This window comes from Bombina bombina, chromosome 1 (assembly GCF_027579735.1).
Source record: "Bombina bombina isolate aBomBom1 chromosome 1, aBomBom1.pri, whole genome shotgun sequence".
Lineage (NCBI taxonomy): Eukaryota > Metazoa > Chordata > Amphibia > Anura > Bombinatoridae > Bombina > Bombina bombina.
Window position 1 is genome coordinate 1,048,497,163 of NC_069499.1, and position 72,089 is coordinate 1,048,569,251.

At 40.1% G+C, this 72,089-nt stretch overlaps 1 protein-coding gene across 1 annotated transcript; it reads right to left on the reverse strand.

Moving 5' to 3' along the window:
- Positions 1-8,442: 8,442 nt before the first annotated feature.
- PCIF1 (phosphorylated CTD interacting factor 1) lies at positions 8,443-40,652 on the reverse strand. The gene is made up of 16 exons (XM_053688789.1): positions 40,539-40,652; positions 39,447-39,557; positions 39,247-39,371; positions 37,896-38,030; positions 37,699-37,805; positions 35,047-35,222; positions 32,672-32,819; positions 32,224-32,307; positions 31,981-32,080; positions 31,149-31,311; positions 28,334-28,509; positions 15,186-15,272; positions 10,440-10,624; positions 10,121-10,214; positions 9,873-10,048; positions 8,443-9,614 (listed from the first exon to the last, which is right to left on the reverse strand). The coding sequence occupies exons 1-16, from the start codon at positions 40,561-40,563 to the stop codon at positions 9,404-9,406; spliced, it is 2,103 nt and encodes a 700-aa protein (XP_053544764.1). The 5' UTR covers positions 40,564-40,652; the 3' UTR covers positions 8,443-9,403.
- Between the last annotated feature and the right edge of the window lie 31,437 nt (positions 40,653-72,089).

A 72,089-nucleotide genomic window follows, 5' to 3' on the forward strand; every position in this document is an offset into this window, starting at 1 on the left:
CATCTGAGAATCAGGTTGGAGAACACTTCCGGAAGGAGTTCCCACTCTCCTGGATGAAAAGTCTGCCTGCTCAGAAATTCCGCCTCCCAGTTGTCCACCCCTGGGATGTGGATCGCTGACAGATGGCAAGAATGGGCCTCCGCCAACCGGATTATCTTGGCTACCTCGGTCATCGCTAAGGAACTCCTCTTTCCTCCCTGATGATTGATGTAAGCCACTGAAGTTATGTTGTCCAACTGGAATCTGATAAACTGGGCCGAAGCCAACTGAGGCCAGGCCAGAAGAGCATTGAAGATCGCTCTTAGTTCCAGGATGTTTATAGGAAGAACAGACTCTGCCTGAGTCCATACTCCCTGAGCCTTTAGGGAACCCCAGACAGCTCCCCACCCTAGAAGGCTGGCGTCTGTTGTCACAATCACCCAGGACGGTCTGCGAAAGCAGGTTCCCTGGGATAGATGATCCTGAGATAACCACCAAAGAAGAGAGTCCCTCGTCTCCTGTTCCAGGGTTATTAGAGGAGACAAGTCTGCATAATCTCCATTCCACTGCCTGAGCATGTTTAACTGCAGAGGCCTGAGGTGGAACCGAGCAAATGGGATGATGTCCATTGCCGCCACCATCAGTCCGATTACTTCCATGCACTAAGCCACTGACGGCCGAGGAATGGACTGAAAGGCTAGACAGGTATCTAGAATCTTTGATTTCCTGACCTCTGTAAGAAAAATTCTCAGAGATATAGAATCGATTAGAGTTCCCAAGAAAGTCAGCCTTGTCTGCGGGATTAAGGAACTCTTTTCCAGATTTACCTTCCATCCGTGAGTTCTCAGGAAGGATAGCACAACGTCGGTATGAGATCTTGCTTGTTGACAAGATGGCGCCTGGATTAGAATATCGACCAGATAAGGTGCCACCGCAATGCCCCACGGTCTTCGAACCGCCAGCAGAGACCCCAGAACCTTTGTGAAAATTCTGGGTGCCGTGGCCAGGCCAAAAGGAAAAGCCACGAACTGAAAGTGTTTGCCCAGAAAGGCAAACCTCAGGAACCTGTGATGATCTCTGTGGATGGGAACATGTAGATATGCATCCTTTAAATCCACTGTCGTCATAAATTGACCCTCCTGGATCAATGGAAGAACGGTACGAATAGTTTCCATCTTGAATGATGGAACTCTGAGAAACTTGTTTAGACTCTTGAGGTCTAAGATAGGTCTGAAGGTTCCCTCTTTTTTGGAACTACAAACAGATTTGAATAAAACCCCTGCCCCTGAATGGGAATAATCACTCCCAGAGAGGAGAGATCTCTTACACAATGTAAGAAGCCTCTTTCTTTATCTGGTTTGCAGATAATCGTGAAAGAAGAAATCTTCCTCAGGGAGGAAAATTGTTGAACTCCAGTTTGTATCCTGGATGAGGATAGTCTGCCCCCTACTAGATCTGGTCCCGGATTCAACAGCAGGCTTCTTGGATTGTTTACCCTTATTCCAAGACTGGTTGGGTCTCCAAGCAGGCTTAGATTGTTCTGGTTTAGAGGAGGAAGAGAAAGAATTTCCCTTAAAATTTCAAAAGGAGTGAAAATTACTCTGTCGTCCTTTCTGCTTGTTTCTCTTATCCTGAGGAAGGAGACGACCCTTACCTCCCGTGATATCAGAGAACATTTCTGTCAGGCCAGGTCCAAACAAGGTCTTCCCCTTGTAAGGAATCGCTAGAAGCTTAGACTTAGATGACACGTCCGCAGACCAAGGTTTTAACCATAAGGCTCTGCGGGATAGGATAGAGAACCCCAAACTCTTAGCTGCTAATTTAGTAATTTGTAGAGAAGCGTCCGTAATAAAGGCATTAGCTAATATCAGAGCTTCAATCCTATCTTGGATCTCCTCTAAGGAAGTCTCAGTCTTGAGAGACTCGGACAGAGCATCAAACCAATAAGCTGCTGCACTAGTGATAGTAGCAATGCACGCAGCACCTTCCACCTTAGGAACTGTTTGCCAAGCTTCCCTGACAGCGTCAGCTATAGGAAACATCTTCTTGAAAATAGGAATCACAGTCGTCTAAGGTAACCAAAACCTCCCTGAGTAACAGGCGGAGGTGTTCTAGTTTAAATCTGAAAGAGACAACCTCTGAATCAGTCAAAGGCAATGAACTCTCTGAATCTGAAATTGTGCCTTCTGATAGAACCTCTATACCCTCCATCTCAGTTCCCTGGGAGGGTACATCCGAGATTGCCACCATCAGAAACCTCACTGATAACATGGTTGTCTTTCCTCTTACCACTACTGTGGAATCACAGTCGTCTAAGGTAACCAAAACCTCCCTGAGTGACAGGCGGAGGTGTTCTAGTTTAAATCTGAAAGAGACAACCATGGTTGTCTTTCCTCTTACGTTTGCCTTGTAGCATAGGAAAAGCAGACAACGCATCAGAAATTGTGGAAGACATGAGCGCAGCTATCTCTTTTAAAGTAACTCCAGCAGGTGCTAGAGCAGAAGTACAGGGCACTGCTTGTGCGGGCGTTAAAGTTTGGGACGCTTGGGGAGAAAGCTACGGCATACTCTGAATCTCGTCATTAGACTCCTGAGAATTATCCGCTTTTGAAAAAATCTTTTCTCTATAACTTAAAGCCCTCTCAATACATGAGGGACAAAAAGGAATTGGTGGTTCCACATTGGCATCCAAACACATGGAGCAAGTAACATTTTGCACAGCTCCTATGTCCATGTTGAAGCACAGTAGAATAACAATGTAATAAAACTTTACCTTTATACAAAAATCTTATTACAAAAAAAAAAAACTTACTGGCCCTTTAAAATTTAGAAATAAACATTTTTACTGCAGGTAGAAAAAAAAAATGTGTCCCAAAATAAACAACAGAATTTAAACAGATCAATTTAGCTCAAATAATTTTGAACGTCTGAAAAAGATACTGTGACTTTAACCCCTTAATGACCACAGCACTTTTCCATTTTCTGTCCGTTTGGGACCAAGGCTATTTTTACATTTTTGCGGTGTTTGTGTTTAGCTGTAATTTTCCTCTTACTCATTTACTGTATCCACACATATCATATACCGTTTTTCTCGCCATTAAATGGACTTTCAAAGTCTACCATTATTTTCATCATATCTTAGAATTTGCTATAAAAAAATACAAAATATGATGAAAAACTTGAAAAAAACACACTTTTTCTAACTTTGACCCCCAAAATCTGTTACACATCTACAACCACGAAAAAAAAACCATGCTAAATAGTTTCTAAATTTTGTCCTGAGTTTAGAAATACCCAATGTTTACATGTTCTTTGCTTTTTTTGCAAGTTATAGGGCAATAAATACAAGTAGCACTTTGCTATTTCCAAACCACTTTTTTTCAAAATTAGCGCTAGTTACATTGGGACACTAATATCTTTCAGGAATCTCTGAATATCCATTGACATGTATATATTTTTTTTAGAAGACATCCCAAAGTATTGATCTAGGCCCATTTTGGTATATTTCATGCCACCATTTCACCGCCAAATTCGATCAAATAAGAAAAAATGTTCACTTTTTCACAATTTTTTTCACAAACTTTAGGTTTCTCACTGAAATTATTTACAAACAACTCATGAAATTATGGTATAAATGGTTGTAAATGCTTCTCTGGGATCCCCTTTGTTCATAAATAGCAGACATATATGGCTTTGGCTTTGCTTTTTAGTAATTAGAAGGCTGCTAAATGCCACTGCGCACCACACGGGTATTATGCCCAGCAGTGAATGGGTTAATTTGGGAGCATGTAGGGAGCTTCTAGGGTTAATTTTAGCTCTAGTGTAGTGTAGTAGACAACCCCAAGTATTGATCTAGGCCCATTTTGGTATATTTCATGCCACCATTTCACCGCCAAAAGCGATCAAATAAAAAAAAAATTGTTCACTTTTTCAAACTTTAGGTTTCTCACTAAAATTATTTACAAACAGCTTGTGCAATTATGGCACAAATGGTTGTAAATGCTTCTCTGGGATCCCCTTTGATCAGAAATAGCAGACATATATGGCTTTGGCGTTGCTTTTTGGTAATTAGAAGGCCGCTAAATGCTGCTGCGCATCACACGTGTATTATGGCCAGCAGTGAAGGGGTTAATTAGGTAGTTTGTAGGGAGCTTGCAGGGTTAATTTTAGCTTTAGTGTAGAGATCAGCCTCCCACCTGACACATCCCACCCCCTGATCCCTCCCAAACAGCTCTCTTCCCTCCCCCACCCCACAATTGTCCCCGCCATCTTAAGTACTGGCAGAAAGTCTGGCAGTACTAAAATAAAAAGGTATTTTCTAATATTTTTTAATGTTTTTATAGCATATTTACATATGCTGCTATGTAGGATCCCCCTTAGCCCCCAACCTCCCTGATCCCCCCAAAATAGCTCCCTAACCCTCCCCCTCTGCCTTATTGGGGGCCATCTTGGGTACTGGCAGCTGTCTGCCAGTACCCAGTTTGCAAATAAAAATGTTTTTTATTACTTTGTTTTTATTTTTTTCTGTAGTGTAGCTCCCCCCCCACAGAGCAATATCCCACCAGCCAAACCGATCATCAAATTAAATAAAATTCCCCCCTTTATCCCCACTTCTAACTAAAAATTTTCTGTAGCGTAGTGGTTCCCACCCGCTCCCTCCCCGTGCACACTCCCGCCCGGCCTCCCCGTGCACGCGTCCGTGCGCGCCCCCCGGTCTTCCCCGCCCATGATCCCGCCCCCCTCCGCATCACAAAGGCCATCGATGGCCGCCACCCGCCTCCCAAACCGGCTCCAACCCACCAACGAACTTAGCCGTTAATGTCCGGTGCAGAGAGGGCCACAGAGTGGCTCTCTCTGCATCGGATGGCTAAAAATGGTTATTGCAGGATTCCTCGATATCGAGGCATCACTGCAATAACCGGAAAGCAGCTGGAAGCGAGCAGGATCACTTCCAGCTGCTTTCCACACCGAGGACGTGCAGGGTACGTCCTCAGGCGTTAACTGCCTTTTTTTTGACCCTGCACGTCCTCAGTCGTTAAGGGGTTAAAATTTAAATGGAAACTATTTACCTTGCAGAGAGAAAAACGTATCCTCCGTTAAATAAAATAATATTCAGACACCACTACGCCTCAGCAGCTCTGCTGAGGCGCCTACCTGCCTCCAGGATCCACTGCTCTATCTCCAGCAATCTCCAAGCAGTCTGCCGATGACAAGGGCTCAAAAGCGCTATGCAACCGCTTGCTCTGAGTGAAAATACCCTGCGGTTCTAGTGCAATGCTCCACAGTATACCCGGAACAGCTCCATGCATCAGACAAGGACTGAAAACTGCACAGTGTATTAGAAACCATAGCCCCGCCCATCATGGGCGTTAGTAAATGCACACAACCCGAATGGCTTCACTTAGTGAAATAAAAAACGAAGTGAAAAATTTAGCTTAACTCCCAGCCCCAGTGCCTGTACTTAAGCTGTCAACACAACCCTCCATACATAGAGAGCATAATGTCCCAAAACAAAGAGCCCAATATTTCTGAGCCTTAGGTGTTAATCTGATTAAAGTGTCCACTCTCCTCTGAGTCTTTGATATTCCCAGAATATAAAGTCAGCACTTACCTTAATGCTGTCCGACAGCAGGACAGTCCAGCAGGTTTAAGAGGTCCTCTCCCTCCTATAGCCCTGTGGAAAATGATAGAGCCTGAGTTAAGTTTGCTTAGGCCACCAGAATAAGGGCAGCAGAAATGTATGGGAGGCGCAGTGAGAATTATGTCCCACCAGTTCCCATTGCTCTAAAGCCACCAAAAGCTCTACTGAAGAGACCGATATGGACTACGGCTACACCCTAGAACAAAGCAGCACAATCTTGCACTACTTTAAAAATAATAAACTCTTGATTGAACAATCTATACTAACACCTCACTTTACCTCTGCCTATCACTAACCTAGGCAAAGAGAATGACTGGAGTGGGAGGGAAGGGAGGAGCTATTTAACAGCTCTGCCGTGGTGCTCTTTGCCTCCTCCTGCTGACCAGGAGGTGAATATCCCATAAGTAATGAAGATGATCCGTGGACTCATCGTGTCTTTACAATAAATAAAAACCATCAACTAACGGCACTGCTACACATCAGCCTAGCTGAGGACTTACCAAAGAGTCTGTGGATTGATCTTCAGCTCTGCTCACAATCCGCTACTGCTCAACACCAGGATCGTTACCTAGTCTCCTCCGGATCAAAGCTAGCTCTGTAGCACGCTCTCCAAGTCGGCTGTGAAGGAAGCCGTAGTTACAGCAATAGAAACATTCAACTGCGCCACAGAGAAAAAGAGCGTGAGTTACGCTGTGCTGAAGGAATTAAATAAAGCATATAAATCTGTAGGGTGTTCTAGCCCCAAAAACCTAACCACACAAAAATATCTTATTAGGGCAATAATTAATCAGCCCATAAGTGATGTCCCACTCTCACTCTGCCAGCCTCAGATAAAAAGGAGTCCATTAACTCCTTCACCCCCTAGCAGATACAGTGCCCTGACAGTGCTGTCCTTAAATATATTCCCACATAAAGAGATAAAAAGATCCCGTGATAAGTCCACTGAGGGATTAACCTTAAAAGTGCTGAATCCTTCCAACCTGGTGGATCCAGCTGTAGGGCAGGAAACAGCTTCTCATGTATGACAGACTCAGCCAACCTCTGACAGGGACCTTTTGAAAAAGAAAAGCAGAGTAACCAACCCTGGTTTTTTTATAGAGGAGTAGCATAAATGTTGGAAGGGAAGCAAGGACTACCCTGCCGTCTTCCAACTGCTAAAAGCCACCATTACTCTTACTAAAGAGGATTACATAGACACAGCATATCCCCAATCCTTGCTTGCAGGGAAAAGTACCGATTAAAGGATTCATATCTTCAGACACCATTTTCACACATCCTCCTGATGTACAAGGCAAAGAATGACTGGGGGTTTATGGGAAGTAGTAATGATACTTAACAGCTTTGCTGGGGTGTTCTTTGCCTCCTCCTGGTGGCCAGGAGTTGAATTCCCACTAGTAATTAGAATAGATTCATGAACTCTCCATGCCATTGGAAAGAAAGTTTATTTTATTTTTTAAACGAGTAATGCCATTAGGAAGTTCCATGCCATCCTAACAGTGCTGGGCTTAAATGCCGTTAGGACGGCATGGAAAGTCCTACTTTTTTGGCATCCTGCAGCCTCCTCCTTTTGTTTAATGGGAAATCGGACCGGGGAGTATGCCTAGACCTTGAAATCAAATGATCACATGAACCAATGCATGATTTAATTTTTCAAGCAAGTGTTTACATTGGAACTTTGTTCCGATGTTAAATACTTCCCCTGGGCAAAGACTGAGGTTTTTTTTCTGCATCCACATGGATTAAATACAGACACTTGCTGAACCAGTATCCAATCACAATCTTATTAGACTGAATGCCTACAAATACTTTTATATATGTTACCTCATATCATTGAGGTTTACAAATGTGAGTGCATTGCTTGCCATTGTTGCGTTTTATTATCAAAATAAACAGTGTTATACTATTTTGGCTTTTTTTTGTTTGTATCTCTGGTCTGTTTATCATACTTGGAGGACCAAACTCCAGAGGAAGAAAAATCAGTACGAACAGAAGTTTTTTACCTAAATGCACCACTTAAAAGGGGCAGTCTACTCCAGAATTTGTAGATCGATAATTCCTTTATTACCCATTCCCCAGTTTTAGCCAAGCAGTGCTGACTCAACTCCACGGGAGAGAGCACAATGTTATCTATATGACACACACGAACTAGCAGTGTCTAAATGTGAAAAACTGTCAAAATGCACTGAAATAAGAGACAGAGTTCTACCGCCTTAGAAATTAGCATATAATCCTTACCTAGGTTTAACTTTCCATAAATAATAGAGAGAGAGCAAAGCAAATTTGATGATAAAAGTAAATTGGAAAGTTGTTTAAAATTGCATGCCCTATCTAAATCATGAAAGTTTAATTTTGACTAGACTGTCCCTTTAAATCATATTGATTGGGGTAATATATTGTAAGTAGAAACCCCAGAGGGGACAAGCTAATACTACTATTATCACTACTATTGTAATAACAATTACCAAAATCATCTTTTACTGCAGGAGTGATTGAACCTGCAAACAATTGCAGAAGTAATTGGTCCATTGCACTTAGACCTATATTTTTTGACTGGTATATACTCGGGTATCCTCTACAATCCAATATACTTTTTCTGGAAATATATTGTTGAGTTGTTTCTAAGAGTTTTGGTAAATCTATAATATAAATGTAATATGTAGTAACAGCACACACTTACATTAAGATCTAGATTGATTTTTAACTTCATTCTTATGCCAACTAACATTAGGTTTATTATAGTTATTTCTGTGTGGCTCATTTTGAGCTGTTAATTTCAAAGCTTGTTGACTATGAGCTATACTTTAAGGACCAAGAGACTTAAATCAAAAATAGACTTTTACTGTTTGATAAAAGTAATAAAATGGTTAGACATTAAATTAATTACATGAAATAATTAGCACATAACAAAGTGCACCAATCACAATGCGAGAAACACACAAAAAAGGGTAAGGGAGATAACATGCAAAAGTTTACATCTCTCCCAAGAGGCAAAGTACAATAAAAGTACAACATAAAACTATATACAGAATAGAGCTACAAAACTCCTCCACCCCTTCATGCAAAGGAGCATTGCTCTAGGTCACCTTCATACAGAAAAGCAGTGAAGTTCAACACATTCACACAAGAAAGCAGTACTACCTCAAACAGCTTAAACACAATTCACCTCATTACAATTTGTATAAAGTGGAACAACATTTTCTGTTCTTACACTTTCATACATAAGAATGTTGTTACCACTATCGTCCATACACATTCATACGGAATTCAGTTACTCCTTTCAGTTTAAACCATAGTATATTCACATATCCTATAAAGAAATGTAATGCCCATACTCTCCTATACAGAGTTAAATCACTGCTCCTTGCACCGTTTAACAAAGGGTAGAAGTTCTGTTCCTGCTTACTAGAGGCCACACAGCACAAATATGCGTTCGCAAATGTCCCTTTTCCAAATAACTGGAACAGGGTTGATCTGTATAAGGACCTAAATTGTTGCATTAAATAGTAAGTAAAAATATATGTTGTGCCCTATGGGACTGAGAGGAGCACTCCTTCTTTAAGACTTGGAAAAGTCTATTCTGCAACCTATAAGACGCCAGAGATTTGCCTCATCTGCATAGGGGCAGCCTGTAAACTGCTCACTGGATTGGATAGGCCCAAGCTCTGCCCTTTAAAGTGAGTGTTTATGTATCCTTCTACCCTTATCAAATTATGACATGCTGCCTGGTAGGTTGGCACCCACTGTGTCAATTACAAAAGGGGAACATTCCCAGTCTATATATCTTTAGGTTGTTGTGCTGTCCTTGCTAGTGCCCTCCTCTTGTGTAGATTCCTTGTCGCCTCCTCCTAAAGAACTGGATACTCGCCCAGAGAGTTTGTATGCTGCACTAAGCTCCTGCACACGTTCTGGGGTAGGCCCCCACTTTATGAAGCCTGGCTCATTCTGCAAAAACAGTACAGCTGTATTGTGCACTGCCTTGTAGTATAACTCGTCCCTGAGAAAGACAAAAAAAAATAATACAATAAGTATTGGTATAATATGAATAGGAACTTGGTTAAAAAAAATAATATATACTGATGACATAAGGATAACAAAGGATATAAACTACACAGAAAGTAAGCATTTGCATTGAATAGTTTTTAGATCTTGCAATGGATGGATAAGGGAACTTTCTCCCTTCTCCCTTTTTGCTTCTATATATTACAACCCTTGCTTTTTTAATTTTTATTAGCACAATCAGGGGGTTACATGCCTCTTGCACAGGTGCTGGGCTCCACTGCGGTATTCATGCTGAAAGGCATTAAGAAGCAGCTGGTGTCGTTTGAAGCGGCTGTTCTCCATGCGAATGAGGGCAGGTGTGGGAGGATCTCTCCACTCAGGTATAAAGATGATGAATGATAGAGGCTGCTCTGAATTCTCCAAAAGGTTCTGCAGGGGAGCAAATACATTAGCATCTAGATACAGATTTAAGATTCCTCAAACAAATGTAAGACATCATACCTCAAAATGTGTCACCATGGCATCCATTAGTTCTTCGCTAAATGGAGGATTTGCCTCAAAGGAACCGCTGACTGGGAAGAAACTCAGACAAGGCCTGTGTGGATGAGAGTAGGTGGGTAATTCATACTTATATTAAAGACCAAGCAAGATTAGTCTTGATTAAAGAAACATTCGTACAAGATAGATTTTACATAATTCTTGAGTACAACCTACTGCTAGAGGCGTGTATGTATGTGTGTAAAGATGAAGTAATGACTAAAGGTGTGCCAAGTCTCAAAAAACTTTGGACATATCAATTTTTTTGGAAAAGCATACTTACCCCCTGGACCCAAAGTATCCATCTGTGTCTGGAAAGGCTGAGCAGTACTGCTTGAAATAACAGTTTAAAGGGGAAGCAAAGCATTCAGCAGTAACTCCAAAAATTCGGTGAAGAGCCTGGAACACATTGACTGGTAGTGCCCCCTGAAGACCAGATCCCTCAAACTGTGCAGTGCCAAACATCACCTATGTGACATATAACAAATATTGTGAATAACAGTTACAACATGTTGCAATATATTAGAATCCTGTATAATGTTCTCAATAAATCCTTGCACATAACATACAATTTCAAATCCTCTTTAACAAAGAATACATTAAGAACAATGCAAATTTTATAAAACAAGTAAATTGGAAACTTTTTTTTTTTTTAAACTGCATGATCTATCTGAATCATGAAAGAAACATTTTGGGTTTCATGCCCCTTTAAACATCAATTTCCAGTGGGTTTTTTTTAATACACACTATACACTTGCAAAATACCGTACTTATAATTGTCTTTTCTGTACATGATTAAAAATAAACTGTTAATTAGATTAGATTTTGCCATCAAATAAGCAGACGTTTTGCATTCCAAAAAAACCTTAACACCTAGATTTAGAGTTTTGCGGCCAAAGGGGTGCGTTAGAGTTTAGAGTTCTCTGAAGGGCTGCGTTAGGCTCCAAAAAGGGAGCGTACAGGCATATTTACCGCCACTTCAACTCTCAATACCAGCGTTGCTTACGGTAGCGGCTATCTGGAAAAAAACGTGCTCGTGCACGATTCCCCCATAGGAAACCATGGGGCAGTTTGGGCTGAAAAAAAACCTAACACCTGCAAAAAAGCAGCGTTCAGCTCCTAACGCAGCCCCATTGTTTCCTATGGGGAAACAGTTTCTAAGTCTGCACCTAACACCCTAACATGAACCCCGAGTCTAATCACCCCTAACCTTACACTTATTAACCCCTAATCTGCTGCCCCCGCTATTGCTGACACCTGCATTATATTATTAACCCCTAATCTGCCGCAACCTACATTATACCTATGTACCCCTAATCTGCTGCCCCTAACATCGCCGACCCCTATATTATATTTATTAACCCCTAATCTGCCCCCCCAACGTCGCTGCTACCTTACCTACACTTATTAACCCCTAATCTGCCGACCGGACCTCGCCGCTACTCTAATAAATGTATTAACCCCTAAAGCTAAGTCTGAACCTAACCCTAACACCCCCCTAAATTAAATATAATTTTAATCTAACAAAATAAATTAAATATTATTAACTAAAAGTCTTCCTATTTAAAGCTAAATACTTACCCGTAAAATAAACCCTAATATAGCTACAATATAACGAATAATTATATTGTAGCTATTTTAGGATTTATATTTATTTTACAGGCAACTTTGTATTTATTTAAACTAGGTACAATAGCTATTAAATAGTTATTTACTATTTAATAGCTACCTAGTTAAAATAATTACAAAATTACCTGTAAAATAAATCCTAACCTAAGTTACAATTAAACCTAACACTACACTATCAATAAATAAATTAAATCAATTAACTACAATTAAATAAATTAAACTAAATTGCAAAAAAAAACCCACTAAATTACAAAAGATAAAAAAAATTACAAGAATTTTAAGCTAATTACACCTACTCTAAGCCCCCTAATAAAATAAAGCCCCCCAAAATAAAAAAAATTCCTTTCCATAATCTAAATTAAAAAAGTTAACAGCTCTATTACCTTACCAGCCCTTAAAAGGGCTTTTTGCGGGGCATGTCCCAAAGAAATCAGCACTTTTGCCTGTAAAAAAAAACACAATACCCCCCCAACATTACAACCCACCACCCACATACCCCCTTAAATAAACCTAACACTACCCCCTGAAGATCTCCCTACCTTGAGCCGTGTTCACCCAGCCAGGCACCGATGGACCAAAAGAGGGCATCCAGAGCAGCAGAAGTCTTCATCCTATCCGGGCAGAAGAGGACATCCGGACCGGTAGACATCTTCATCCAAGCGGCATCTTCTATCTTCATCCATCCGGAGCGGAGCCATCTTCTTCCAGCCGATGCAGATCCATCCTTCTTCCACAACGCCTACTCGCCGAACGAAGGTTCCTTTAAATGACGTCATCCAAGATGGCGTCCCTCAAATTCCGATTGGCTGATAGGATTCTATCAGCCAATCGGAATTAAGGTAGGAAAAATCTGATTGGCTGATTAAATCAACCAATCAGATTCAAGTTCAATCAGATTGGCTGATCCAATCAGCCAATCAGATTGAGCTCGCATTCTATTGGCTGATCGGAACAGCCAATAGAATGCAAGCTCAATCTGATTGGCTGATTGGATCAGCCAATCCGATTGAATCAGCCAATCAGATTCAAGTTCAATCAGCCAATCAGATTTTTCCTACCTTAATTCCGATTGGCTGATAGGATTCTATCAGCCAATCGGAATTCGAGGGACGCCATCTTGGATGACTTCATTTAAAGGAACCTTCATTCGGCGAGTAGGCGTCGTGGAAGGATGGATCCGCGTCGGCTGGAAGAAGATGGCTCCGCTCCGCTCGAAGATAGAAGATGCCGCTTGAATGAAGATGCCTACCGGTCCGGATGTCCTCTTCTGCCCGGATAGGATGAAGACTTCTGCCGCTCCGGATGCCCTCTTTTGGTCCATCGGTGCCCGGCTGGGTGAACACGGCTCAAGGTAGGGAGATCTTCAGGGGGTAGTGTTAGGTTTATTTAAGGGGGGTTTGGGTTAGAGTAGGGGTATGTGGGTGGTGGGTTGTAATGTTGGGGGGTGGTATTGTGGGGTTTTTTTACAGGCAAAAGAGATGATTTCTTTGGGGCATGCCCCGCAAAAAGCCCTTTTAAGGGCTGGTAAGGTAATAGCTATTGACTTTATTAATTTAGATTAGGGTAGGGAAATTTTTCTATTTTGGGGGGGCTTTGTTATTTTATTAGGGGGCTTAGAGTAGGTGCAATTAGCTTAAAATTCTTGTAATCTTTTTTTATTTTTTGTAATTTAGTGTTTGTTTTTTGTAATTTAGATTAGTTAATTGTAGGTAATTGTAGTTAATTGATTTAATTTATTTATTGATAGTGTAGTGTTAGGTTTAATTGTAACTTAGGTTAGGATTTATTTTACAGGTAATTTTGTAATTATTTTAACTAGGTAGCTATTAAATAGTAAATAACTATTTAATAGCTATTGTACCTAGTTTAAATAAATACACAGTTGCCTGTAAAATAAATATAAATCCTAAAATAGCTACAATATTATTATTGGTTATATTGTAGCTATATTAGGGTTTATTTTACAGGTAAGTATTTAGCTTTAAATAGGAAGACTTTAGTTAATAATATTTAATTTATTTCGTTAGATTAAAATTATATTTAACTTAGGGGGGTGTTAGGGTTAGACTTAGCTTTAGGGGTTAATACATTTATTAGAGTAGCGGCGAGGTCCGGTCGGCAGATTAGGGGTTAATAAGTGTAGGTAAGGTAGCGGCGACGCTGGGGGGGGGGGGGGGGGGCAGATTAGGGGTTAATAAATATTATGTAGGTGTCGGCGATGTTAGGGGCAGCAGATTAGGGGTTCATAGGGATAATGTAGGTGGCGGCGGTGTGCGGTCGGCAGATTAGGGGTTAAAAATATTTATTATAGTGGCAGCGATGTGGGGGGACATCGTTTAGGGGTACATAGGTAGTTTATGGGTGTTAGTGTACTTTAGAGCACAGTAGTTAAGAGCTTTATAAACCGGCGTTAGCCCATAAAGCTCTTAACTACTGACTTTTTTCTGCGGCTGGAGTCTTGTTGGTAGAGGGTCTACTGCTCACTTCAGCCAAGACTCTAAATACCGGCGTTAGGAAGATCCCATTGAAAAGATAGGATACGCAATTGGCGTAAGGGGATCTGCGGTATGGAAAAGTCGCGGCTGGAAAGTGAGCGTTAGACCCTTTCCTGGCTGACTCTAAATACCAGCGGGTGGCCAAAAGCAGCGTTAGGACCCCTTAACGCTGCTTTTGACGGCTACCGCAGAACTCTAAATCTAGGCGTAAGATTGTTAATTAGTAATTGAAAACAAGAATATAGCTTTTCACTTGTCTGGTCATTTTGCATTATCTTGCAAAAGGAACAGAGACATTATTTATAAACAGGAGAGGATTTGAAGGAAGACTCCCGGCCATCATATGTACCACTTAAAGAGTTAACGGGTATTTTAAATATTTCCGTGTTTTCAATAAAACAATTTTTTTATACTTTTGTAGCAAGTCTATCAGCTGTGGGAGTTATCAGTCTCAGTCAGTAGGTAATCACTTGTACACAAACATACATTTTTAGAAACATACATTTTCTACGTATAATATAATTCTAAGCAACTTTTGTGTTGCCTTTATTTAGACAAAAAGTAAAATTACACATGCTAATTTGTTAAGCGCATGTCATTTGTAAGACTAGCAACCCGGCACTATCATGTGTTAACCCCTACAAAAGGGTTAAACACACAATAGAGATACCACCAAGGACCTGCAGAGCACTGCTGGTCCAGAGAGGAAACCGCCCCTGATCCAATCAGCAGCACTAATTACACAGCTGAGCTATTATGGCCCTTTAAAATTAGATAGGCCAAGAGGGTAGTTTAGCTAGGTGATGTAGTTCCATTAAGCCATAAGACTGTTTTCAAACAACTGCACGTCCCTGCATTACCACACAAGCATAGGCCAACTCACACTGACCTCTCCTTTACGTTACCTGATATCTGCGCAAAAGACACCACACCCGAGCCAGGAACTTGTCTGTTCCAGGATCATCTATACTGCTGAGGCGATAGAGCTGAAACTGCAAAGAGAGCATGGAGGTCATATTGAGCAACCAACAACAGAATTAACCAACCATTAAATTCAAAATTTAACAATGCATAAAAAACACAATTTATGCTTACCTGATAAATTTATTTCTCTTGTGGTGTATCCAGTCCACGGATCATCCATTACTTGTGGGATATTCTCATTCCCAACAGGAAGTTGCAAGAGGACACCCACAGCAGAGCTGTAATATAGCTCCTCCCCTAACTGTCATAGCCAGTCATTCGACCGAAAACAAGCCGAGAAAGGAGGAACCATAGGGTGCAGTGGTTACTGTAGTTTAAATTTAAAAATTACCTGCCTTAAAATGACAGGGCGGGCCGTGGACTGGATACACCACAAGATAAATAAATTTATCAGGTAAGCATAAATTGTGTTTTCTCTTGTAAGGTGTATCCAGTCCACGGATCATCCATTACTTGTGGGATACCAATACCAAAGCTAAAGTACACGGATGAAGGGAGGGACAAGGCAGGAACTTAAATGGAAGGAACCACTGCCCGTAAAACCTCTCTCCCAAATACAGCCTCTGAAGAAGCAAAAGTATCAAATTTGTAAAATTTTGAAAAAATATGAAGCGAAGACCAAGTCTTCGCCTTGCAAATCTGATCAAAAGAAGCCTCATTTTTAAAGGCCCAAGTGGAAGCCACAGCTCTAGTGGAATGAGCTGTAATCCTTTCAGGAGGCTGCTGTCCAGCAGTCTCATAGGCTAAGCGGATTAAGCTTCTTAGTCAAAAAGAAAAAGAGGTTGCCGAAGCCTTTTGACCTCTCCTCTGTCCAGAGTAGACAACAAACAAAGCAGATGTTTGACGAAAATCTTTAGTAGCTTGTAAGTAAAACTTTAAAGCACTGACCACGTCCAGATTGTGTAACACAAGGATGGAACAACAATCTCTTGATTGATATTCTTGTTAGATACCATCTTATGTAAGAACCCAGGTTTGGTACGCAGGACTACCTTATCCGTATGAAAAATCAGATAAGGAGAATCACATTGTAAGGCAGATAGCTCAGACTCTACGAGCCGAGGAAATAGCTACCAAAAAAAGAACTTTCCAAGATAAAAGCTTGATCTATGGAATGAAGAGGTTCAAACGGAACTCCTTGAAGAACCTTAAGAACCAAGTTTAAGCTCCATGGTGGAGCAACAGGTTTAAACACAGGCTTGATTCTAACTAAAGCCTGACAAAATGCCTGAACGTCTGGAACATCTGCCAGACGCTTAATTAGCTGACAATCCTTTTTCCAAACCTTCTTGGAGAAAAGATAATATCCTAGAAATCCTGACCTTACTCCATGAGTAACCCTTGGATTCACACCAATAAAGATATCTACACCATACCTTATGGTAAATTTTCCTGGTGACAGGCTTTCGTGCCTGTCTTAAGGTATCAATAACTGACTCAGAGAAGCCACGCTTTGATAAAATCAAGCGTTCAATCTCCAGGCAGTCAGCCTCAGAGAAATTAGATTTGGATGGTTGAAAGGACCCTGAAGTAGAAGGTCCTGTTTCAGAGGCAGAGACCATGGTGGAAAGGATGACATGTCCACTAGATCTGCATACCAGGTCCTGCGTGGCCACGCAGGTGCTATCAGAATCACTGATGCTCTCTCCTGCTTGATCTTGGCAATCAGTCGAGGGAGCAGAGGAAACGGTGGAAACACATAAGCCAGGTTGAAAGACCAGGGCGCTGCTAGAGCATCTATCAGTGTCGCCTTGGGATCCCTGGACCTGGATCCGTAACACGGAAGCTTGGCGTTCTGGCGAGACGCCATGAGATCCAGTTCTGGTTTGCCCCAACGATAAATCAGTTGTGCAAATACCTCCGGATGGAGTTCCCACTCTCCCGGATGAAAAGTCTGACGACTTAGAAAATCCGCCTTCCAGTGCTCTACACCTGGGATATGGATAGCTGATAGGTGGCAAGAGTGAATCTCTGCCCAGCGAATTATTTTTGAAACTTCTAACATCTCTAGGGAACTTCTCGTTCCCCCTTGATGGTTGATGTAAGCTACAGTCGTGATGTTGTCCGACTGAAATCTGATGTACCTCAGAGTTGCTAACTGAGGCCAAGCCTGAAGAGCCTTGAATATCGCTCTTAGTTCCAGAATATTTAATGGAAGGAGAGACTCCTCCTGAGTCCACGATCCCTGAGCCTTCAGGGAATTCCAGACTGCACACCAACCTAGAAGGCTGGCATCTGTCATAACAATTGTCCAATCTGGCCTGCGAAAGGTCATACCTTTGGACAGATGGACCCGAGATAGCCACCAGAGAAGAGAATCCCTGGTCTCTTGGTCCAGATTCAGTTGAGGGGACAAATCTGTGTAATCCCCGTTCCACTGACTGAGCATGCATAGTTGCAGCGGTCTGAGATGTAAGCGTGCAAACGGCACTATGTTCATTGCCGCTACCATTAAGCCGATTACTTCCATACACTGAACCACCGAAGGGCGCGGAATGGAATGAAGAACCCGGCAGGAATTTAGAAGCTTTGATAACCTGGACTCCGTCAGGTGAATTTTCATTTCTACAGAATCTATCAGAGTCCCTAGAAAGGAAACTCTTGTGAGTGGGGATAGAGAACTCTTTTCCTCGTTCACTTTCCACCCATGCGACCACAGAAATGCCAGTACTACGTCCGTATGAGACTTGGCAATTTGGAAGTTTGACGCCTGTATCAGGATGTCGTCTAAATAAGGGGCTACTGCTATGCCCCGCGGCCTTAGGACCGCCATAAGCGACCCTAGAACCTTTGTAAAGATTCTTGGGGCTGTAGCTAATCCCAAGGGAAGAGCTACAACTGGTAATGCCTGTCTTGAAAGGCAAACCTGAGAAACCGATGATGATCTTTGTGTATCGGAATGTGAAGATAAGCATCCTTTAGATCCACTGTAGTCATATATTGACCCTCCTGGATCAGTGGTAGGATGGTACGAATAGTTTCCATCTTCAACGACGGAACTTTGAGGAATTTGTTTAAGATCTTTAGATCCAAAATTGGTCTGAAGGTTCCCTCTTTTTTGGGAACCACAAACAGATTTGAGTAAAAACCCTGTCCCTGTTCCTCCTTTGGAACTGGATGGATCACTCCCATAACTAGGAGGTCTCGTACACAGTGTAAGAATGCCTCTCTCTTTATCTGGTGTGCAGATAATTGTGAAAGGTGAAATCTCCCTTTTGGGGGGGGAAGCTTTGAAGTCCAGAAGATATCCCTGGGATATAATTTCCAACGTCCAGGGATCCTGAACATCTCTTGCCCACGCCTGGGCAAAAAGTGAAAGTCTGCCCCCTACTAGATCCGTTCCCGGATAGGGGGCCGTTCCTTCATGCTGTCTTAGAGGCAGCAGCAGGCTTTTTTTACCTGCTTACCTTTTTTCCAGGTCAGGTTTGGTCTCCAGACCGTCTTGGATTGAGCAAAAGTTCCCTCTTGTTTAGCATTAGAGGAAGTTGATGCCGCACCTGCCTTGAAGTTTTGAAAGGCACGAAAATTAGACTGTTTGGCCCTAGATTTGGACCTGTCCTGAGGAAGGGCATGACCTTTTCCTCCAGTGATATCAGCAATAATCTCCTTCAACCAGGCCCGAATAGGGTCTGCCCCTTGAAGGGAATGTTAAGTAGCTTAGATTTTGAAGTCACGTCAGCTGACCATGATCTAAGCCATAGCGCTCTGCGCGCATGTATAGCAAAACCAGAATTCTTAGCCGTTAGTTTAGTCAAATGAACAATGGCATCAGAATAAAAGAATTGGCTAGCTTAAGTGCTCTAAGTTTGCCAAGTATGTCATCAAATGGAGTCGCTACCTGTAAAGCCTCTTCCAGAGACTCAAACCAGTACGCCGCAGCAGCAGTGACAGGGGCAATGCATGCAAGGGGCTGTAGGATAAAACCTTGTTGAATAAATATTTTCTTAAGGTAACCTCTAATTTTTTATCCATTGGATCTAAAAAAAAAAAAAAAAAAAAGCACAACTGTCCTCGACAGGGATAGTAGTACGCTTTACTAGAGTAGAAACTGCTCCCTCCACCTTAGGGACTGACTGCCATAAGTCCTGTATGGAGGCGTCTATTGGAGACATTTTTCTAAAGATAGGAGGGGAAGAGAACGGCACACCTGGTCTATCCCATTCCTTATTAATAATTTCTGTAAACCTTTTAGGTATTTGGAAAAACATCAGTACACACCAGCACTGCAAAGTATTTATCCAGTCTACACAATTTCTCTGGCACTGCAATGGTATCACAGTCATTCAGAGCAGCTAAAACCTCCCTATGCAACACGCGGAGTTGTTCAAGCTTAAATTTAAATGTAGAAATATTAGAATCAGGTATCTTTCCTGAGTCATTAACATCACCCACTGACTGAAGCTCTCTTTCCTCAGCTTCTGCATATTGTGAGGCAGTATCAGACATGGTTATTAAAGCGTCAGTATGCTCTGCATTTTGTCTCACCCCAGAGCTATCTCGCTTACCTTTAAGTTCAGGTAGTCTGGCTAATACCGCTGACAGTGTATTATCCATGACTGCCGCCATGTCTTGTAAAGTAAACGCTATGGGCGCCCTAGATGTACTTGGCGCCATTTGAGCGTGAGTCCCTTAAGCGGGAGTCAAAGGGTCTGACACGTGGGGAAAGTTAGTCGGCATAACTTCCCCCTCGTCATATTCCTCTGGTGATAAATTTTTTAAAGACAGAAAATGATCTTTATTGCATAAAATGAAATCAGTACATTTGGTACACATTCTAAGAGGGGGTTCCACCATGGCTTTTAAACATAATAAACAAGGAGTTTCTTCTATGTCAGACATGTTATACAGAATAGCAATGAGACTAGCAAGCTTGGAAAACACTTTAAATCAAGTTAACAAGCAAATATAAAAAATGGTACTGTGCCTTTAAGAGAAACACATTTTGTCAGAATTTGAAAAACAGTAAAAAAATGCAGTAAATCAAACGAAATTTTTACAGTGTGTATAATAGGCTAACAGAGCATTGCACCAACTTGCAAATGGATGATTAACCCCTTAGTTCAAAAAACGGATCAAAAAAACGAAATATACATTTTTTAACAGTCACAACCAACTGCCACAGCAAGCTGTGGCCCTACCTTCCCCAATAAACGACTTTGGAAAGCCTTTGGGCCCTTTAGAGATGTCCTATAGCATTCAGAGGGCCTTTGAGGGAAGCTGGATGTCACAGTTTGTAATTTTAACTGCACCAACTGTAACTTTTATACTACAACAGTGGAAATTGTTTCTAGTCAAAATTTAAGCCAGCCATGTGGAAAAAACTAGGCCCCAATAAAGTTTTATCACCAAAGCATATATAAAAACGATTAAACATGCCAGCAAACGTTTTATATTGCAATATCATAAGGGTATTACCCCTGGGAGTAAGCATGATACCAGTCGTTATTAAATCACTGTATTCAGGCTTAACTTACATTAATCCGGTATCAGCAGCATTTTCTAGTGTTTTCCATCTCTAGAAAAAATTATAACTGCACATACCTGATAGCAGAATAAACTGCACGCCATTCTCTCGCTGAAGTTACCTCATCTGTGTAATCCCCTCAGACATATGTGAGAATAGCAATGGATCTTAGTTACAACCTGCTAAGATCATAGAAACCTCAGGCAGATTCTTCTTCTATTTACTGCCTGAGATAAAATAGCACAACACCGGTACTATTTAAAAATAACAAACTTTTGATTGAAGAAAGTAAACTAACTATATTTAACCACTCTCTCCTACAACGACCTAGCTTGTTGAGACTTGCAAGAGAATGACTGGCTATGACAGTTAGGGGAGGAACTATATTACAGCTCTGCTGTGGGTGTCCTCTTGCAACTTCCTGTTGGGAATGAGAATATCCCACAAGTAATGGATGATCCGTGGACTGGATACACCTTACAAGAGAAAACATTGTTAAAAGTATAACATAATTGCAATATACATTCCTTATTTATTTTGCTGCCTTTTGCTGTAAAATACATGTCAAATTGGGCTTTTTATCAATTTATCCAAGGTAGTCTTGGGTTAATACTGTTTTTTTTCTGTGAGCTAGTGTTTTCCTCTCATCTTATCTCCCTAGTCATTTGATCTCTAAAAACATAATTTATGCTTACCTGATAAATTCCTTTCTCCTGTAGTGTGATCAGTCCACGGGTCATCATTACTTCTGGGATATTAACTCCTCCCCAACAGGAAGTGCAAGAGGATCACCCAGCAGAGTTGCTATATAGCTCCTCCCCTCTACGTCACACCCAGTCATTCGACCAAGAACCAACGAGAAAGGAGAAGCTAAAGGGTGCAGTGGTGACTGGAGTATAATTAAAAAATTTTGACCTGCCATAAAAAACAGGGCGGGCCGTGGACTGATCACACTACAGGAGAAAGGAATTTATCAGGTAAGCATAAATTATGTTTTCTCCTGTTAAGTGTGATCAGTCCACGGGTCATCATTACTTCTGGGATACCAATACCAAAGCAAAAGTACACGGATAACGGGAGGGACAGGCAGGCTCTTTATACAGAAGGAACCACTGCCTGAAGAACCTTTCTCCCAAAAATAGCCTCCGAAGAAGCAAAAGTGTCAAATTTGTAAAATTTGGAAAAAGTATGAAGCGAAGACCAAGTTGCAGCCTTGCAAATCTGTTCAACAGAGGCCTCATTCTTAAAGGCCCAAGTGGAAGCCACAGCTCTAGTGGAATGAGCTGTAATTCTTTCAGGAGGCTGCTGTCCAGCAGTCTCATAAGCTAAACGTATTATGCTACGAAGCCAAAAAGAGAGAGAGGTAGCAGAAGCTTTTTGACCTCTCGTCTGACCAGAGTAAACGACAAACAGGGAAGACGTTTGTCGAAAATCTTTAGTTGCCTGTAAATAAAATTTTAGGGCACGAACTACATCCAGATTGTGCAGAAGTCGTTCCTTCTTTGAAGAAGGATTTGGACACAAGGATGGAACAACAATCTCTTGATTGATATTCCTGTTAGTGACTACCTTAGGTAAGAACCCAGGTTTAGTACGCAGAACTACCTTATCCGAGTGAAAAATCAAATAAGGAGAATCACAATGTAAGGCTGATAACTCAGAGACTCTTCGAGCCGAGGAAATAGCCATTAAAAATAGAACTTTCCAAGATAACAACTTTATATCAATGGAATGAAGGGGTTCAAACGGAACGCCCTGTAAAACGTTAAGAACAAGGTTTAAACTCCATGGCGGAGCAACAGTTTTAAACACAGGCTTAATCCTGGCCAAAGCCTGACAAAAAGCCTGAACGTCTGGAACTTCTGACAGACGTTTGTGCAACAGAATGGACAGAGCTGAGATCTGTCCCTTTAAGGAACTAGCGGATAAACCCTTTTCTAAACCTTCTTGTAGAAAAGACAATATCCTAGGAATCCTAACCTTACTCCAAGAGTAACCTTTGGATTCGCACCAATATAGGTATTTACGCCATATTTTATGGTAAATCTTTCTGGTAACAGGCTTCCTAGCCTGTATTAAGGTATCAATTACTGACTCAGAAAAACCACGTTTTGATAAAATCAAGCGTTCAATTTCCAGGCAGTCAGCTTCAGAGAAATTAGATTTTGATGTTTGAAGGGACCTTGAATCAGAAGGTCCTGTCTCAGAGGCAGAGACCAAGGTGGACAGGATGACATGTCCACTGGATCTGCATACCAGGTCCTGCGTGGCCACGCAGGTGCTATTAGAATCACCGATGCTCTCTCCTGTTTGATCCTGGCAATCAATCGAGGAAGCATCGGGAAGGGTGGAAACACATAAGCTCTCCCGAAGGTCCAAGGTGCTGTCAAAGCATCTACCAGGGCCGCTCCCGGATCCCTGGATCTGGACCCGTAACGAGGAAGCTTGGCGTTCTGTCGAGACGCCATGAGATCTATTTCTGGTTTGCCCCAACGACGAAGTATTTGGGCAAAGACCTCCGGATGAAGATCCCACTCCCCCGGATGAAAAGTCTGACGACTTAAGAAATCCGCCTCCCAGTTCTCCACTCCCGGAATGTGGATTGCTGATAGGTGGCAAGAGTGAGACTCTGCCCAGCGAATTATCTTTGATACTTCCATCATTGCTAGGGAGCTTCTTGTCCCTCCTTGATGGTTGATGTAAGCTACAGTCGTGATATTGTCTGACTGAAATCTGATGAACCCCCGAGTTGTTAACTGGGGCCAAGCCAGAAGGGCATTGAGAACTGCTCTCAATTCCAGAATGTTTATTGGCAGGAGACTCTCCTCCTGAGTCCTTGATCCCTGAGCCTTCAGGGAATTCCAGACAGCGCCCCAACCTAGCAGGCTGGCGTCTGTTGTTACAATCGTCCATTCTGGTCTGCTGAATGGCATCCCCCTGGACAGATGTGGCCGAGAAAGCCACCACAGAAGAGAATTTCTGGTCTCTTGATCCAGATTCAGAGTAGGGGACAAATCTGAGTAATCCCCATTCCACTGACTTAGCATGCACAATTGCAGCGGTCTGAGGTGTAAGCGTGCAAAGGGTACTATGTCCATTGCCGCTACCATTAAGCCGATCACCTCCATGCATTGAGCCACTGACGGGTGTTGAATGGAATGAAGGACACGGCAAGCGTTTTGAAGTTTTGTTAACCTGTCTTCTGTCAGGTAGATTTTCATTTCTACAGAATCTATAAGAGTCCCCAAGAAGGGAACCCTTGTGAGCGGAAAGAGAGAACTCTTCTTTTCGTTTACCTTCCACCCATGCGATCTTAGAAATGCCAGTACTAACTCTGTATGAGACTTGGCAGTTTGAAAGCTTGAAGCTTGTATCAGAATGTCGTCTAGGTATGGAGCTACCGAAATTCCTCGCGGTCTTAGCACCGCCAGAAGAGCCCCCAGAACCTTTGTGAAGATTCTTGGAGCCGTAGCCAACCCGAATGGAAGAGCTACAAACTGGTAATGCCTGTCTAGGAAGGCAAACCTTAGATACTGGTAATGATCTCTGTGAATCGGAATGTGAAGGTAAGCATCCTTTAAATCCACTGTGGTCATGTACTGACCCTTTTGGATCATGGGTAGAATTGTCCGAATAGTTTCCATTTTGAACGATGGAACTCTTAGGAATTTGTTTAGGATCTTTAAATCCAAGATTGGTCTGAAGGTTCCTTCTTTCTTGGGAACCACAAACAGATTTGAGTAAAATCCCTGTCCGTGTTCCGACCGCGGAACCGGATGGATCACTCCCATTAGTAACAGATCTTGTACACAGCGTAGAAACGCCTCCTTCTTTATTTGGTTTGTTGACAACCTTGACAGATGGAATCTCCCTTTTGGGGGAGAGGTTTTGAAATCCAGAAGATATCCCTGAGATATGATCTCTAGTGCCCAGGGATCCTGGACATCTCTTGCCCAAGCCTGGGCGAAGAGAGAAAGTCTGCCCCCCACTAGATCCGTTCCCGGATCGGGGGCCCTCAATTCATGCCGTCTTAGGGGCAGCAGCAGGTTTTCTGGCCTGCTTGCCCTTGTTCCAGGACTGGTTAGGTCTCCAGCCTTGTCTGTAACGAGCAACAGCTCCTTCCTGTTTTGGAGCAGAGGAAGTTGATGCTGCTCCTGCTTTGAAATTACGAAAGGAACGAAAATTAGACTGTCTAGCCCTAGGCTTGGCTCTGTCTTGAGGCAGGGCATGGCCTTTACCTCCTGTAATGTCAGCGATAATTTCTTTCAAACCGGGCCCGAATAAGGTCTGCCCTTTGAAAGGTATGTTAAGTAACTTAGATTTGGAAGTAACGTCAGCTGACCACGATTTTAGCCACAGAGCTCTGCGTGCCTGAATGGCGAAACCGGAATTCTTAGCCGTAAGTTTAGTTAAATGTACTACGGCATCTGAAACAAATGAATTAGCTAGCTTAATGGCTTTAAGCCTGTTTGAAATTTCTTCGATAGTAATTGAGTCAAGAGTCTCTTCCAGGGACTCGGACCAAAAAGCGGCCGCGGCCGTGACAGACGCAATACATGCCAGGGGTTGTAGTATAAAACCTTGTTGAACAAACATTTTCTTAAGGTAACCCTCTAATTTTTTATCCATTGGATCTGAAAAGGCACAGCTATCCTTCACCGGGATAGTGGTACGCTTAGCCAGAGTAGAAACCGCTCCCTCCACCTTAGGGATCGTCTGCCATAAGTCCCGCGTGGTGGCGTCTATTGGGAACATTTTTCTAAATACAGGAGGGGGGGAAAAGGGTACACCGGGCCTATCCCACTCCTTAGTAATTATCTCTGTAAGCCTCTTAGGTATAGGAAATACGTCAGTACTCGCCGGTACCGCATAGTATCTATCCAGCCTACATAACTTCTCTGGAATTGCAACGGTGTTACAATCATTCAGAGCCGCTAATACCTCCCCTAGTAGAACGCGGAGGTTCTCAAGCTTAAACTTAAAATTAGAAATGTCTGAATCCACTCTATTGGGATCAGAACCGTCACCTGCAGATTGAAGCTCTCCGTCCTCATGTTCCGCATACTGTGACCCAGTATCTGACATGGCCCTATTATTATCAGCGCACTCTGTTCTCACCCCAGAGTGGTCACGCTTCTGCTAAATGTTCTGGTAATTTAGACAAAACTTCAGTCATAACATTAGCCATGTCCTGCAATGTGATTTGTAATGGCCGCCCTGAAGTACTCGGCGTTACCAAATCACGCACCTCCCGAGCGGGAGATTCAGGTACTGACACGTGAGGCAAGTTAGTCGGCATAACTTTCCCCTCGTTGTTTGGTGAATGATGTTCAATTTGTACAGATTGACTTTTATTTAAAGTAGCATCAATGCAATTAGTACATAAATTTCTATTGGGCTCCACTTTGGCTTTAGCACATATAGCACAGAGATATTCCTCTGAATCAGACATGTTAAACACACTAGCAATTAAACCAGCAGCTTGGAAATACTTTTCAATTTAAATTTCAATAGTATGAAAAAAAAAAACGTACTGTGTCTTTAAGAAGCACAGAAGTTATGACAGTTGAGAAACAATAAAATCAAATTTTAACCGGAAAAAATATATATTTAGCAAAGGATTGTCCCCATTAGCAATGGATAACTAACCCTTAAATGACAGAAAAAAAGTACAGAATATAACGTTTTTTATCACAGTCAAGCACTATCTCACAGGTCTGCTGTGAGTGATTACCTCCCTCAAAATAACTTTTGACGACCCTTAAGCTCTGTAGAGACGAACCGGATCATGCAGGGAAGAAAAACAGACTTGTGACTGAATTCCTAATGCGTAGCAAAAGCGCCAAATTAAGCCCCTCCCCCTCACACACAACAGTGAGGGAGATCAGTAAACTGTCAAAAATTGAATAAAATGCCCGCCAAGTGGATAATTAGTGCCCAACACAATTTTTCACCCAGTACCTCAGAAAATTAAACGATTTAACATGCCAGCAAAACGTTTAACCTGATAATAAATTGTCACAGAAACCTACTGCTAGCCGTTCTCACTGCAATATAGGCTAAGGTTTATTCATACAGTATCATTCCAGTGAAGTGCCATTCCCCAGAATACTGAAGTGAAAATATACATACATGACAGCCTGATACCAGTTGCTACTACTGCATTTAAGGCTGAACTTACTTTATATAGGTATTTGCAGTATTTTCTAATCAATTCCATTCTCAGAAAATAATAAGCTGCTACATACCTCTTTGCAGGTGACCCTGCCCGCTGTCCCCTGATCTGAAGTATACCTCACCCCTCAGATGGCCGAGAACAGCAACATGATCTTAACTACTCCGGCTAAAATCATATAGAAACTCAGGTAGATTCTTCTTCAAATTCTCCCTGAGAAGGAACAACACACTCCGGTGCTGTTTTAAAATAACAAACTTTTGATTGAAGTTATAAAAACTAAGTATAATCACCACAGTCCTCTCACACATCCTATCTATTAGTTGGGTGCAAGAGAATGACTAGGTGTGACGTAGAGGGGAGGAGCTATATAGCAACTCTGCTGGGTGATCCTCTTGCACTTCCTGTTGGGGAGGAGTTAATATCCCAGAAGTAATGATGACCCGTGGACTGATCACACTTAACAGGAGAAAGGACCACTAAACACAGAAGAACATCACAAACAATAAATGCATAAATAAAAGGCAATGAAAAAGCACTTAGGTTAAATTTCAAATGAATAGTAGATTTTTTCTGACCAATTTTAGTTAGCTGCATTTTTCTTCCTAATGCATTATGTGACAGCCATCAGCCAATCACAAAATGCATATACGTATATTCTATTAATTCTTGCTCATGACCAGTAGGAGCTAGTGCCTCAGAAAGTGTGTATATAAAAAGTTTGTGCACATTTGGATAATGGAAGCAAATTGGAAAATTTTGGAAAATTGTGTACGCTATCTAAACAATGAAAGCATAAATTGACTTGAATGCCCCTTTAAGTTGGATTATTCTTTTAGCATTCTTTGCAATAGCACTGGACATAGTAAATAGTATAGGTGTGAATATTATTGTGTACATATAAATATACATTTATGTTTCTCTATTTGATAGATATTGGAAATAAATATATGTCTGTTTAAATAATGTTTAATAAACTATTATAAATTAACAAAGCTAAATCAGTGCTAAATCATCTTAAGGGAAGAGATGTGAGCAGCCTACCCCAAGCTCTTTCTTCAGCTGCACGTGTGCAAACAACAATTCATGCTCAAATCCTATATAAGTGTATTAGTTTGTGATTGGTTAGTAAGGGTCCTTTTGTTCTGGGAGAATAATAAAAACCATAAAACAATGTATTCAATTGAAAAAACAAAGCTGTATTATTCATTGCATATTTGTTCTCAGATATAAAAGGTACATTATCATGGAGCTTACAATTTGTGTTAAATGTCCCTAAAAGTGTACGGGGAACTGGACAGTTTTTATTTAGGGGCACTAGTTTGTATATTTTGAATCCAGAAATAGGTTACAAGGGAAGGAGGTGTTTTTCCCAGATAAAGTAGGGTATATGTTACATGGTGAAAATAATATTCAGGAGGTTTCCTTACCAGTTTGCTGAAATAGCTCTGATTAACCCTCACTGATTCCCCTTTATATCGCACACACACCAAGCTTCCCTCCAGCTGCACATCCACCCCTCCTTGAGAGGGCAGTGTTGGTACAGACAGTCGTACAGGATGACACATCACCCGTTTGTCTGGTGACGAACTTACTGGGCCAGGCTCTGGAACACAAGAACATTACACAATGTCAAAACATCAAAACCCAAACTGCATTCATTAGTGAGAGCTGTTATTAAAAGTTCCCTTTCTTAGAGGCCTCAAAATAAGACAGAATTTGCAGTTCACTGTCCCACACAAAAGTCAAAATTAAAGTTTCATGACTCGGCTAAAGCATTTAAAAAGACTTTCCAATATACTTCCACTATCAAAACAAACATTTTTATATGCAAACTTTCTAAAGCTCCAGCTCCTACTAAGCATGTGCAAATGTGCACAGTATATATGCATTTTGTGATTGGCTGATGGCTGTCACATGATACATGAAATTTGCCACAAAATATGTTACTGCTCATTTCAAATTCAAAGTAACGTTGCGTTGTATTTAGTGGTCCATAAAAGGGACATTCCAGCCAAAATTGGAATAAACACAGATGCATTTTAATTTTCAATAGAAGCACTTTTGCAATATACATGTATTAGCATAAATGTTTCTAGTAAAAGCTATAGTTGTTTCAAAAGTGTACTTAAAGGGACAGTGTACACCAATTGTCATACAACTGCATGTAATAGGCACTATTATAAATAAGAATATGCACATATACTGTTCTAAAAGTCCAGTATAAAATATTTAAACAAATTACTAAGAAGCTCAGTGCTGTTGAGGAGGTTAGGCTGTGACACCCAGTTAAAGGGGCTGGGGAAGCAGAAAGTGCAGACACCCCCATCCCTTGCATATGAAAAGACAGATTACCCAAACAAAAGTAGCAATAATCTATAGACCTGGGTCTACATTTGATACTTTGGGGCTTGGTTAGGAGTCTACAAATCAGCACACTGTTATTAAAAAAAAAAATAGCAAAACTATATGTTGTTACAAAAACACTCCCAGGTGGGCTATATAAATGGATAATCTAAAAAATATTTATGCAAAGAGTATCTAGTATACAATGTCCCTTTAAGTATGCTCCGTGCATCAGCATTTTAAATGCAGCAGTTGCTCAGAAAGCCCAAGGAGCTAATATGATACAAGCCCCATTGACTCTCTGAGCAGCTGCAGTATTTAAAATGCTGGTGCACTGAGAATATCTAGCTGTGCTTTAAATGCTTGTTCAGCATAAAATGTTAAAGGGACAGTCAAGTCCCAAAAAAACTTTCATGATTCAAATAGGGCATGCAATTTTAAACAACTTTCCAATTTACTTGTATCACCAATTTTGATTTGCTCTCTTGGTATTCTAAATTGAAAGCTAAACCTAGGAGGTTTATATGCTAATTTCTTAGACACTGAAGACCGCCTCTGCATTTGACAGTTTTTCACCACTAGAGGGTGTTAGTTCATGTGTTTCATATAGATAAGATTGAGCTCATGCACGTGAATTTACAGAGGAGTGAGCACTGATTGGCTAAAATGTCTGTCAAAAGAACTGAAATAAGGGGGCAGTCTGCAGAGGCTTAGATACAAGGTAATCACAGAGGTAAAAAGTGTATTATTATAACTGTGTTGGTTATGCAAAACTAAGGAATGGGTAATAAAGGGATTATCTATCTTTTAAAACAACAAAAATGTTGGTGTTGACTGTCCCTTTAACACTAAAACTGATAACGTTTACAAGAAGGATTTTTGCCAATATATGTATGTATTGGAAATGTGTGTCTATTCCAAAATGTAAATCTATGTGCATTTCAATTTTGACCAGAGTGTTCCTTTAATCTAAGCCACAACCGTTCCCACATATTTTACTGGATTACCCTCCAAACATCTTAAATGACTATTTAATACAGTAGAATTGCATAATCAACAGGATAATAAAAAGGCAATGCAATAGCACTTACTCTGAATTTAAAATGAACAGTAGATGTTTTTCTGACATCATGTGACAGCCATTATCCAATCAGACCCATTATATGTAGACACTGAACTTCTGCCCATGCTTACTAGTAGGCGGTGCCTCAAAAATTTGCATATAAAAAGAATGCACAACTTGATGATGAAAGAAAACGGAAAAATCTCTTTAAACGACATGCTCTATCTGAATCATGAGTTTCATTTTGACTTTAGTGTCTCTTTAAAATCAATAAGTTTAAAATGTAACTTTTACGAAATGTCACTTGCAACATATCAACACCAAACATATACCTAATTATTGTTTTTTTTTTTTTTTTTTTTTTAAAAAAGGTAAAAATAATTAAAAGTCCTTTACTTTAGAGCTGTAACTGCCAATAGTCTGATATACTGCCTAAAAATGCAGATTAATGTCCAACTTCCATGACAGATATGTCTGTGCTACAGATGGCAAGTATTGGTTGTCTTTATTGGAAGCATCAGCCAATAAAAAAGGACCACTTAATTTGCAATCACATAATATTCATCCAGAACTTTTCAAATGCTCTAGCTTCCCCTACGAATAATGACTAGTCTACCAAAGTTGCAAAGTGATATTTCATGCATAAGGACTACATAGACAAACTAGTATTCAAAAAAATGAACTAGCAATATTTAGTAGTAACTTAATATAATCAGTAAATCAAAAGCAAAATGCTACAAATACTAAATGATCCACAATATCTTTCATGACTAAAATGCTTTCCACACAAGTTAAACTTCGGGAGTGTTTACATGAAGGTGCTACCGAAAGTATACCTGGTATGTTGGCTTCACGAAGTAGTGCCAAGTGCTTCTCACGAATCCTCTTCACATACTCTCGAGATATGTGAAATATTTTACTACATATACCCTCCACTGAATCTTTGGCCACAGCCGTCATGTGGGGGCCACACTGTCTACGAAGATGTTCCAGTCGGTCCTGGGATAAAGAAAAAAAAGAAAAAAATATTATAGAACTGAGAACACAAAAGCCTACCTAAACATGGAGAGGGGAATTAAAGATATATCAAATGGCTGACTTTATTTGATGCAAGTTATTTACCTGTAGCTCTTTGTCAAAATATATTTAAAAGAGTGGAAATTTACTAAATAACATTAAAACGCAATATAAATATTTAATAACGCATGAGTAAATAAATGTTAGAATATGTAAAAGGGTAATTTTTCATGCAAGTAAAAAAGGAGGTTTGTAAAAAAATAAAAATAGCATTGGTTATTTTTTCATCCTCTTTATGATTTCTAAAAATAAAAGTGACTGGCTCCTCATTGTGACTGACTGATAATGTTCATGCAAATGTGTTAATCTCTCTATTATGAATACTTCTAATAAGATTTAAAAAAAATGCTTTTCAATAGATCTCCTTAAACATCTAAAATGTTTGGCAGGGATAATTTAACATATTGTGTTTTTATATTAATGTAGATACAAGGTCATTTTCAGCCAAATCAAAAAAATAATGTACTTTTCTAGAAAGGTTATATGCAAGAGACTTTCATAAGAAAATGTCTACATTATCTTTTTTAAAAGATTCACGTCTTTCCTACACATTTATGTCACTCTTATCATTTCAGGAGACCCTTGTCTTACCATATAGTCCTCCTTGGTTGCTAAGTGGTCTCTCCTTAGCCAGCTAAACGTGTCTTCCACATTCCACTTCACCAGCTTCCTGCTGTCTGAAGAGGCGCTCCTAGAGAGCCACATAGCAAGTGAGAACTAGTCACATGGGAACAAGCAATATAATGGATTGTGAGGGAAGGAAGTAGAAATCAAGAAGATAAGTCGAATTGGAAAAAGTACATGTTAAACAACGCAAAAGGAACATTAAATCACCTTGATTCAATAAGCCGTTTGGCAGCCTCAGCATATTTAAACAGAAGGCGCTTTGCTTCTTCACGATGCTTAATTCTTGATAACCTATAAAGGAAACCAATGAGAAAATAAGCCACCAATCAATATATGCAGAGGGGACATACCAGAAGCAGCAAAGACAACTTTCTGTAAGAAACAGTGTACCATATTCCATGCAGCTATGGCTTTTAGCACCAACCCTCAGAGACCAAGCACATTATTAATCACCTGCACTCTGGTAGTGAATAATTCTGGTCTAAGCCTACCTTTGGAAAAATAATAAATCCCTCCTATATATTGTATTCTATCTGGACAATCTCCATAATGAGCAACAATATAGGTGTGGGCAGAAACAACTTTGCCCTAGTAACTGTTCCCTCATACTAGAGAGGATTAATACCAAGACAAGGTCCATTTCCCTCTTTATCACCTCATGGGAATGTCATTCATGATTTCTCGGAACATGGATGGAGATACTGCAGGGTCGCAGTCACTAGGCAGAAGGGGGTCTGGGCCATGATCAAGAACTTTTCTCTCCAGAAGCCAGCGGTTGAAAGATTCCCTAGGAGGGTCAATGCCTGTAAAGCATATCAAAGAAACAGCAAAAACAGACATTAAAGTGATAGTTTACCCAAAATAACAATACATTTTAAACAAAATAGCTGCCAAAGATAAATATATTACTGCCGAGTAAGCAATAAAGATCATTTTCTTTGTAAGTCATTTTTTGAAATCTCAATTTGTGTTTTGTGTTATCTATACCCATTGGAATTGTTTCTATATGTGTAGCCCAGTGCGCATGCTCCAGCCCCCTCAATGACATCACAGCAAGTGTGAACACAGACATGCGCTTAGTATGCGTGTGCACGTGTTCAGCTGTGAGTATATTTTTCTCTTGAGTGCTGGTGCGTGAGTTCTACTGTAATGAAGGTTGTGAGGATGCAGCATCCAACACATGAAAACTTTATAGAAGATGCACCCTGCATGAAGCATTCACATGAAACAGCAAAGTGTCATTCACACACAAAAACACACACTGCCCTGTAAAGAATTCTATGAGGGACCAGAAACGGTTTCATATCATGAATATAAAATACAATTTTAGTAAAGTGGTTGTACAACCATCTCATTACCGCAATAGACATAGAATAAGGAAGAATTAGACACCAGCCATTGCAGTATCTGTTACACACAGCTAAATTACACAGGCAGATATATGTACTGCCCATCAGTACATCAGAAACTAGCAATTTATACATATAGCCTGTACGACATGTTCATCAATAACGTCACATACACACTGCCGATTAGATATGCTACATTCCTATATATCTCACCACATGGAAGAGGTTAGACAATCTATTGATGTCTATTCCTAGATTTGCAGTGTCACCCACAATAAGAATAATAAATTATGATACATTAGAATATAAATATATTAACACATAAAATATTGTGAAATATATTACAAATATAGAGGATCCTGCGTCTAATGTCTTGTTGCAGACAGAAGCCTACTGAGCAGTGTGATTGTATAAATTACATTTTGTCTTGTAAAGCGCTATGCATACACCAGTGTTTTTCACTTGTTTTCCGTCTTACCACAGGGCTTTATGACCACAAAAATATTACGGCTTAAGTAAATTATTTATACATGACCTTATTATTAGAGTGGTCGTTGAGAGAATGACATATGCATCTGATCGTTGATCGTCTTTGACAGATAGAGAGGAAGCTTGGCGAGTTCAGATGAGCCAGGCTGTGCATGCTGTGAGGGGAGTCTCTTCCTAACCCAGCAGAGCTCCAGTACTCAGGTACCTAACGGGACAGATTTTCTTACCGGACCACAGGGGGTTCAGTCTAACCCCAGCAGGTAGGGATCTGTCTAGGCTAAGAGCTAATAGACACTTTATCACAGGTATCATTGTGTTTCCACTTCAGAGGTCCCTCTCCTGCAGGGCATGAACGGTACAGGTATGAGGGGCAGGCACAACAAGGGCTATATGTCTAGCGTCTGATTGTAGGGGTCATAAAGGAACCCCAGTCTCTCCTCTCAATTCTTTTAGCAGGTGCTCACCTGTGCATAGTGTGCATGAGATAGAGGCACAGAGGTACAGCGCCAGCCGACTACAGGCAGGGTATGAGCCCAAGAGGACCTGGGCATGTGCTGGAGCTACCGAAAATCTGACCACTATTTTCACCCTGTGATAATATCATGGTGAGTGTGTGTCATTCCTTTACTCATGTATCCACCTCTACAGGATGTGGGGAGCTAACATTTACCCCATCACTATCAAACCTAGCACCCATTAGATGCAAATTGAGCATTTGCATTGGTAATTTAGCATATAACTGAATACCACCCATTGATTGGCCATGGGGCATGGTAGCACAGCCTTTTTATCAGAGCATTCTAGGTTCGACTAACTGAACGTAAAATAGATTAAGAAAAAATATTCTCATATTTCAATGATTATCTTTTCTCAGCTACTTTACTTGTGAAATGTGAATGCAACATTATTGATGCTAATAAACTCCATTCCCTGAGTGAACTGGTCCTTTAGGCTGAAAAAAGTCAGCAAGTGTAAATAGGTATAGGAATTTGTTTAAAAGGCATAAATATCACAGAAATTTAAGTAGATTACGAGAAATGCTGCAATAATGGAATGCAAAAATATATATTGTGTATATTCCTATGAGCATACACTTCTTACATTTTATAAAAATATATACTTTGTGCCTAAGCAGATTGTAGGGTTGGTGCTTACAGGTGAAATATAGAAAATACATGCATAACATGCATACCCTCTCTCTGCTGGCACAGCTCTCGGTAATGTTGCCGCAACTTCAGTACAAGCTGTGAGCGTAGAAGCTCTACTTCAGGGTGTGGTGGTAGTGCTTGCGAGGGTGGGGGTAGAGCATGTGAAGATGGTGGTGGTTTTACCATAATGTTGCTCTGAATGTCCAAATCCCAGTAAATACTGTAGAAAGATGGAAGTTTAGAACCCCAAACAAGAAAGCACTTAAACAGTTTATTTGTATTCAGTCCTTCAAAAGTTTATAATTGCTTCACTATGTTTATTCTATTCTAAGTCCTTATAATTGTAAAATTGGTTTCCAGTGACTTGTTATACCAGCTACAGAGTATAAAATGTATAGACAATAGGAAAGTTTATTTTTGCATATAAAATTACTGTTTTTGCTCATTGAAACCAGAACCTATTCAAATAGATAGAAACTGCAGGGAGAGAAGACATCTTTATCTTATCTTTTTCTCTGTGTATAAAGGCCTCCTGACGTTATCACTGTCTGTATACATAAAGGCCAATACATACAGAGAGCAATTGAAAATTAACATTTTGTTGCGTTTCTCTCTCCCATCCCCTATACTGGGAGTGTGATTTATTCTGCTACGTCTGGATGTCATAGCTTTTCTAGAGCCATTCCTGCAGTACTCACATTTTCAGTATATGTGGGAGTTTCAAGTGATAAAATAAAGGTAAAGAAGCTATTTTCAACAATTTAATAAATACACTACAACAGGCAGAATGGATCACTGGGAAGACATTAAAGGAAAGACAAATTTACAGTACACTTTAAGGCTAAAAACAAACAAAAAAAAGGATTTAGAACAGAGGTTGGCAACATTTGGCATTTGTACAAAGAGGAATGATTTCTAATAGTATGCATACTACTGTGCTAATGGAGGCTGCAAAAGATGGCACCGCTTTTTGGGCCGCCCCCCCCCCCCTCTTTGTGGGGTGTATTACCATGATGTTTTTCACATTTCTATTTAGCTGTCAAAAGTAGCGTTACAACCAAGCTCAGTGATGTTCTCCACTTCATTTTCCTTGCACAGGCCACACAGTGAACAGGAGAAACAGCACAGGAATAGTAAGCTAAACAGCTTAAAGGAGTCTAATGCGAGTATGTAGCTGGCAGTGCTAGGAGTCTAAGATATTATTTGAGTATAGAGCTGACAAACAGACTATGCACCATGGTCTGATCTGAGGTACGATGACAGTATGGGGTCTTTGGGGTGGGGGACTTGTTCTGATGTGGGTTTCTGGCTCACAGAGGGCTGCTGGGCCAAGTGTATGATCTGACATAAGTATCTGAATAAAGGGATAGTAAAGTCCAAATTAAACTTTCATGATTCAGATAGGGCATGTCATTTTAAACAACTTTCTAATTTAGTTTTATCATCTCATGTTATTCTTAGTTGAAAGCTAAACCTAGGTAGGCTCATATGCTAATTTCTAAGCCCTTGAAGGCTGCCTCTGATCTAAATGCATTTGACAGTTTTTGACAGCTAGAGAGCGTTAGTTCATGTGTTTTATACAGATAACGCTGTGCTCATGCATGTGAAGTTATTTAAGAGTCAGCACTAATTGCCTGAAATGCAAGTCTGTCAAAAGAACTGAGATAAGGGGGCAGTCTGCAAAGGCTTAGATACAAGGTAATTACAGAGGTAAAAAGTATATTTCTTTAACCTTATGCAAAACTGGGGAATGGGTAATAAAGGGATTATCTATCTTTTTAAACAATAACATTTTTGGTGTTTACTATCCCTTTAAGGGTGGTTGCTGAGCAAAGTGTCCATTCTGACTTTGTTATGTGATTAAGGGTGGTTGCAGGGCCAGTATTCTGATCTTTTAAGAATAGAGAAAATAAAAGCCAGAGTTCTAATCTGGTGTTTGTTATTTATCAACTAAAGTTATTTATATATAACAAACACTAGGATTTACCATCACTAAAAATAAACATTAGTTTCTCTCATCATTTTGCAAGAAACGATGCTAAATGCACCCTATCCGTAAAGAAAGCATATCGCTAACACAGCGTCTCTGGCCGCCCACGGCACAGCTCTCTTCTGCAATGAAGTGACGTTTCCACCCCTTGCAGTATATGGATATCAGTTGACACGCACAGCTATTGGTCTAGAGGTAAAAACATCACCTCACTGAAGAAATCAATTTGCCGTGGACGACTGGAGATGCTGGGTTAGCGATATGCTTTCCTTACAGATAGGGTGAGTTTAGCATATTTTTACAAAATGATGAGAGAAACAAATGTTTATTCTTAGTGATGGTAAATCCTAGTGTTTGTTATATGCTTAGGTTTACCATCACCTTAAATATTTCTTTATTAATTATCAAACCTAATGCACAAATTTGGCTGGTCCACCCAATCACTTCATATTCATAATATTACTTTGATACAGCACTTATAAAGTTTGCCAACCCCTGGGAACTCTCAAGATATACTGAATTTAGCAAATATCATGAACATTCATTTTCACCCCTTCTATATTACAGATAGCTACCTAGCCTTAGCAATAACACTAAGTTGGTATTTCCAGCTGACATTTTTCATGAACAAATATCTCTTGATCTGCCTGTCATTTATTTGCATTCAAATTAACCATCCACCAAGCAAAATAAGCACCACACTCACTCAGTAACTTTCAGTAGGGCGGTAAGCTGCTTTTCATCCAAAGACACCCCAGGAATTATCGGCGAGCTGGGTACTGCTGCTGTTGGAGTAACAGGTGTAGGATCCATCTATTAAGACAGCAGATAAGTGTGATATTATTACTGAACCAAACAATGCCACAAAAAGAGTCTAAGACGCAACACTAGATACCCACTCACCTTTGGCTTCTTAATGATTTCACCACTTGACATCTCTTCAGACAGTCTCCTCTTTTGGGACTTGTTCTCTTTGGGTGTCTCTGGAGTTGCTCCTTCTGCTGGAACTGGAGCCGCATTGAGACCCAGAGGGTCCGACTGTCAAAATAACATTTTGAATAAGACAAGCAGAACATTACCCCTTTGTCCTAAGAATGTTCAGAATCACAGCACTCTAAATAGGGCTTTTTACACAGTGTCACCTACTCCATTACCCCTAGAAGAAATGCATCACTTGTTAAATAGTCACTTCAACAATGTTGTGCATAAAAGTATTGATGCAATAATATGTTTATAGGAACAGCACATCGCACAATAAATCTGGGCTTGACAAACCGTGTCAAACGGATCATGTTAGCTGTAACTAAGAGAACAGAGTGAGCTTCAAATGTTGCCATCTCTTGTTTGGACCCAAGGCATTTAATTTACCAAAGGTAATTTTTATTGAAATAGCAGGAAATCCTTCTTATTGATAACAGTATTGACGCCCCTTAGCAAATCCCACTATTACAGACCTACATGTCACCTTAATATTACCACTGAAGAGCAGTTTCACAATATGCCATACATGCTAGAAGAGCCACGTATCACAGTAGTGGTTTCAGGCATATTACAGTAGAAATATTTCTACTAACAGCATGCAAGTTTTACCCTTGCCTAAAAAACGTCAGCATCAAATAATTAAATATTATGTGTATGACTAGGCCATTTTCTGTGCATAGGAATCATACTTACAGTGAGTACCATCTACCTATTTCCATGACAATCTAGTTATAATTAAAGGGACAGTAAAATCATAATTAGACATTCATGATTTAGACAGAACAAACAATTTTAAATAACTTTCCAATTTACTTCTATTATTTAATTTGCTTCCTTCTCCTGTTATATTTTGCTGAAAAGTGTATCTAGGTAAGCTCAGGAGCAGCAAAGAACCTAGGTTCTAGCTGCTGATTGGTGGCTGCATATATTTATACCGATTGTAATTTGCTCACCCATGTGTTCTGTTACAAACCAGTAGTGCATTGCTGCTCCTTCAACAAATGATACCAAGGGAATGAAGCAAATTTGATAACAGAAGTAAACTGGAAAGTTGTTTAAAATTGTATGTTCTATCTTAATCATGAAAGAAACGTTTTGGGTTTCATGTCCCTTTAAAGCTTAGCAGATTCTACATACCAGTTGGTCACTATACCCCATATAACAAAAAAACAATGACAACAGAGTGATTACCATAAAGGTCTCTGTATGAGTGTGGAGGAGGGGGGATCAGTTATCATGATGCCAGGATAGCATTAGTTTTTGAGGTACTCACAATGACATCATGCTGACCAAGCACTGGCATCTCCCACAGCGATTGATTTGTAAAGCGGTTAAAGTAATAAGGCCGGCTCTCCCTCTTACTCCAGCATTTTTCCCAGCCAGCCTGAACAAGTTCATCTAAGAGAAATAGAGAAAAGTGAGCACTGCAAAATAAATACTTTATCCCATTGTTTCTTATAGGCGGTTGTTTACCTGGAAGGTCAGTGTGTGGACGAGCGGGCCGGGGTGAATGTGATGTGCTTGGGGAGAGGCTGATCAGGGCTGCCTCCTCTTGGGGACTCCCATGATTTTCACGGGCCATCTCTGTAAAGGTACAAGGACATGGGAATTAAGCATAGGTTTTGGATTGGTGATTACTTTTACATAAAATGTTGCATATACTTAAAAACCAGCATATACGGTATTATTCTTAGGAACTGTATTTATTATAGGTTTATATATATTTTGTAATCTTACATTTATTTTGGGATTAGTTTACCCATTATATGGGATGGAAAGATATGCATAGAACAGCAGTCATCTATAATCATTTTCAGCCACTTGTGACCAACACAGTACTGTAGTTGTGTATGTGTTTCTATAGAGCTGATGTATAAATGGTCAAAACTGCTACATTTAATTTAATATAAACTTCGAAGTGTATCCTCACTCAAAAACACGAAAATAACTGGTTTTATTTCTGTTTCGTAGTGTAATGGAAAATAAATAGAATACCAGAGTTTTTTTATTTTCATTTTCGTTTTAATGAATGTAACCAAATAAGAGATGTACACATACGTTACAAAATGTATTAGTAATACAATGTATACACGTCATATATACGTTTACATACGTATACTTATATAAAGGGGTCCAGTAAATCAGTGTACACAAATCAGTTTCAGTAATCAATAGGTGAGTGTACAGTATACAAGAAAAACGAATAGCGTTAACCAAAACCTTCTACATAAACATTAATGTTTCTGCATTATTCACATACATATCGTGTTATAAACCTACATTAACATCTCCCTTATATTTTTAATGTAATTTAATTACAATTATTATTCGCTTTCCTGATATTTTTGGCGCGCTCGCCTACTCGTGTGCGCGCATTCTATACTGTGCACGCTCCCGGGCAGTTACAAGATGGCGAGGGGAGCGGCGCTAGCTGCACAGGCTTTGCCGCGATTTTACTAAGTAACTATGCACGTATATAGCGCAGAAAGGGCTCTGCGGGTGCTCGGGAATTTGCTGCGCCGGACGGTGCGGGTGACGGAGCAGGGGACGCCCCGGGAGCCTCACCTGAAACCAGGGTAAGCTCCGTCATAGACTCCAGTCCGTTCGCTGCTATCCCGCCTCCGCCTCTCCCTCCCCGCCGGGGCTGCCATCTTGTATTCCAGCCCGGGCCCTGCTTAGTACGCATGCGCGTCATTCAGTATACACTGTCATGTTTTGGTCGCCATCTTTGTTGTGGCACAAATCAGATCAGCGAACTGTAAATGTTAATATGCGCTCGTTTTTTTTTAAATTTCTACTGCTTTAAATAAGAGAAATTGCATATCTAATGTGTCATGAACTGGCACATAGAGGAACAAACTTAAAAACAGATCTGCTCCTCTGCAAACAGAAGTTTTCTGGATTTTTAATTGGTATATTTCACGAAATATACAAAAGAAAATACTCTGCACTCATGGATATCAAACTATTGCAAACACAGCACAGGTTTATAAAAAAAAATTTTTTTTTACATCCTCCCTTTGCCAAGATATCAGCTCTGAGTTTTCTCATATAATGGCTGACGAGGTTGCAGAATACATGACAAGGGATCTGATACCATTCCTCTATACAGAATCTTTCCAGATCCTTAAAATTTCAAGGTCGATGCTGGCTGACTCTTCTCTTCAGTTCACCCCACAGGTTTTCTATGGGGATTAAGTTAAGGTGACCAGATTTTTAAAATGAAATCTGGGGATTTTTTTTTTTTTAACCTCTTACAGTAAATTATATTTTGCCCCTGCAATCATCACTTGCAAAACTAATCGGCCAGATCAATCCCAATTATGTGTTTAATCCCTGCTTTGTTCACTTTAAAGAAATAATAAAAAAAAGGACTAGTAAAATGTAGAAAGCCGGGTTGTTTCCCACATTGCTTCCCTATCTTCTAACACCAGTCCAAGCAGCGTGATCCATTAATCGAGGCTGAGGATTCAAGGGCTGTATAGGACCGACTCAACCACCTACATAATAAAAAAAAAAAAAAAAGTTATTTCTTGATAATCTTATTCTTTGATAGAGAACTAGAATTCCTTCTTTTTTTTTTATGTCAAACGTATACTATAACATATCTCTACAAGCAACGCAGTACTCTTTAGATTTTTAACATGCACACGTTACTCAAAGCCAAAGATACACATCTCTTTTTATACTCGCTTTAGTAATAATGTCTCACGATAGGCCACTAGTAAAATCACCAGTAGATACCCCTACTTTTGTAGTTTTTGACAATCAAAATCTTAGAAAGATTACGTACTTCTAAACATTCCATATTTAACGTACTAGACCTAACCAGCCATGTCTCAGCCACTCGATTCCATTACGCCTGCACATATATATCATGCTTCCGCTACTAACAACCCCGTGCAGCACCTAACAATCTATATAGAGAGGGCTCCTAAGCTTTTAGCTTCAGTTGCGCTGTGAACGCCAGTGGTGAAGTGTCCAGGGGAAGCAGAACCACTGCTGTAGCTTTACGCAACTAATCAGTGTCTAAAACAGATAAATCTATCAACTTCCCACGAACACCGCTAACATGCATGGGGCTTCAACAGTCTTTCTGGGGACATAATTTGTCCGGTCTCCTCAATCAAGGGACTGTTCCTGGAAATTGGGAACGTCTGGTCACCCTAGATCGTCAGCAGACTGGGATGGCCAGTAAACCATTTTTGTGTTGATTTTGATGTATGTTTTGGATCATTGTCCTGCAGAAGCCATAATCATACCCTGCTCGACTGGATTCTCTCCACTTCTCCCAACCGAATCCAGGAGGCAGGTGTTCTCCCTAACAATTTCAGTGACCACTGCTTAGTGTACTGTGTGCGCAAAATAAAGGCTACTAAATCCTCTCCCAAGGTTAAAATCACCAGGTCTTCAAAAAATTTAATCTTCAATCATTTCTAAATGACATCAAGAACCTCCCCTGGCACAGATTAAACCTAATCTCAAATCTAGACTCTGCAGTTGAATTCTTTCAGTCTGAACTCCTACAAGTTTGGAATTTACATGCACCGCTGCGTAAGGTGAGAGTAAAAGGAGCACACTTAAATTGGATCACAGCTGACCTCATTCAAATGTACCAATTTCGAGACTCATTGTGGTCAAAGTTCAAGCATACTGGTTCTATGAATGATCACTGTGTATATAGACAATGGCGAAATATATGTACTAAACAAACAAAATTGGCTAAGGCGCAATATTTCTGTGAAAATCTGAACAATAATATATGTAACCCTAGAAAGTTTTGGAAACTCATAAATAACCTACAAAATCCACCAATCCACTCCCAACCCTCCACTGTCAATGTGGATAACCAAAACCTGCAACTCCCCTTAGAAGTAGCAAATGCCTTTAACAATTATTTTGTAGGATGCTCCACCACCCTGATTAACAAACTAATAAATGGCACACATCCTGAAGCTACAAATGTGGATCAGGCCCCACTAAAACAGCAAAGACCCAATATAGAAAAGTTCAATTTTAGACCTGTACCCTTCAATGTCATTAAGAAACACCTCGATAATCTAAAAATGAAAAACCAGTCAGGACCTGATCAAATCCCAGCAATGCTGTTGAAGCTCAGTGCGCCGGCAATTGCTAAGCCTGTCGCAACCCTAATTAATGAATCCTTGGTGTCTGGATACATACCCAAACTCTGGAAAACTGCAAGAGTAGTGCCTATTCATAAAAGTGGGGAGTTAACCTTGGTTTCTAACTATCGTCCTATATCATTGCTCCCTGTATTGTCAAAAATCTTAGAAAAATGCGTCCATACGCAATTATGCGAGTATTATCAACTTTCTAACTATCTGACCCCTGATCGATCACAATATGTCTCTGTCTCTAACAGTGACTCCCTCCCTCTCCCAGTCACGTGTGGTGTTCCCCAAGGTTCCATTCTCGGCCCCCTACTATTCACATTATTTATAAATGATTTGCCTAATGTCTGCAAATCCTCAACTGTACACATGTACGCAGACGACACGGTAATCTATGCAAACAAATCTGATCTGCTGCAGCTTGAAGCAGTGCTCCAAGACCAGTTCACAGAAGTGGATCTCGCAAAACAAACTCTTCCTAAACACTGACAAAACGGTCACAATGATCTTTGGAACGGGACCTAAAATACAAAAATTACAAAATTCCCATCTTCGCATCAAAACAAAATCCAATTGCACGCGGACCGCAGTCCACTCTTTTAAATACTTAGGTATGTTGTTAGACCCCAATCTATCTTTTGGACTCCACATAGAAAAACTTGCCTCTAAACTTTATCCAAAACTAGGTGCCCTGTACAGAAACAAATCTTGCCTCAGCCCTACAGTAAAGGAAAAGATTGTACAGCAAATGCTGATGCCTATCTTGGATTATGGGGACATAGTATATGCACCTGCTCCGCAAACTCACCTTAATAAACTAAATACGTTATATAACTCGTTCTGCCGCTTTGTGCTACAATGTAACTACAGGACCCATTATTGTGACATGCTAAAAGAACTAAACTGGCTGTCGCTGGAATCCAGACGCACCCTCCATCTTTCTTGCCTTGTCTTTAAGAGCCTTTCTGGGAAGCTCCCACCCTACCTGAGCAGAATGCTCTCCCCTGCTATTCCCACCTCCTATAACCTCCGATCCAATAACAGCACATTATTTAGCTTGCCTCAATACAAAAAGAAAGCAGCTCGATCCTCCTTTTCCTACAGAGCGCCATAATTATGGAATGACCTCCCTCACACTTTAAAAACTTCCCCAAGCCTAAAATCCTTTAAGAGATCCCTCTATACATATCTCAAAACAGAATGCTCCTGTCATGGTTGATTAAATATTTCGTACCTGCTCTGTTAAATGTTTGCATATATTGTGTATTATTATTATTGTTTTTGTATTTTATTGTACCCTATTGTATCAATGCAATGTTTTGTGATCTCAGGACATACTTGAAAACGAGAGAAATCTCAATGTATCCTTCCTGGTAAAATATTTTATAAATAAATAAATAAGATCCAACCACTAACCATTTTAAGCTTTCTGGCAGAGGCAGTCAGGTGTTTATTTAATATCTGTTTATATTTGATAGAGTCCATGATGCCATGTATCTTAACAAAATGTCCTCTTGCAGAAAAACAGCCTCAAACCATTAAAGAACCACCACTATATTTAACTGTGCACATGAGGTACTTTTCCATACATTTGACCTCTGGTGTTTATTGCCAAAAAGCTCTATTTTGGTTTCATCTAACCATAGAACCCGATCCCATTTTAAGTTCCAGTAGTGTTTGGCAAACTGAAGTTGCTTGAGTTTGTTTTTGGATGAGAGTTGAGGCATTTTTCTTGAAACCCTTCCAAACAACCTGTGGTGGTGTAGGTCACGTCGGATTGTAGTTTTGAAAACTTTCTGACCCCAAGATGCAACTAACTTCTGCAATTCTCCAGCTGTGATCCTTTGAGATATTTTGGCCACTCAAACCATCTTCACAGTGCGTTGAGACAATATATACACACACGGCCTCTTCCAGGTTGATTCATATCATGTCCACTTGACTGGAACTTCTTAATTATTGCCTTGATGGTGGAAATGGGCATTTCAATGCTTTTGGTATTTTCTTACAGCCATTTCCCATTTTATGAAGCTCAACAACCTTTTGCTGCACATCACAGCTATAGTCCTTGGTCTTACCCATTGTGATGAATGACTAACGGAATATGGCCTATGTGTCTCATATTTATACCCCATGTGAAACAGGAAGTCATGGTTGAACAATTTCCTGTTTCTAGTCACCCAGGTGTACTAAAAAATGTAAAATATAAATGGGAATATACTTCAAATATATTTTTCCCATATGAATTCATAGGGGTGGAAAATAATTGTGGCACACATATTTAACATTAACCCCTTAAGAACCAAAGCACTTTTCCATTTTCTGTCCGTTTGGGACCAAGGCTATTTTTACATTTCTGCAGTGTTTGTGTTTAGCTGTAATTTTCCTCTTACTCATTTACTGTACCCACACATATTATATACTGTTTTTCTCGCCATTAAATGGACTTTCTAAAGATACTATTATTTTCATCATATCTTATAATTTACTATAAAATATGATGAAAAAATGGAAAAAAAACACACTTTTTCTAACTTTGACCCCCAAAATCTGTTACACATCTACAACCACCAAAAAACACCCATGCTAAATAGTTTCTACATTTTGTTGCTTTTTTTTTTTTTTTTTGCAAGTTATATGGCAATAAATACAAGTAGCACTTTGCTATTTCCAAACCACTTTTTTTTTTTTTAAATTAGCGATAGTTACATTGGAACACTGATATCTTTCAGGAATCCATGAATATCCCTTGACATGTATATATATTTTTTAGAAGACATCCCAAAGTATTGATCTAGGCCCATTTTGGTATATTTCATGCCACCATTTCACCGCCAAATGCGATCAAATAAAAAAAATTGTTCACTTTTTCAATTTTTTTTTAACAAACTTTAGGTTTCCCACTGAAATTATTTACAAACACCTTGTGCAATTATGGCACAAATGGTTGTAAATGCTTCTCTGGGATCCCCTTTGTTCAGAAATAGCAGATATATATGGCTTTGGTGTTACTTTTTGGTAATTAGAAGGCTGCTAAATGCCACTGCGCACCACACGTGTATTATGCCCAGCAGTGAAGGGGTTAATTAGGGAGCTTGTAGGTTTAATTTTAGTGTAGTGTAGTAGACAACCCCATGTAATGATCTAGGTCCATTTTGGTATATTTTATGCCACCATTTCATCGCCAAATGTGATCAAATTTAAAAAATCGTTCACTTTTTAACAAATTTTAGGTTTCTCACTGAAATTATTTACAAACAGCTTGTACAATTGTGGTACACATGGTTGTAAATGCTTCTCTGGGATCCCCATTGTTCAGAAATAGCAGACTTATATGGCTTTGGCGTTGCTTTTTGGTAATTGGTAGGCCGCTATATGCTGCTGCGCACCACACGTATTTTATGCCAAGTGAAGGGGTTAATTAGGGGGCTTGTAGGGAGCTTGCAGGGTTAATTTTAGCTTTAGTGTAGAAATCAGCCTACCCCCTGATCCCTCCCAAACAGCTCTCTCCCCACCCCACAATTGTCCCCGCCATCTTAAATACTGGCAGAAAGTCTGCCAGTACTAAAATAAAAAGCATTTTTTTTAAAATATTAATTATGTAGTGTTGCATCCCCGCCATACAGCTTTCTAACCCTCCACCTCTACCTACTTTCCGCCATCTTGGGTACTGGCAGCTGTCTGCCGGTACCCAGTTTGCACAAATAAAGTGTTTTTTTTTTTTTTAGTTTTATATTAAAAAAAAAAACATTTTTTCTGTAGTGTAGCTGCCCCCCAACACCCTCCCCCCCCCCAGATCCCTTGGCCAATATTTAAATATCGCCCCCTCCCTCCTTTATGTTGATGCTTACTTTTATTTTTGTGTGTAAATTTGGCACGCGTGCCCCCGTCTTCCACTGTGCCACATCCGCGACTGAAGAGCACACATCATTGTACACCGGAACAGGAACAAGCCATTGATGGGCCGCCCACCCGCCTTCCTGCTGCTGCCGCCCCCACCCACCAACGATCGGCACCATCAATGGCGATGCAGGGAGGGCCACAGAGTGGCTCTCTGCATCAGTGGTTTAAAAAGGGTATTGCAGTGATGCCTCAATATCGAGGCATCACTACAATACATTGGAAGCGGCTGAAAGTGATAACGATCGCTTTCAGCGCTTTAAACGCCAGAGGACGTGCCAGGCACGTCATTGGTCGTTAAGGGTAGTTTTTTGGAGGGCGTACCTGTCACGTCCTCGTTTGTTAAGGGGTTAAACAATATTTTTATTTTTGGATAAACCTGTGTTGTATTTGCAATTGTTTGATATCCATGAAAGCAGAGTGTTTTTGAGTATTTTTTTTTTTTTTAACAGAAGATCAAAAGGTTAAACAATAAAGACACATTTTCACAGCCTTTTTTACTCATATTTACCCAATGGTGCCAATATTAGTGGAGGGCACTGTAGGTGTGTATATACGTATATATGTGTTGAAAAATGACACCAGTAGACTTGCTTGATACAGGGTTGCCACAAACCTTCAATTTGTAAAAAGAGCAATATCTGCAAGTGCAGTAAAACGGGGTATGCCTGTACTTACAAAACGTATTTAAAAAACAGTTGTGAAATCTTACAAATAAATTGCTTTTGAGGTGTTATTGGATATTAAAAAAGATATCAATCACTCGGAAACCGTGGCACACCAAACAGACCAGATATCTTAATCGATGTTCACGAGCTGCTGAATGGCAGTGGAGGAAATCACGCACCTGTGCTGATTTCCGGCATACTAAATTTATCCTTGAGTCCTACAACTCTGCGCTCAGCCTTGCCTAACAAGTCTATTTCTCCTCCCTTGTGTCATCTCACGCATCCTCCCCCAGAAAGCTGTTCTCAACCTTTAACTCTTTTCTACGTCCGCCTGCACCCCGCTCACTACCAACCTCACTGCTCAGATTATTGCTGATGACTTCAAAAATAAAATTGACATCATTAGAAAAGATATGTGCACCTCATACTCAGCAATCCTACCCACCCCTTCTATTAACAAAACTCTATGCTACTTCCCTCCTGTAATAGAAGAAGTCTCTGTACTCCTATCCTGCCCACTTGACCCTATTCCTTCACAACTTCTTCACTCTCTTTCTGCTTCACTAACCCCTACCCTAACTCATCTCTTTAATTAATCTCTCACCGCTGGCACATTTCCTGATACATTCAAGCATGTGTCAATCATACCAATCCTAAAAAAGCCCTCGCTTGACCCCTTCTAACTATCAACCGGCATCCTTCCTTCCCTTTGCTTCAAAATTATTGGAACGACTGGTCTATAATCGGCTAACTCAATTTCTCACAACTAACTCCTTACTTGATCCACTACAATCTGGTTTCCGCCCTAAACACTCAACAGAAACCGCTCTTACTAAAGTAACAAATGACTTGTTATCAGCTAAAGTAAAAGGCCACTACTCCTTACTAATTATTCTTGACCTGTCTGCTGCTTTTGACACAGTTGACCATCCTCTCCTCCTAAAAATACTACATTCATTTGGCATCCGAGACACAGCCCTCTGCTGGTTTGCCTCATATCTCTCAAACCACTCGTTTTAAGTTTTCTTTAACAACATATCTTGTGATACTATGCTTCTCTCAGTTAAAGTACCGCATGGCTCTGTCTTGGGTCCCTTGCTTTTCTTTCTATATATATCCTCCCTTGGAAAACCTATAGCCTCCTTTGGATTCCAGTACCACTTATATGCTGATGATACTCAAATCTATCTTTCCTCTCCTGATACCTCTCCCTCTTTACTCAACCAGATTTCCAACTGCCTCTCTGCAATTTCCTTTTAGATGTCTTCACATTACCTCCAACTGAATCTGTCCAAAACTGAGTTGCTTCTGTTTCCCCCCCTCTTCGAGACTTTCAACACCTGTCATTTCTCTGACGGTTGGAGACTCTATTCTAAACACCTCACCCCAGGTCCGCTGTCTTGGGGTCACATTTGACTCAGAACTCACATTCAACCCACATATACAAGCACTTACCAAATCCCACTTCTAAATGGCCTTCTAAAACCGGACCGCCTCTCCTCTTCCAATCTATTATGAATGCTTCTGCTAGACTCATCCACCTAAGTCGCCGATCTACAGCAGCTGCTCCACTCTGCCAGTCTCCACGCTGGCTCCCCATACACTCCAGAATACAGTTTAAAGTATTAACCCTAACTTACGAAGCACTCAACAGTCTAAACTCCCAACTATATTTCCTCTCTCAAATATATAATCTGAAATATTCCCCATCCCGTCCTCTTCGATCAACCTCTGACCTACGTCTCTCCACTCCTGTTATCTCTACATTCCACCCCCGTCTCCAAGACTTTGCACGTGTTGCTCCTGTCCTCTGGAACTTTCTACCCCGCTCCATAAGACTGTCTCCAACCTTGTATAGCTTTATACGCTCCTTGAAAACCCACCTATTCAGAGAGGTTTACCATCTCTCCTCCATCTCTCATCCTAACCAAACTAATACATGAAGTGCTTGGCTCACTGCTGCAACTACAACCGATGTGACAAGCTACCCCAACCTTATGTCTCTGCACCCTAAACCTGTAGACTGTGAGCTCTCTGAAGCAGGGCCCTCTTCCTCCTGTACTAGATTTATTTAGTTTTGTTATGTTTTGTATTTTATCACAAATCCTTATCATTGTATACCCCTATCACTGTACCCAGCACTACGGAATTTGGCGGTGCTATACAAATAAATGATAACAATAAGATGAAACTCTTACAATTTAAAACATGTTTGCAATTTACTTTTGTTAATCAAATTTGCTGCATTGTCATTTCTTTGTTGAAGAACATACCTAGGTAGGTAGTGTGCACTTGCCTGGAGCACCACAAGAGAGCAAATGAATAACACCAGCAAAAGTATTCTTGCAAAAGTACTGTCATATAGTACTACAGGCATGTGCATGTCCCTGAGCTTATGCAAACCAACAAGGTAACAGCGCTCAACTGGACCCCACTTGAAAATTGAAAACAGTACCTGTCTTCCTGTGTTGCGGTATGCTGTAGACAGTGGAAGTAGTTGATAGGAGGAGACCTGCAGCTGAGAGCGCTCAGTACCCGGTCTGTGAGTCGGGTCAAAATTAGTTACAGATCCAAAAGAGGCAGAGCGCAAAAAAAAACGCAAGAGGACTCCTTAATAGATAAAATATATCCAGCTTTATTCAAACTTATACACGGAGTAAAATATAACAGCTTCCAGGGCTGTGTTAAGCACAGGTGATAAAAACAAACACAATGTCTGCTGATCAGGACCTCACGCAGACATGTTTTGTGTGGTTGTGCACTTGATCACTGCATGTGTGTGGTCCTGATCAATAGTAGCTTTATAGCTTGGTTTCTTAAAGTAACAGCATACAATATTTTGTGACATTGTGTCAAACTTTTAATAATCTAAACCTAAGTTTTCTTGAAGTGTATGGAGGAAAATAATATATATTCAAATGTGTTTTGGCCCTAATTCCATTAAATGTATATTACTGCACATAAATTCAATTATATGTATTTAAATCACATTTATATTATTTGGTAATTGATTGATACCCTTTATATCATTTGGCTTCCTTTTTTTTTCTTTTTTGTAAAGCATTTAACTGCATAATGTGTTAGATGAAATTTAAAGATAGATAGTTTCTAGCCTGCTAATTATTTTATTTTAATTTACAAATAGATCCAGATCTCTCCTCATATTGAGGCCTAAAGGATTACTTGTCTGCAACTTAAAAATCAAAATGGCTGCATTCTCATTTCTTTGTTGAAGAACATACCTAGGTAGGTAGTGTGCACTTGCCTGGAGCACCACAAGAGAGCAAATGAATAACACCAGCAAAAGTATTCTTGCAAAAGTACTGTCATATAGTACTTCAGGCATGTGCATGTCCCTGAGCTTACCTACCTGTTCTTCAACAAAAGCTACCAAGATATTGACATAAATTTGATTATAGACGTAAATTTATTTTTTTATTGTATCTTGACCTGTATCTACAACATGATGATAACAATAATATCATTACCTCCAATTATAGCAAACCCCTTTCCAGAAACACCATATTGAGAGCTGACTCTTGCCATGCACCGCATATAAGGAAGGGAATACCTGAAGGCCAATTTCTTTGCTTGAGCAGGAATTGTTCCACACTAAAATCATATAAGCAAGAGGCCAAGATACTATCCAACAAACTGATAGCCAAAGGCTATAATAAATCTGCACCTAACAACATCAATACACAGGTAGCAAAAATGGACAGACATACTTTACTAAACAAAACTGTAAACAATTCCAACATTAACAAAAATAAGAAATCAAACAAAGACAAACACAAAATTATGACATACATGAATACAGACTTATTGGACATGGACAAAATATACTTTACAACCAAATATAGTATACAATTTTACAACATCTATCGTATAATAAGAAAGTACCTACCAGTCCTTAACAGAGACCCTACACTGAAATTTATATTGCATACCAAAGTAAAGTATGTAGCTAAAAAAAGCAACTAACATCGGAGATGAAGTAAAGAAAAAGTTAAACAGAAAGGAACCTAGACAAGTGAACTGGTTTACCCCAACCACTGGCTTTTTTAAGTGTGGAAATGTTCCATGCAAAAGCTGTGCTTACACAAACAAAAGCAAAGTATTCACCTCAACACAAACGGGAAAAGAACTCAACATAACAAGTAGAATAGATTGCATATCCACATTTGTGATCTACTTAGTAACTTGCAAACAATGTCACCTTCAATATGTGGGCATAACCACACACCCATTGAAAGATAGGATCAGGGAGCACCTTATTTCCATAGAAGAGGAAATACCCAAAACACCAATAGCAAAACATTTCCACACACATCAAGCTTGTATCTCCAACTTTTCATTCAAAGGCATAGAACACATATAAAAAGACCCTCTAGGAGGGGATAGACTGAAAAATATACTAAAAAAAAGAGGTCTACTTCACGCTAGCAACTAGAACACATCTAGGCATAAATAGGAGATATGATGTAATCCTGTTTGTGGAGTAAGAACTTCTCACAACTACTGACCATTATTCAACTACTAATTTCACTCTACCATCCATTCAGCCATACCAAATGAAGTTCTGACCTTATTTTATCCTACAGGTTGCAACATAACCCCTCCATTTGAAATACCTACCAACTTAATTAGATCAAACCTATATATATATATCTACCCACCCACTAAATATTTGTACCTAAGATATAAAAGAAAAAAATTTGATCTCAATATGAATAATGCCCTAGTCCTGTGGCCTCCAATTATATATTCTAACATAAGTGAGGCATAATCACTTAGATATAGGACCTGGGCATTTAACGGGATCACACACAGGCCCCAAGTTATCAAGGTCTGTCGGACCTGATCCGACAGTGCGGATCAGGTCCGACAGACCTCGCTGAATACGGCGAGCAATATGCTTGCCGTGTTCAGCATTGCACCAGCAGCTCACAAGAGCTGCTGGTGCAACGCCACCCCCTGCAGACTCGCGGCCAATAGGCCGCCAGCAGGGGGGTGTCAATCAACCCGATCATACTCGATCGGGTTGATTTCCGGCGATGTCTGTCCGCCTGCTCAGAGCAGGCGGACAGGTTATGGAGCAGCGGTCTTTGTGACCACTGCTTCATAACTGCTGTTTCTGGCGAGCCTGCAGGCTCGCCAGAAACACGGGGCATCGAGCTCCATTCGGAGCTTGATAAATATGCCCCTAAGTGTTAACCGTTATTTTTTAATGTAAACTTGTATATCCTTTTAATCCCAATATTGCTTTAATTATCTGTTTTTCTTTTCTCCCATTCTTGTATTACACATTTTCTTAAATAACCTCTGTTACTTAAAATATACATTCTTATAATAATAAGCACTGGTTTTCTACAGATTGCCAAAAACTAGCAGTGTAAATTAACTTTTTTTGAGTAAAAAAGAATATTGTCTAGCAATACATAGTTTGTAACAACAATATGTATATTGTTATATGTTTAGAAAAATGAAATTTATATTATGGGCTAGATTTATCAAAGCTGAGGCGTACAGGGGCACGTATACGCGCCCCTGTACGACTCAGCTCGCCTGTGGCAGGGCAAAATTACCTGCAGGTAATCACTATTGCACACAAGTGCAATTTTGTGCTTGCGTGCAATCCTGCCCACGCAAGCCAATCACGTGCGGGCAGGAGCTGTCAATCTCCTCGGTCGGACTCGACCGCGGAGATTGAATTTCGCCACCTTAGAGGTGGCGAAGAGGTTAAGGAAGTGACGGTCTGGTGACCGCTGCTTGATAAATTACGGCGAGCAAGTTCTTGTGAGAACTTGCAGCCGTAGGGCTTTGGTAAATCGGGCCCTAAGTCATCTAGTTAGATATCATAGCACCTTGTTACACACCATTTGAGCCTATCTCCTTCCCAAATAGGAGAACACCGACCTCCTATTGGCCAACACACAGTACTTAGGCTCACCTGGAGTATTAGGTAACTATCTCTGATGAAGCACATGTACGCATGCGTGAAACGCGTCAGTTAGGAGCCTTGTCTACCTGTTTTCTCCTACCTGAATAAACCAACGTTTGCACTGGCATCCTGGCTCCGATATCCTTCTTTCTTCATAGTCTAGATTTATTTAGATTTGTTACATTTTGTATTTTATCACAAATCCTTTTCATTGTATACCCCTATCACTGTACCCAGCGCTACAGAATTTGGCGGCGCTATACAAATAAATGATAATAATAATATGAAACTCAATTTAAAAAATGTTTCCAATTTACTTTTGTTAATCAAGTTTGCTGCATTCTCATGAATTAAGTAAATTTGATTATAGAAGTAAATTGATTTTTTTATTGTACGCTCTATCTGAATTTAAATAAAATTTATATTGTGTTTTTCAGATAACTTGGCTATTCTGCATACTTCAACTGTCTATTATGCAAAATATAATTTATTAACTATTTTAAAAGCTTAATTTTATTGTAACATATGTGTTGCATATTATAATTTATATCTGTTGAACATTTTTGACTCTTTTGCACACATTTTTTCAGTTCATAGTTTGATTTTCTTGATCGTACAGTTTTGTGGTGAATAGATCCCAAATAGTGTGTCACACTGTCTTACATTGTTAGTGGATAGTTCTGCATGTACCTACACTATATGGCCAAAAGCAGACACCCCTATTAATTATTCATTTCAGGTGTGTCAGCAACACCCATTGCTACCAGGTGCATACAATTCAGCACATAACTATGAAATCTCTATAGACAACCATTGTCAGTACAATGGGTCGTACTGAAGAGTTCAGTGAGTTTAAATGTGGCACTGTCATAGGATGACACGTTTGCCACAAGTCCATTCAGGAAACTAAGTGCTAATACTGTGAAGTGGAAGCATCCATGAGCTAATACAGCACAGCCACAAAACAACTTTATCATTGATCCGGAGAATGAGTGTACAGCGAGCTGAGGGGCTGTGAGACCTCAGTCTGCTTCCAACAGCACAATTGGGTGCTGCAACTATTGTGAATACCCTGTGATTTGGGAATTTGGGCTTTACAGTACCAATATACACAAGGAATTGCCTCTCTTTTTGTATTCTAGATATTGCTTTGAATACTGTGAAGTGAAAGCGTCCATGAACTAATACAGCACAGCCGCAAAGTAGCAGTACACACAGACTCACAGAGGGGGGCTGATGAGTGCTGAAACACATAAATACCTATTATCTGTTGCATCACTCACTACAGAGTTCCAAACAGCCACTGGGAGCAACATCTGCATTGGGAGCTTCATGAAATGGGTTTCCATTGCCAAACAACTGTACACAAACTTCACATCAGCATGTGTAATGCCAAGTGTTGGCTAGAGAGGTGTACAGCATGCCACCACTTGACTCTGAAGCAATGGAAACATGTTCTCTTCAGTGATTAATCATGCTTCACTATCTCGCAGTCTAATGGAGGAATCTGGGGGTTGCGGATGCCAAGAGAATGCTACCTACCAGAATGCATAGTGCCTACTATAAAGTTTGATGGAGGAGGGATAATGGTCCGATGCTGTTTTTCAGCATTTGAACCCTTAGTTTCAGCGAAGGGTCATCTTAATGCTACAGGATACAAAGACATTTGGGTGCTTCGAGCTTTGTGGCAACAGTTTGGGGAAGGCCCTTTCCTGTACCAGCACAAAGCAAGATCCAAGAAGACGTGCTTTGATGAATTTGGAACTCGAGTGACCTGCACAGAGCCCTGGGCTCAACCCCATTAAATACCTTTGGGATGAACTGAAACACAGATTGTGGGCCAGACCTTCTTATCCAACTTCATAATTCCCACAGACACACCCCAAAATCTTGTGGAAGACCTTCCCAGAAGAATTATTTTTTTCTAGCTGCAAAGGGGTCAACTCCATATTAATGCCCTTGGTTTTTTGAATGGGATATACAGCAAGCTCATATTGGTGTGAATGTCAGGTGTTCACATACTTTTGGCCATATAATATTTTGTTCTATGCTGCTTTCAGTTTCTTGTGTTTATTTTTTTTCTTATCCAGACTTAAATAAGTAAATAATGCAATATTATATAAGAGAGACAGATATTGCATTAGTCACAATAAATTCATCCATTATTTAAACAGCAACAAACACTGCATCCATTGAATAGACACTTTGGTTCCAGTCTCTGTCCAGCACACACACCCTGCTCCATGTGGATCCAAGCAGTCACATGTGACTTGGTCAGCCAATGCTGATGCACGTTTCACCCCCACGTCATCTGGCAAAGACAGGGCTGTATTACTCCATACAAGCTGCTGAATTTTATCCAGAATTTCAAACTCCGCCCTCTGGATAAGGTGAATTATGTTCTACAGGCTATAGGCAATTACCATTACACAAAATACCAAATTATACAAGAAAGAAAGGACCAACGCTGTATGCAATGTTACATTTATACAGAATAAACAATAATCCTCACAATGTTTATCACAGTGAAGGCAATTAATATTATACCCTAACTACCCACTGACATTTTCACAATTCTTTTAGTATATTACTGTGATCTTTGTCAGACCCTAATACACCTTACTCTATGGGAGGGGAAAGAATAGTCCACACGTTAAATTATATAATCTCTATATTGTAGCAATAGGAATACAAGGAGTGCAGAATTATTAGGCAAGTTGTATTTTTGAGGATTAATTTTATTATTGAACAACAACCATGTTCTCAATGAACCCAAAAAACTCATTAATATCAAAGCTGAATAGTTTTGGAAGTAGTTTTTAGTTTGTTTTTAGTTATAGCTATTTTAGGGGGATATCTGTGTGTGCAGGTGACTATTACTGTGCATAATTATTAGGCAACTTAACAAAAAACAAATATATACCCATTTCAATTATTTATTTTTAACAGTGAAACCAATATAACATATCAACATTCACAAATATACATTTCTGACATTCAAAAACAAAAACAAATCAGTGACCAATATAGCCACCTTTCTTTGCAAGGACACTCAAAAGCCTGCCATCCATGGGTTCTGTCAGTGTTTTGATCTGTTCACCATCAACATTGCGTGCAGCAGCAACCACAGCCTCCCAGACACTGTTCAGAGAGGTGTACTGTTTTCCCTCCTTGTAAATCTCACATTTGATGATGGACCACAGGTTCTCAATGGGGTTCAGATCAGGTGAACAAGGAGGCCATGTCATTAGATTTTCTTCTTTTATACCCTTTCTTGCCAGCCACGCTGTGGAGTACTTGGACGCGTGTGATGGAGCATTGTCCTGTATGAAAATCATGTTTTTCTTGAAGGATGCAGACTTCTTCCTGTACCACTGCTTGAAGAAGGTGTCTTCCAGAAACTGGCAGTAGGACTGGGAGTTGAGCTTGACTCCATCCTCAACCCGAAAAGGCCCCACAAGCTCATCTTTGATGATACCAGCCCAAACCAGTACTCCACCTCCACCTTGCTGGCGTCTGAGTCGGACTGGAGCTCTCTGCCCTTTACCAATCCAGCCACGGGCCCATCCATCTGGCCCATCAAGACTCACTCTCATTTCATCAGTCCATAAAACCTTAGAAAAATCAGTCTTGAGATATTTCTTGGCCCAGTCTTGACGTTTCAGCTTGTGTGTCTTGTTCAGTGGTGGTCGTCTTTCAGTCTTTCTTACCTTGGCCATGTCTCTGAGTATTGCACACCTTGTGCTTTTTGGCACTCCAGTGATGTTGCAGCTCTGAAATATGGCCAAACTGGTGGCAAGTGGCATCTTGGCAGCTGCACGCTTGACTTTTCTCAGTTCATGGGCAGTTATTTTGCTCCTTGGTTTTTCCACACGCTTCTTGCGACCCTGTTGACTATTTTGAATGAAACGCTTGATTGTTCGATGATCACGCTTCAGAAGCTTTGCAATTTTAAGAGTGCTGCATCCCTCTGCAAGATATCTCACTATTTTTGACTTTTCTGAGCCTGTCAAGTCCTTCTTTTGACCCATTTTGCCAAAGGAAAGGAAGTTGCCTAATAATTATGCTCACCTGATATAGGGTGTTGATGTCATTAGACCACACCCCTTCTCATTACAGAGATGCACATCACCTAATATGCTTAATTGGTAGTAGGCTTTCAAGCCTATACAGCTTGGAGTAAGACAACATGCATAAAGAGGATGATGTGGTCAAAATACTCATTTGCCTAATAATTCTGCACTCCCTGTAGACCAAAAAGAGAGGGGTAACTTCTAATTAATCTTCTTATGAATGCAGAAGGCATGCTATATAAATATTTTCATTAAGGCCATTTGGGGAGAGGGTGGACAATCCATAGATCCACCGGCATGCCTTCTGAATCAAGTTCTTTTCCTGGTCCGCCCCTCTACTATGCAATATCCCCCTATCAATACCTACAAATTTTAATGTGTCCGGATCGCTGGAGTGGTCTATACTTAATGTTGTTGCTGTGCTTTGTAATTCTATCCTTGAATGCCTTTTTAGTTTTCCAAACATAAAAGCTGGGGCATGAGCAGGAAAGTAGAGAGATTACACCCTCTGTGTTACAATTTAAAAAATGCCTTATTTTATATTTTTTACCATCATTAGCTGAAAATTCCTTAGTTCTAACCATAAATTTGCAGGCCACACGTTTAACACACAAAAAATAGCTTACAGTCCTAAGATCCAAGAGCCAATTTCTAGTAGGTGGTCTAACATATCAAGTACATACTAGCTTATCACGCAGATTGGGGACTCTCTTAGTTGTTAAGAGGGGAGTACTGCCGACTACCTCGGCCACATACTCATCATTTAGAAGTATATCATAGTGTTTACTTAGAATATTTCTCAATGAGTTCCAATAACAGCTAAACTTAGTTACAAAACAGGTGGGCAAAGAAAAATTTTGTTTTTTGTGGAACAGCAAATCATCTCTGTTCATGTGTCTGGCCTTACTTCTTGCTCTCTCAATACATTTCTTGGAGTATCTTCTAGATAGAAATCTGTGCTGCATATCCTCTGCATGTTTCTCATATCTAGACCTAGAAGAACAGTTTCTATGCAAATACAGAAATTGTCGTGTAGGGATACCTCTTTTTAAATGTGTGGGGGGGTTGATGGTGGCTAGATGCTAGCAACAAACTGTTAATTGCTGTTTCTTTGCGATAATTCTCTGTCATGAACATAACCTTTTTGATTTTGACATCCAAGAAGTAAATTTCATTTTTGTGATATTGCAATGTTAGCAAAATATTATATGAATTCTGATTCAATTCTGCCACAAATTATTCCAAAAGTCCCACCAAACCTTCCCATATCAAAAAGACATCATCCACATATCTCAACCAAAGATGTTTGTACTGTTGAAAATATCTATTTTGATATATATGATCCATCTCCCACACTCCCAAATGAAGGCAAGTGTATGTTGGGCACAAGTGGTGCCCAATTATGTGCCTCTCAGTTGCCTATATATTGTTCCATCAAATGCAAATATATTGTTATTTAGGACAATTTGAAGCAGATTTATCACAAAGTCTGTATGTTGTTTGAACGCAGTACCGCTACTATTAAAAAAAAAAATTCCTACACGTTTCTACTCCAATATTATGTGGAACAGAAGAGTAGAGCCCCTCAACATCCAAGGGGACCAACAGAGCATCCTCTGATATCGTCAAGTCATCAATTTTACGCAAAAAACCCCCCAGTAATGTCTAGTATGTATGATTGCATAGTGTTCAAAAATGGTCTGAAAAAATGATCTATATAATTTCCTAAATTCTCCATCAGGCTACCTATCACTGCTATAATGGGGTGGCCTGGTGATTTAGGTAAGCTCTTATGTATCTTAAGGATACAGTAAATCAAGGGCATTAAAGGAAATTCTGGATACAAGTACTTTATTTCAGTATACGTAATGGTGCCCTCAATTTTAACATCATTAAGAATTTAAATAACTCAGACTGAAGTAATGGTAGGGGGCTAGATAAAATCCGCTGGTACTGGGTTTTATCCAAAAGTTGCCATCTTACCTCTAAAACATAGAGGTTTTCATCCCAAAGTACCAGATTTTCCCCTTATCAGCCTTTATAACCACATTCTGGGCATGCATACATTCATTAAGAGCCCTTTCTGCTTTATTGAGATTATCATTAACTATACCTGTAATGGTTAAGTTCTGTATATCTTTTTCAACTGACTTAACAAATGATTTATTAGTGAAGACAAAGAGATTTGAGGCATAAACTTTGATCTACTTCTAAAGTGGGAGGTAACCTTAACCTGGGCCTCATTTACTACCTCTCTCAAATTCAAAAATATCTTCAGCAAGGGCCAAATCTTCCTCCCTAGAAAGGTTGATATCCTCTATCACATTTCTGCCCATACCCCTGAACATCTGTGATAACAATAAGTAAATAAAATAGTCTCCTTTCTGTCAGCCTAAAGGGTTTTTTAAATGTGTACTATTTTTTTTTTCCTTTTGCTATGTGTTTCACTCCTTTAAAAGGGACAGTAAACACTTTGTATTAGATATTTCTGTTGTGTTGTTATAGAATAACACATCAGCCAAGTCTTAACTTTTTAAAACAAATTAACATCTTTTTTTTTTACAGTTATTTTTCAATATCCAAACTCCACCCACCATTTGCCTTATTTGGAGGAGTCAATCTGGGCTTTAGTCCACACACAATAAGTCTAGTCCCATTTAAAAAGTTAGTATAAAAGGAATTGTTTTGCAGCGGTTATTTGATAAAGCAAATTAGGAACATATATGTATCAGAGTTAGCCTTGATAAGTCAGCAGGGTGCATTTCAAGGTCTGAGAATTAAAAAACATAATTTATGCTTACCTGATAAATTTATTTCTCTTGTAGTGTATCCAGTCCATGGATCATCCATTACTTATGGGATATTCTCCTTCCCAACAGGAAGTTGCAAGAGGATCACCCACAGCAGAGCTGCTATATAGCTCCTCCCCTCACTGCCATATCCAGTCATTCGACCGAAACAAGACGAGAAAGGAGAAACCATAGGGTGCAGTGGTGACTGTAGTTTAATTAAAATTTAGACCTGCCTTAAAAGGACAGGGCGGGCCGTGGACTGGATACACTACAAGAGAAATAAATTTATCAGGTAAGCATAAATTATGTTTTCTCTTGTTAAGTGTATCCAGTCCACGGATCATCCATTACTTATGGGATACCAATGCCAAAGCTAAAGTACACGGATGATGGGAGGAACAAGGCAGGATTAAACAGAAGGAACCACTGCCTGAAGAACCTTTCTCCCAAAAACAGCCTCCGAAGAAGCAAAAGTATCAAATTTGTAAAATTTTGAAAAGGTGTGAAGCGAAGACCAAGTCGCAGCCTTGCAAATCTGTTCAACAGAGGCCTCATTTTTAAAGGCCCAGGTGGAAGCCACAGCTCTAGTAGAATGAGCTGTAATTCTTTCAGGGGGCTGCTGTCCAGCAGTCTCATAGGCTAAGCGAATTATGCTCCGAAGCCAAAAGGAAAGAGAGGTTGCCAAAGCTTTTTGACCTCTCCTCTGTCCAGAGTAAACGACAAACAGGGAAGATGTTTGGCGAAAATCTTTAGTAGCTTGTAAGTAAAACTTCAAGGCACGGACTACTTCCAGATTATGTAAGAGACGTTCCTTCTTCGAAGAAGGATTAGGACACAATGATGGAACAACAATCTCTTGATTGATATTCTTGTTAGAAACCACCTTAGGTAAAAACCCAGGTTTGGTACGCAGAACTACCTTATCTGCATGAAAATCAGATAAGGAGAATAACATTGTAAGGCAGATAGCTCAGAGACTCTTCGAGCCGAGGAAATAGCCATCAAAAACAGAATTTTCCAAGATAAAAGTTTAATATCAATGGAATGAAGGGGTTCAAACGGAACTCCTTGAAGAACTTTAAGAACCAAGTTTAAGCTCCACGGGGGAGCAACAGTTTTAAACACAGGCTTAATTCTAACCAAAGCCTGACAAAAAGCCTGGACGTCTGGAACCTCTGCCAGACGCTTGTGCAAAAGAATAGACAGAGCAGAAATCTGTCCTTTTAAAGAACTAGCTGATAATCCTTTGTCCAAACCCTCTTGGAGAAAGGACAATATCCTAGGAATCCTAACCTTACTCCATGAGTAATTCTTGGATTCACACCAATAAAGATATTTACGCCATATCTTATGGTAGATTTTCCTGGTGATAGGCTTTCGTGTCTGTATTAAGGTATCAATGACTGACTCGGAGAAGCCACGTCTTGATAGGATCAAGCGTTCAATCTCCATGCAGTCAGTCTCAGAGAAATTAGATTTGGATGATTGAAAGGACCTTGTATTAGAAGGTCCTGCCTCAGAGGCAGAGTCCATGGTGGAAAGGATGACATGTCCACTAGGTCTGCATACCAGGTCCTGCGTGGCCACGCAGGCGCTATCAGAATCACTGATGCTCTCTCCTGCTTGATTTTGGCAATCAGTCGAGGGAGCAGAGGAAACGGTGGAAACACATAAGCCAGGTTGAAGAACCAAGGAGCTTCTAGAGCATCTATCAACGTCGCTCCCGGGTCCCTGGACCTGGATCCGTAACAAGAAAGATTGGCGTTCTGGCGAGACGCCATGAGATCCAGTTCTGGTTTGCCCCAACGATGGATCAGTTGAGCAAACACCTCCGGATGGAGTTCCCAATCCCCATTCCACTGACTTAGTATGCATAATTGCAGCGGTCTGAGATGCAGGTGCGCATATGGCACTATGTCCATTGCCGCTACCATTAAGCCGATTACTTCCATGCACTGAGCCACTGACGGACGTGGAATGGAATGGACACGGCAAGCATTTAGAAGTTTTGATAACCTGGACTCCGTCAGGTAAATTTTCATCTCTACAGAATCTATAAGAGTCCCTAGGAAGGTGACTCTTGTGTAGTGGGGATAGAGAACTCTTTTCCACGTTCACTTTCCACCCATGCGACCTCAGAAATGCCAGAACTATCTCTGTATGAGACTTGGCAATTTGAAAGCTTGACGCCTGTATCAGGATGTCGTCTAGATACGGAGCCACCGCTATGCCTCGCAGTCTTAGAACCGCCAGAAGTGAGCCCAGAACCTTTGTAAAGATTCTCGGGGCTGTGGCCAACCCAAAGGGAAGAGCTACAAATTGGTAATGCCTGTCTAGAAAGGCAAACCTTAGGAACCGATGATGATCTTTGTGAATCGGTATGTGAAGGTAGGCATCCTTTAAGTCCACTGTGGTCATGTACTGACCCTCTTGGATCATGGGTAGCATGGTCCGAATAGTTTCCATTTTGAATGATGGAACTCTGAGGAATTTGTTTAAGATCTTTAGATCCAAGATTGGTCTGAAGGTTCCCTCTTTCTTGGGAACCACAAACAGATTTGAATAAAACCCCTGTCCCTGTTCCGTCCGCGGAACTGGATGGATCACTCCCATTACTAGGAGGTCTTGCACACAGCTTAGGAATGCCTTGAAAGATGAAATCTCCCTTGTGGAGGAGAAGCTTTGAAGTCCAGAAGATATCCCTGAGATATGATCTCCAACGCCCATGGATCCTGAACATCTCTTGCCCACGCCTGGGCGAAGAGAGAAAGTCTGCCCCCCACTAGATCCGTTTCCGGATAGGGGGCCGTTCCTTCATGCTGTCTTGGGGGCAGCAGCAGGTTTTCTGGCCTGCTTGCCCTTGTTCCAGGACTGGTTAGGTTTCCAGGCCTGTCTGGAATGAGCAACAGTTCCCTCTTGTTTTGAAGCGGAGGAAGTTGATGCTGCTCCTGCCTTGAAATTTCGAAAGGCACGAAAATTAGACTGTTTGGCCTTTGATTTGGCCCTGTCCTGAGGAAGGGTATGACCCTTGCCTCCAGTAATGTCAGCAATAATTTCCTTCAAGCCAGGCCCAAATAAGGTCTGCCCCTTGAAAGGAATGTTGAGTAACTTAGACTTTGAAGTCACGTCAGCTGACCAGGATTTAAGCCATAGCGCCCTACGCGCCTGGATGGCGAATCCGGAATTCTTAGCCGTTAGTTTAGTCAAATGAACAATGGCATCAGAAACAAATGAGTTAGCTAGCTTAAGCTTGTCAATAATTTCCTCCAATGGAGCTGTATGGATGGCCTCTTCCAGGGCCTCAAACCAGAATGCCGCCGCAGCAGTGATAGGCGCAATGCATGCAAGGGGCTGCAAAATAAAACCATGTTGAATAAACATTTTCTTAAGGTAACCCTCTAATTTTTTATCCATTGTTCTCAACTGTCCTCAACCGGGATAGTGGTACGCTTTGCTAAAGTAGAAACTGCTCCCTCCACCTTAGGGACCGTCTGCCATAATTCCCGTGTAGTGGCGTCTATTGGAAACATTTTTCTAAATATAGGAGGTGAGGAAAAGGGCACACCAGGTCTAACCCACTCCTTGCTAATAATTTCTGTAAGCCTTTTAGGTATAGGAAAAACGTCAGTACACACCGGCACCGCATAGTATCTATCCAGCCTACACAATTTTTCTGGAATTGCAACTGTGTTACAGTCATTCAGAGCAGCTAATACCTCCCCAAGCAATACACGGAGGTTCTCAAGCTTAAATTTAAAATTAGAAATCTCTGAATCAGGTTTCCCCGAGTCAGAGATGTCACCCACAGAATGAAGCTCTCCGTCCTCATGTTCTGCATACTGTGACGCAGTATCAGACATGGCTCTTACAGCATTTGCACGCTCTGTATCTCTCCTAACCCCAGAGCTATCGCGCTTGCCTCTTAATTCAGGCAATCCAGATAATACCTCTGACAGGGTATTATTCATGATTGCAGCTATGTCCTGCAAGGTAATCGCTATGGGCGTCCCTGATGTAATTGGCGCCATATTAGCGTGCGTCTCCTGAGCGGGAGGCGAAGGGTCTGACACGTGGGGAGAGTTAGTCGGCATAACTTCCCCCTCGACAGAACCCTCTGGTGATAATTCTTTTATAGATAAAGACTGATCTTTACTGTTTAAGGTGAAATCAATACATTTAGTACACATTCTCCTATGGGGCTCCACCATGGCTTTCAAACATAATGAACAAGTAGGTTCCTCTGTATCAGACATGTTTAAACAGACTAGCAATGAGACTAGCAAGCTTGGAAAACACTTAAAACAAGTTTACAAGCAATATAAAAAATGTTACTGCGCCTTTAAGAAACACAAATTTTGTCCAAATTTGAAATAACAGTGAAAAAAGGCAGTTACACTAACGAAATTTTTACAGTGTATGTAACAAGTCAGCAGAGCATTGCACCCACTTGCAAATGGATGATTAACCCCTTAATAACAAAAACAGAATAATAAATGACAAAAACGTTTTTTTTTTGTTTTTTTTAAACACAGTCACAACAACTGCCACAGTCTACTGTGATTGTTACCCTCCTCAAACACGACTTTGAAGCCTTTTGAGCCCTTCAGAGATGTCCTGTATCATTAGGCTTACCAGAAGTCCCACTTTTACTGGGATTGTCCCGGTTTGGAGGCGCTGTCCCAGTGTCCCACCCGGTTGTTCATTCTGTCCCAGTAGGGTTGACACCTCCAGGTTTCAAATCATGTACTGGGTTTTAGCCCACCTGAAACCCAGACACATTATTCAAAATGACTGGACTGTGGCTCTCCAGCATAGCTGGATGCTGGTACTTTGTTACATACAGCCCTGCTTAGCTTAACGTTCGTGTCCTTCAAAGTTTACATTTTGTAATACAGGCTGAGTGAGCAGCATAGGTTTTTTTAAATTTTGTAGTACTACTTGGTTTATTTTTCTAAGAATTTAACACCCCTGACCCCTGGTGACATTGCCGGTAATACACCTTTAGGGGAATCATATGGGTATGACTAGGAAGTACAGACAGGCAGGATTTTTGGCCTGGATCTTGCTTTACTTCATGCAGGATAGCATTTTGGCTATAATCTTCCTGCATTATGGTATAGAGTAGCCTCTTAAACAGCTTTAGCAGGTATGCGTTTCTTTTTTACTTTCATTCAATGTTGTATTTATGCCTTATCAGTATTTGGCCCTGTTCCTTAATTAGACACATAAAACAGATATTAAATTGTGAAATTGATAATTATGAAAGTGATAATTATGCTTGATGTTTGGCATTATTTAGCATCTGAGATTTAGATTAATGACTTATTTTCTATGACAATGTAATGGTGCCTTTTTTCACTAGGGGGTGGTGTTATGGTCTATTTAAACTGTGTGATTCACTTGTTTGACTGAGGAAGGGTAGAGTATCCACGAAACATTACACACATAAAAGCTACTACTTTAAAAGGACTGGTAATTGCCACGCCCCCTTGACCATGCTCCTGACCACACCCCCACTGGCACTGCACCAGGTGGTCCCAGTTTCACCTCTAAAAATTATGGTAAGCCTATGTATCATGCAGAGGGAAGCTGAATGTCTCTGTCAGTATTTATATCTGCACAGAAAAGCACTAAAATAGGCCCTTCCCACTCATATTACAACAGTGGAAAGCTTCAGGAAACTGTTTCTAGGCAAAAATCAAGCCAGCCATGTGGAAAAAACTAGGCCCCAATAAGTTTTATCACCAAACATATATAAAAAACGATTAAACATGCCAGCAAACGTTTTAAAATACACTTTTATAAGAGTATGTATCTCTATTAATAAGCCTGATACCAGTCGCTATCACTGCATTTAAGGCTTTACTTACATTACTTCGGTATCAGCAGCATTTTCTAGCAAATTCCATCCCTAGAAAAATATTTTAACTGCACATACCTTATTGCAGGAAAACCTGCACGCTATTCCCCCTCTGAAGTTACCTCACTCCTCAGAATATGTGAGAACAGCAAAGGATCTTAGTTACTTTTGCTAAGATCATAGAAAACGCAGGCAGATTCTTCTTCCAAATACTGCCTGAGATAAACAGTACACTCCGGTACCATTTAAAAATAACAAACTTTTGATTGAAGAAATAAACTAAGTCTAAAACACCACAGTCCTCTTACGACCTCCATCTTAGTTGAGAGTTGCAAAAGAATGACTGGATATGGCAGTGAGGGGAGGAGCTATATAGCAGCTCTGCTGTGGGTGATCCTCTTGCAACTTCCTGTTGGGAAGGAGAATATCTCATAAGTAATGGATGATCCGTGGACTGGATACACTTAACAAGAGAAATATCTCGATTTTTCAGAGCTAAATTACATGAAAAGTGTTCAAAATAAATAATCAACATATTGTGCAAAGTTGTTTCATTATGCGTAACCAGCGCTTTTTTTGTAAAAAAAAAAAAGGTGCCGGTACTCATTAATTGATTGATTGATATATTCTACTCAGTAACTTTGAGAAAAGCAAAGAGACAAGATTATTTACGTTTGATGTATTTTGCAGACCCATCTTGTAAAAACTAGAGTATTTACATGATGATTACAAATATTACCTGTTATGAGTTGGCAGAGGTGGGGGTACTCAGTACCTGTGAGTACCCCCTCAAAAAAAGCCATGTGCGTAACTAAACCTTTTAAATATTTTGTTTTTAAATCTCAAGGTGTTTATTGTCTCTTTAAAATGGTTTCATATGTCAGTTACATTCTTGGAACACCCCCAGCTAAGGATACAGACATTCTTTAAAGGAACATTAAACTATTATTTATTTTTTTATTTCTTGCATGCATGTAAGAAAGCATTTTAATTGATATTACAGATTTTTATTTTTTTATACATGAGAGTGTTCCTGTTTATCCTATCACCATTAGGTTGAATCACCCATACAGTATTATTTCACTGAGCATGTCTTCAGTGACCCAATCCCAAGCCACAAAAATGTCAAATATTTGTAAATAGCAAATCCTGAACAATGTCAAAACATCAAAGATTGAAGACTGTTTGCTAGTATACAATTAACCCTTGTACAGATCCGAAGGTACTTAGTGGTTAAAATTTGTAAATGCACTCACATTTACATCTCACTATATCCCAGCCAGCATGCCATCTGACGCGTTTCGCTTGCCGCTTTCTCAAAGATAGCTGTCTGCAAGCAAACCCTGATTACATTTAAATCCCCCCCCCCCGGTTGCGAGTTGTTCACCCGAGAAACATAAGTGACGTATCCACCTGTTTCACCAATCAGGCACAAGCCGGTATTGTCTCACCATCAATTTGGTTAGCTGACCAAATCTTTGTTTTGGCTTGTATTACATATGGAGTTCTGACATATGATGCCTTAACCATATGATCGTCAATCACATATAAGCCACTATTGTCACATCTTATAGTGAGTTGGACGATTGGGATTTTATCTTAAGACTTTTCACATATACTATTTCGATGATCAATTTTTAAACTATGTTTTTTAGCTCATGTCCAATTATGTTCACATATGCTATTTCTCACAGTATATATACATAAGCTCAGTTTCTGGAGTGGCAGCGGTCACCAGGGAGATTCTACAATACACAACCAGTTCTTTTTTAAAATCACATAAATAAAACATTTGTTTTATGAAGTTAAACGCAATCTTAGAATTCCCTGTTTTGCAGACATGATCTAATATGCTCAGTGAGCTTATTCCTCCCAAATTGTGGGAGCTATTCCTCAGTGGTATTTGTACAGATCCATCAATCTTCTAAGTATAGGTCAATATCCCATCTGACATTTATGCCCCTAGGTTCTGTAGAATCTCCATGTTGACTGCTGCCACTCGAGAAACAGGGGTTATGTATATATACTTTGAGAACTAGCGTATGTGAACATAATTGGACATGCGCAAAACATAGTTGAAAAATTGATCATCAAAATCCTATATGTGGCATGACTTAAGATAAAAGCCCAATCGGCTGACTCACTATAAGATGTGACAATAGTGACTTATATGTGATTGACGATCATATGGTTGAGGCACTAAATGTCAGAATTCCATATGTAAAACAAGCCAAAACAAAGATTTGGTTGGCTAACCAATTGGATGGTGAGACAATACCTGATTGGTGAAACAGGAGGATACGACACTTCTGCTTTTTGGGTGAACAGCACACAACCAGGGGGGGATTTAAATGAAATCAGTGTTTGCTTGCAGACAGCTATCTTTGAGAAAGCGACAAGCGAAACACGTCAGATGGCATGCTGGCTGGGATACAGCGAGATGTAAATGTGAGTGCACTTATAATTTGGAAACTACTGTTTTAAAATATGAAATAAAAATTACAAATTTGAACCACTAAGTACCCTCGGATCTGTACAAGGGTTAATTATATACTAGCGAATAATCTTCAATCTTTGATGTTCCTGTTTACCATTGGAGTTGACCTTATCAAACAGTGAGTGTCTATCCTTCAGACCACTTGTTGACAGATATTCACCTGCTTGTTTCCAAATGAGGAAGAAAAAAAATGGAGGCTATATAAATACAAACACATATAGACACCAGGGGGCGCTCTCCAGTTCCAAATAAGTGAAATAAAAAGTTAATGTCCTCCAATGTGCTGACTAGTCACGGCTGCTCATTGTCCGGAGATGGTTGGTCTCCTGGCACAAGAAATATCTGTAAAGTAAAGAGAAGAAAACACAAAGGCGCCTAATGGCCTAGTACAGTCCATGAAGGAAATAAATGATAGGCAATAAGTACTACTCACATATTTGATCCACCTTTAATAGGTGTTATAAAGCAGACTGGAGCTTTACAGTTGTCCATTTAACTGGGTGAAGTGAAATCTAGTCCACTCTGGATAGTAGCCAAAAAATATGTGAGGGATCCCTATGTAAGGACATAAAACCACATGGCCTAGCACAGTCTGAAACAGTGGCACAGGTGATAATATAACACACATACGTGCAGAACTACCAAGTGATATACAAGCATGCTGGAGCTTCTCTTGCCCATCTGACTGTCATCCAGAGGTCGGCTCAAATAAGTCCCACGATGAGGAAAGAAAAGAGGAATAGCCAAATCCAAAGAACAAGCAAGTGTATATATTAAATTTACATTTATTAAAACAGCAACATGCTTCTCAGTCAATACAGGGCTGTTTCTTCAGGCATAAACAAACACACAGGGCTGTTTCTTCAGGCTAAAGTAAAATTAAAGGGATACTGAACCCATTTTTTTATTTCATTATTCAGATAGAGCATGCAATTTTAAGCAACTTTCTAATTTACTTCTATTATCAATGTGTCTTCATTCTCTTGGTATCTTTATTTGAAAAAGCAGGAATGTAAGCTTACGAGCCAGCTCATCTTTGGTTCAGCACCTGTGTAGCGCTTGCTGATTGGTTCTTAAATGCAGCCACCAATCAGCAAGCGCTATCCAGGGTGCTGATCCCAAAATGGGCTGGCTTGTAAGCTTACATTCCTGCTTTTTCAAATAAAGATACCAAGAGAATGAAGAAACATTGATAATAGGAGTAAATGAGAAAGCTGCTTAAAATTGCTCCTCTATCTGAATCATGAAAGAAAAAATTTGGGTTCAGTGTCCATTTAAGCTCAAAATCTAAAGTTACATAAAAGTGCAAAAAGAAAATACTCTGCGTTATAAGCAAGCAATAGTGAAATAATACAGTGCTCTATGTGTTTAACCCCTGCAAAGACCATTTCAGAGCTGTAATGCACTACTGAGAACTAGCTGAACACATCTGTTTTTACTTTGCATCAAAGGACACATGAAAGTTTAAGCAGGAGTTTGTAAACGTGCGTGTACATCTGATACTTTGGGTATTGGTTAGGAGTCTGAAAATCAGCACAATGTTATTAAAAAATAAGCAGAACTATACATTGGGGCCTATTTATCATAATGTGAGCTGACATGATCAGATATTGCGGATCATGTCCGCTGCACATCGATACATGCCGACAGCAATACCGCCCTCTGCAGATTCGCGGCCAATCAGCCCCTAGCAGGGGGTGTCAATCAACCTGATTGTATTGGATCGGGTTGATTTCCAGCGATGTCTCTCTGCCGCTTCAGAGCAGGCAGACATGTTATAAAGCAACGGTCTTTAGACTTAAGGCTCGCCAGAAACACGGGGCATCAAGCTCTATACGGAGCTTGATAAATATGCCCCAGAGTTACAAAAACACTCCCAGATGGGCTATAGAAATGAATCATCTACAAAACATTTATGCTAAGAAAAATCTAGTGTACAATATATCTTTAATATTGTTATTTAGCTTTTGATTACTTTTGTTTTCTTGTATATTGTCTATATATAATCACCACCCCTAAATTATCTGTGACACCTTCAGGCAAGTGTCACGTCCGATGAGTGTGTTCAGAAACACTGGCTTTGTCTCTAACTACTACTTAGAATATGCTCTCTATTGAATAGGGTCCTTACCTTGTCTATCATTACACCCGGAAAGTGAATCATACCCTCTGCCCTTTTTTGTTCTCTTCCTGGTGCCTCCTATAAGCCTCCATACATGCTGCAATTATTTATACTAAGTTCGGCACAGGTTGCCTATTATAAGTATACTCAATGATTTAAACCTCGCAAGACGTGGATTTTTACAGGACCCTCACAGGGGCTGCCCTGGTTAAATTTTCTTAAAAAAGGGGAAGTCCCTGCAAGTGGCAAGATATCCCCTATCGAAATTATTTGATGAAGCTCGCAGGAAAGGGGGAAAAAAGTTAGCAGTGAGCAGGGGGTCACTTTAAAAATTAAATCCTGCAGCCAATATAAGTCACATTAGGTTGTTTTCTGCGTATAGCAGCTTCTAATCGGCTCTGTTTTCATATGCATATGTTTATTTTGATAAAAGTTCACAACAGCGTAAATGTTTAGATAACTATGCTGGAATTTGAGAAAACATTTCATGCATGCCCATGTTTAGCCCATTTTATGATAAAATAATAATTACGCTTTGTATTTTGTAGCTATAAGTAAAAAAAATTATTTTTTTTGGACATCCAATGTACTTAAAATATGATTTACGCTATGCTTATTTAATACAATTTATTCCTGTGTAAAATACATAGAAATGTAATGTTTTTGATAAAAATACAATTTTTGATGCACCTTATCAATACAATTTTTTCCTGCGTATTTTTGTGTGAATTGTTCAATTATTCATTTTGTGTGATTTTTACATTACAATTTTCATTGTGCACTTTTGTAATGTAAGCAAAACGTATGTCGGATATGTGAAGGTGACGTCACACAGAGGGCGGAGGCTTTCCCTACTGAACCAAGAGACCGCTAACCATTACGCTGCTACGGTCTGTGTAAGCGGGGTTTTTTTTTGCTTTGGGAAGTACCCTGTAACATACCCTAGTGACTATAAATAAACCTTTAATAAAAGCTGTTATTTGGCAAAGTCAAGGCATATCCACTTATTTATTCCCATGGAGGGAGATCTGTTGATCTTTTATACTCTGATCTTGGTTCTAAGTAATATGTGAGCATCGTTCTATTGCAGACAAGGGGGAAATGTTGTGATGAAAAAGAAAGATT

Bases quoted from the DNA above. Each gene is read 5' to 3' on its own strand.
- PCIF1 (XM_053688789.1), bottom strand. From the start codon at position 40,563: ATGACGGAGCTTACCCTGGTTTCAG. The intron at 39,372-39,446 runs GTAAACAACCGC...TATTTCTCTTAG, and splicing joins TCCACACACTGACCTTCCAG to ATGAACTTGTTCAGGCTGGC. The intron at 9,615-9,872 runs GCATGTAACCCC...TGTCTTTCTCAG, and splicing joins GCCCAGCACCTGTGCAAGAG to GGACGAGTTATACTACAAGG.